This window comes from Amblyomma americanum, chromosome 1, assembly GCF_052857255.1.
Source record: "Amblyomma americanum isolate KBUSLIRL-KWMA chromosome 1, ASM5285725v1, whole genome shotgun sequence".
Taxonomy (NCBI): Eukaryota; Metazoa; Arthropoda; class Arachnida; order Ixodida; family Ixodidae; genus Amblyomma; species Amblyomma americanum.
Window position 1 is genome coordinate 25,154,642 of NC_135497.1, and position 72,089 is coordinate 25,226,730.

General features: G+C 48.0%; 1 protein-coding gene across 1 annotated transcript; it reads right to left on the reverse strand.

The window, feature by feature from the left end:
• Positions 1–929: 929 nt before the first annotated feature.
• Positions 930–48,012, reverse strand: LOC144111914 (atrial natriuretic peptide receptor 1-like). The gene is made up of 18 exons (XM_077644959.1): positions 47,712–48,012; positions 37,363–37,662; positions 36,658–36,885; positions 35,293–35,433; positions 34,425–34,559; positions 34,215–34,350; positions 33,398–33,489; positions 33,114–33,258; positions 31,487–31,707; positions 30,826–30,888; positions 28,760–28,837; positions 27,490–27,594; positions 20,829–20,900; positions 19,335–19,488; positions 17,626–17,790; positions 14,792–14,960; positions 5,075–5,783; positions 930–4,103 (listed from the first exon to the last, which is right to left on the reverse strand). The coding sequence occupies exons 1-18, from the start codon at positions 47,976–47,978 to the stop codon at positions 3,990–3,992; spliced, it is 3,294 nt and encodes a 1,097-aa protein (XP_077501085.1). The 5' UTR covers positions 47,979–48,012; the 3' UTR covers positions 930–3,989.
• Positions 48,013–72,089: the final 24,077 nt, after the last annotated feature.

Here is a 72,089-nt window from a genome sequence, read left to right on the forward strand (position 1 = left end):
GTGGTTCCAACAGTTGGGACTCCCGGCAATGCTGACTCCATAGGCAAACTGACTTGCCCGTATAGTTTTGACAAAGGCTGTATACACCGTGAAAAGCAAAATGAGTGCTTGCGCTTGGCGGGCAGTATACGAGCAGTGGTCAAGTTTAGTTTCAACAGCCAGTGGTAGTTCGTTCTTGATCCGTGCTGTTCATGTAACGTGGAGCCTCTTTGTAAAGCAGAGAAATATGCCGTGAAACCTTGCTTGTTTAAATGCACGCAGTGACTCTTCATTAACTTACGTGCAAAGTTCATCAATTCCCGCGTCGTGCGTGCGCTGGCCTTTCTGCCTCGTTTCTCGAGCTGACTCACACGGACGATAAGAATGCACCCGCGAGTCACTCGCCACCGGAGACGGTCGCGGGGCTTCGGGCAGAGATTAATTCCGCCCGTGAGGCGGGCCCCTCAGCGAAAGAAACGGACCACTCGGCGTCAGCACTAATGAGGCTGGGAGGAGGCGCGCGCACGTTTATTTTTTGTCCTTCCTGGAAGCGGGCTGCCGGTCCCGCGCACTTTCTTCGTGGGCGCGCCGCTGAAGGATTCATATATGTCGAGCCGCATCAGCTGCAAACGGGCCCTGCTGTTCGGCTTGACGACCCGCAGCGATGATCGAGCTCGCCCCGAGCAGGCACGTGGGCTCCCATTTACGACGGCGGGTCGCTGTCTGCCGTGACGCTATTGATTATTAACCGGAAAACGGCACCCATAATAAGACCGGCATAAGTCCGGGCCGCCTTCAGCGCCGTGACGACCAGGTCGCTTGCACTCGCCGAGCCGCCGGCATGCGGTAAACTTTGCGGCATGTCGCGCAGACCCTTCCCTTTCCCGCAGTCGACCCCTCCACTGTCCTCTCGTTCATTTTTCTCTTCCAAGTTCACAACACGACAAATTAACATGCTCGATGCATTTTATTCCTTGGAATTGTTGAGGAAATGTGCACGTACAACCATGAACTGCGCTAGGCTGCAATACAGTGTTGATCACCTCCGCATAACACAAAGCAGCTTGGCCACAAATCTTAGTGTCAAAGCAGACCGCGCATCGAGCAGCGATTTATTGCGGAGCATTGGGAGACGGTTTAATAAGTGCTTTTATTGGGAATAGCTCGGCTTGCAATGTGCTAATTGCGGTGATCGTGGTGTTAGTAACCGAATAGAAGCCACTTCAAAGTTTTAGATGCGTGTGATCGACCTTGTATGCAGACTAGCAAAACTGCACCGCTGGCACACAACATTGCAAACAACATTGCTTTCCCGGACAGAAGCTGCTCAACACAAGGGCCACAGCGCGAAAAAAGCAAACTAAGAGAAACGACATACGTTAGCACGTGACTGGCGCAGGTAGAAGGAAATGCGGGCATAAAAACGAATTGCTACAAAATCCACTACACCAAGCTTTCGCGGTTTTCGGACGAAAACATGCAACACGGTTTAGCACAACAGCACACCTGCGTACGAAGCCACGGATACACGGAACGTTAGTACACGAACTTACGGCATTGTGTAGATACACGTGCAGGCCAGACGAACGACAACTCTTTGTTTATGGCTATATGACAGCGTAAACTGCTGGATCTCAGAAACACAACTTATTCGCCAAGTGAGGGCTCTTGGTGCGGAGTAACTCTGGAGGGAAACCACAGTGTTTTGAACTTCCGGCGGAAACCTGGGCCATCGAAGTCGTCTGCGTGGCCATTGACGATAGGCAATCAGGAGGGTTTTTGACATGGTTCTTCGACCGTCTAGCCGCATTGATCCTTTCTTTTCTCCCTTCTTCTCTTCCTTTCTATGTTCAGGGATGGTGCTGCACATCCCAGCGACAAAAGCGTGCGGACTGTGCTAGTCGCGAGAAAGGAATGGAACTTCCCGAACCCTAGAAAAGGGACTCGCAAGAAAATGCAGACTCCCTGTGGTACGTGCAACTTGTGCACCTGGCTAAACTGTTCGTTTTTCCTCCCGTCTTGTGCTTGGCAGATGGGTCAGTCGTGGCATTGCCAGCAGCTAGACCCGTGAGTACAAAGCTCTGTTTGTAAGCTCTTTTAGCAACGCGGAGCCCCGCCTGGCATTAACTAGGCGAGTGGCAGCAAATGCGGGGAACAGCTAACAAAGGAAGGGGCAAATCTGGATTCCCTCAAGCTGCCCGAGTTGTACAGTGGCGATCACCGTTACCGAGAGCACGCAAGCAGATTTCTTCGATGCTATCGCGATATCAAACTGTATTGACTCGGGTAATGAACACACTCCCTACTTTGGCTGTCAAAAAGTTCACTTTTTACTTCCCTCGCATAATGATTAGTTTAGTTTGGTTTAGTTTATGGGCGGTTTAATGTCCCAAAGCGGCTCAGGCTATGAGAGACGTCGTAGCGAAGGTCTCCGGAAACTTCGACCACCTGGGGTTCTTAACGTGCACTGACATCGCACAGCACACGGGCCTCTAGAATTTCGCCTCCATCGAAATTCGACCGCCGCGGCCGGGATCGAACCCGCGTCTTTCGGGCCGGCAGCCGAGCGCCATAACCACTCAGCCACCGTGGCGGCTTCCTCGCGTAATGAACGCACCATATTCTTTTTGGCGAGCAGTCAGCTGCTGATGGTAGGGAACGCTATCTGGTGCCTTTTCATGAACGCCGAAGCAACTAGCACGCAATAATATTACGCGTGATCTGTCGAATGTAAAGACTACTCTATCTTTGCCTACCGGACGAGCAGCCAATAAACAAACATGTTGTGTCAGGAATCCGAGAACTAAAACAAACCATGCCTGTTTGCACAGGGCTTGGTTACTATGTTAGAGACTATGGTCTCCAGCGTGCTAAAGAGTTCGTTTTGTTTTATTTTCAAGAAGAGCCGTACCAGACGCAGTATTTATTCCACCAGCCTACTTTTTGTCACGTTTCTACGGCTTCAAATTATTTCTGAATATTTTACCTCGCGTACTGAACACCCCTTACCCCCCCCCCCCAAAAAAAAAAGAAAAACAGCTTTTTAAAGAAAAAAACATGTTCTATTATGAGAGCAAATAGGGTATAGCGCGAGATTGAAGACTCTTTCGCCACTGTTCAGAAAGAACACGTAACAGATGACGCGGTACTACAACACGACTTGGAATCGTCCCAGTGACATGGTACACGTGAAATACACGCGCTTTCGTTAGCGCTGATAGCCACTGTATACTCACGAGAAAGGTTTAATAAAATATCTCAACAAACGTGTGCACGAAGTTAAGATCTATCAATATATACGTTTGGTCACATACAAACACGCGGACAACACCTACACGTTTATCGCCTGATGACGTCTGAGGCGGCAAACGATTGTACAATATTTTCTTCATCTCAGGCCGGCATTCCACGAGCAGTTTTCTTGCAGAACCAATTGGATGACCGTGAAATTTTCTCAAATTTACAGGCACAGGGTGGAGAGCTGACAGAAGCTTATTAAGATTTACCGACTAGCATTGCAAACGTGACTTAATTCATTATGAGGTGTACTAGGTCTGATATACCGGTACTTGTTCTTACCCTTCGTTGGGGACTATTTTCATAACTGAAGCCAGGAGCTCGAGCGTTCGAGCTTTCGTCATTAGTTTTAAAACACCGGTGTGACTTTTCTAATCGTATATCCCTTTTCATTCCAAATGTGCTCAGTTTGGCAAGCCTTGGCTACAGCTCGTTCCAAGATGGCAAGCATGGCGCAATTTTGAAGCCTTCAGCCAAGCGCTTACATCAGCTGACGGTAGCTTTGCGATGCGCAATGCTGGTGACGGTCCTGGCAATGGCGACGGTTTTGTGTTGCCGCAGCCTGTCTGTGGACAGTGCCAACAGGCGTGCCTACTGAATCCTGGTCCTGGTTCCTTCGGGGTCCGAACGCGCATTGGCGTCACCCTGTGCTGCGCGTGAGAAAAGAAAAAGTGCTGGTGGTATGTCGCCCCCTGTGTGAAGGTTGGTCGTGTTCAAAGCTGACGCATCAGGTGCTCGTTTGTGAAGAAGGTGCCCTGCAGGCCGATGTCTGGCGAGAAGGGCGGGTCCTCCGCTTCCAAGAAGTAGGTGCGCATCATGCCTTTGCCCTGCAGAAAGCATCGAGCGCGCAACGATGCATCAGTGATCGCTGTGGGCTGGCGACTGACGGCTGCCCAAACATGCGCACGTGCAGTCTGCAACCTCTGCGACAAAAATTAGGAGGATGCTTGAGCTTCGCCTTAAGAGTTGACGCGAAAGCGTTTTATCCTGCTATTTTTCTCTTTCTATTCCTTTTCTTTCTCATTTCTCACGAGTTACCAATCCACAATAACATTACCGAACACGGTAATCGATTACAATCCCAATCACCAATCACATTACCGGTTACCAAACATTATCTAGGCTACACTGGACGACATACTGCGCCACTACATACACATACACACCATTTGTTTCAGTACAATGAAGCGCCACAACATCGCCTTTTCATGCCGCGCAATTTCTGACACCTAATTAGCATACTTATTTCTGTTCTTTTTAATTACAGTAACATCAGTACACATCCCAAACACACGTTACTTAGTCATACGCACTACAACAGGCTTAAATGGCGCCCTCTAACCCGTTGGAACCAAGGACCCTTCGTGGCCTATGCGTTGCGCGCCCGCCAGGCACACAGAGGGTCTGGGTGTCAACCCCAATGGCGACTGTTTTCTTCTAATGATTTACTTCTATATTCTAATTTTCCTATATTGTGGGATTTTTCCCGACTGACGCAGTGCGACGGCCGACGCCGGGTTTCCAGCAGAGCGAGCTCCTGGCGCAATCGCCTAATACTGATATCAACGGAGCCGAGCGCGTGCAATATGCACCTCTCAGTTGTCTGAGAGGGACAGAAAAGACACTCAGGTTGGCCGCCCTTCAATGGAAAGTAAGCGGGGAAAATGAAAGATGTTCTGCGCCCTGTCTGGCAATACTGCCGTTTTTTTTTTTCGCTGTTATTCAGAGTGAATTACGACGAAAAGCAATCGCTGCTGGCATCTTTGCTCTAATCGTGAGCGTCGGGTCACGGGCGCACCTTGACGTAGATGTCGCCGCGCAGCCGGTGGCGAAAGGTGCCGAACGTGTCGAGCAGGCGCTTGGTCTCGCGCGTGATGTGAATCTTCATGGCCTCCCCGCAGCTCTCCATGCGCGACGCGGTGTTGACCGAGTCACCGAAGAGGCAGTAGCGAGGCCGCTTGAGGCCCACCACGCCGGCGGCGCAGGGGCCCGAGTGGACGCCGATGCGGAGCCGCAGCTTGCTGTTGGGCTGGTGGCGGATGCGGAAGCCCGCGATGGCCGTCAGCAGCGACAGCGTCATGCGGCCGATTTCGCGAGCGTGCTCCTTGCCGTTGCGCACGGGCAGGCCGGAGACGACCATGTACGCGTCGCCGATGGTCTCCACCTTGAAGACGTCGTAGTTGATGATGATGGCGTCGAAGCACGAGTACAGGTCGTTCAGCAGGTCCACCACCTCGATGGGCGTGCTGTGCGCGCAGATGGCCGTGAAGCCGACGATGTCGCTGAAGCAGATGGTGGCGCACTCGAACGCCTCCGGCTGTACGTACTCGCCGCGCTTGAGCTGCTCGGCCACCGAGCGCGGCAGCACCTCGTAGAGCAGCTCGTCGCTCTTGCGCTTCTCCTCGACCAGCGCGGCCGTCTTCTCCCCGACCAGCTGCTCCAGGTTGTTGGCGTACTGCTCCATGCGCTGCAGAAGGTTGTCCAGCAGGTTGCTGCTGCCCATTTGCCTGCGCCGCACGAGAACCACACCGTTAACGGCGCCTCAGGGCTACCGGCGTACGCCAACTATGGCAAACAGATATGATTTGCTTCGGGCTTCCTACCTCACTAAACCGACTCTCACCGAACACCGGTAAAGATGTCACTCTTGTTTCGGTTTGGTTTGGTTTATGGGGGTTTAACGTCCCAAAGCGACTCAGGCTATGAGGGACGCCCGTAGTGAAGGTCTCCGGGAATTTCGACCACCTGGGGTTCTTTAACGTGCACTGACATCGCACAGTACACGGGCCTCTAGAATTTCGCCTCCATCGAAATTCGACCGCCGCGGCCGGGATCGAACCCGCGTCTTTCGGGCCAGCAGCCGAGCGCCATAACCACTGAGCCACCGCGGCGGCGGCAAATTAATCCGTGAAATTTTTCTATGAAAGCTGGCGCACGTTTCCTCCGGTGCTTTAGCGCCGTTCTTATAACTTCCCAGCATTACAAACATCTGAGACTTCTAAATACACAATTCCACAAGGAACACGCAACTTTCTCAAACTTATACCGACGATGTCTTTCAGCTAGCGCAATGGCAATGAATAGTTTTTGCATGGGCCCCTTTACGCGAACAGTGTTTTCTCTTTTGCCTGTTTCTTGCATTCTACCTGAAGTACTACGCCGTGCTTCTTGTGTTTCGACTACGATGCCATTCATTATTTAGTAGGGGTATTCGAATACTGAAGCTTTCGAATACGAATATAAAGAACAAATAGCTTCGAATATCGAATGCCTGTTTAGTGTAGAAAAAAAATTCAGAAAATGAAACACGCAAATGGTGTTGCACATGTACGGTCTTTGCCACTGAAATAAACGAAACTATACTGACTCAGCACAATATAAACTATTATGTGCACAGAAATGTATATATACTACTTTATTAGGCAGTATAACAGTATCCAACCTGCAATGCGCTCATGCAAAATTAAAACAATAAAATGACACATTACTCGGAACTAAAAACATGATGGCTTGTAAAACCTAATTATTTCGGAGTTCAAGGGAACAGAAAAAATGTCCCAATTGTCCGGAGGTCAATTTAAAAAATGCCTCGCACACCAGAAAAGAAAAAAAAAACTGCCGAAAAATGCGGTGTAGACTCATGAGGAGGCTCCATCACGCAAACACCGAAAAGCTCGTGATGGGAGCGCAGTGTCAGTGTGCTGGAAGATTAACGCGAAACGGCGAGACTGGCTTTAAAAAGAAGGACAAGAAATGACCAGCTCCGTGCCTACCAGTCAGCGTGCGAAAGTGGCGAACTGCTGGGTAAGGGACAACCAGCGAAAGCGCGGGCCGACAGCTGTATTTCCGAAACCGAAACTACGCGGCCAGGCCATTTTTTGGCCTAGCAACAGTCGCCCTCCGGTCGCCGTCATGCCTGCCGTTACGCGCATGTCAGAGAGGCACGGGTTACAGTGCACTTTGTAATAAGTGGGACTTTTTACAGGATCGCTTGCCTTCTTGTGACGCATCATACTAGCCCCTTCGAAAGCCTATCTCATGCAAAATTTTGCAAATGGGCTTTCCCGCATGTCATGGTCGACCAAAGCGAGGTGACGGAACTTACGCTACGAGAAATGACGTATTCCATGGGCATGGAATTTATGTATGTAACACATTATGGAAGGATCAAGCAAGCGAAAAAAAAAAACGCGCTTTCGTGTTTCGATTGTTCGCATTGGGTGGTCGGCCATCTAGTTCTCATCATGCGCCATGTGGGAAAGCTCACTTGAGGAATTTCGCATGAGGTCTAAGTCCTAGCAGCGTCTGACACGATCGGTCCGCTCGATGGACGCAGAAGAAAAGCGAAGAGGATGCCTGTGTACTGTTTTTACTGGCACTTTAAACTCGATCTCCGGATAATTTGCCCCGGTATTGTGGTTTCACTGCAATCGATTTTATGAAAGTCGGCGTGACATTCGATCGATAGCGAATATTCGGAAATTCTCGAATATTAATTTCTAGAATTGAATATAAACCGATATAACATATTCGTATTCGAAATTTCGAATATTCGCACACCCCTATTGTTCAACCATTTATGTAAACGTTTCGGTTGGGTGAGTTGTCTTGTGCCATCAAAATCAAATCCTGACAAATACGAGGGAGGGGGGAGCAGCAGCCCCGTCAAGCTGCTCCTCGAAGCATCTTTTTAGCGGCTGCTCCTTTCTTTGTACGTAAGAACAATAAACTATTATTATTAACATTACAGCATCTCTTAAGAACTTAAAGTTTCTTCCTATTTCCCCTGGTCAGTTGTAAGAGAATGATATGTTATGTTCATTAATTCGGCAAGGTTCTGAAAGTGTGCGATATACTACCGTGACATAGCAAGAAATTTCGCAGTAAGCGCTTGTGTAAATTTTGAACCGTACAGCCCACGTTCCAGCAGGTTTCTGGCGTTGCCGGACTTTGTCATGCAAGCCCTTGAAGGCTTTGACTGGCCAGCAATGTTTGTATTGCTATTCTCTGCTGGGAATAAACATTATTAATATTATTACAATTATTATTATTAGTCGCTTCGACAAAATCCACGAAGCGCCAATTTTTTTTCCCCAGAATTGCCGCCAGTCGTCGAGAAATGACGCAAAAACGCGGTCACTTATAAATTATCTTCGAGACAGAAACCCTGCAAATATTTCCCCGATTTCTTTTTTGCCAGGGTCGAGGTCGCAGATAACCATCTCTTTGCACTGTCTTCCGGGAACGCATCTTCGTGTCAGTCTGTCCCATACACGCTTAAGGAATTGCAATCAGCGTCCGCTTTTCTACCTGGGACTTCATTTTAAATTAGAATTGTTTTCAGCTTTAAGAGCAACAAGCCCCCTGGCATTGGCGGCTTATCAGCGAATCTGATAAAAAAGAACTTTGTAGCCTTTTTTCAATATTTCGCTCTTCATGTTGAACAATTGTCTTGATTCCGCACTTATTCCGAAAGAACATAAAAACGACGGCAGTTAAACCGGTTTTCAGTGGAAGGCAAAATATGACAGAACAAAATATCGACATATTTTCATACTACCTATACTTTCCGAAACCACAGTATTGAAAAGTTCCTTCTGAAATCCATGTCATCCTTTGGTGAGAAATTATCTATTTTGTCGGCTCGACAGCTTGGCTTTGTTACCGGTCGTGGTAACAAATATTGCACGCTCGTCCGCTGACTCTGCTGGGCCAAGTCTCTCAAGCCATTGGTGGCTTTGACAGGCCAGTTTCTGTTGCTTAGTGTTTAATTTGTGAGAAAAACATTATTATTATTATTATTATTATTATTATTATTATTATTATTATTATTATTATTATTATTATTATTAATGCGAAACCATTACAGGTCCCATTACGAGAAAAGCTGGCGTGTGTGTGTGTGTACTCGCATATGGTGCAGAAAATCCCAGCGATGGGAAGAAAAATAGGGGTGACGTCATTAAGTGGCCGTATGACACACACAGCAAGCCGAAACACCGCCACTTCATACAAGCCTACAGATGATGTTCGGCTATATATACTCGCCACTGGCCGACCTCCATGTGGCGTCAGTTTTCCCGGCAACATTCGGGCTAAAATTGCGACGCAACCATTTGTCGTACAGTGTTCCGGGTGGTGTCATACGATTTCTCGTTGCATAAAGCCTTACATGTGTTAGTCAAGTTTGAGGTTAGCTTGCGAGAGAGATTCGAACCGACGACATATGCACCTTCACTTGTATGTCTTCCCAGACTCTTTGACCCTTCCCTTGAGTCCTACGTGCCTGTGTGTGTGTGTGTGGGTGATGTGCGTGTGGGTGGGGTGCCAATGCACCCAGGGACAGTAATGCTTTCTCATTCCCGTGCAAAAACAGTCTTGTCTCTTCCGAATTTTATTATTATTATTATTATTGTTATTATTATTATTATTATTATTTATTATTATTATTATTATTATTATTATTATTATTATTATTATTATTATTATTATTATTATTATTATTATTATTATTATTATTATTATTATTATTATTATTATTTCAACTACTACTGTTATTCCTCTCATTCTTATTATAATTATTATATCGAAAAATGTCTGACGGGGAAAGGAACTATTTATTTGACGTTTCGGCCCACGGGGACTGGCCTTCGCCAGAAAATGCAGGCAGTGTCCTATTTATAGGCTAACGGCATCGGTATCAGATCTTAATGACGGTGAAATCTCGGTGGGTAGAAAACTGTCCTAAATAAGGCTTCACTTGAGCCTACCATTATCTTAATTGACTATAACGACTCCACAGCAAGATCGTTAAAAATACAGGACAAACAGCTAGTCGCCTTTTGTCTGCCGAATGAACAGGAATCAGCCTCGTAATACGAGTATCGAAAGATAAAAAAGGTTTCAAAGTTAAAGATTAAAACATTTGAACGTGACAAGGTTGCCCCCACCCTTAGCACTACAGCAAGCCAGCCGCGACGTCCCCTTCAAAAGAGCAACCGGATACTGTAGTCGGGAACAACTCAAGAACGCAGTGGCAGGTGCCCCTAAAAGCATTCTCCCCGGCAAAAATGGCCCTGACCGTTTGTCATAATTTCGCGGTTAGTCCCATAACGTGACATCGGAAGTGGCTGGCAGGTAATTCCGTTGGATTAACCTCCACGTCATGACAATCGGTCGACGGTATTAGCTAGAATGCCTTCTTTGAAAGATCTTTTCTGCTGATTTCTTGAGGCGTATCTGACCATAGGAAGGCATCTGTCCTCCGCCTGCCGGTAGCATTGTTAACGCATCTAGTATTGATCATGTGGATTCAATTTTGTCCCACTACTGATGGATCCAGGGAATTTACCGTGTATGGATGGGCGGTCTCCTGCATGCCTGGTGCATGCCTTCTGTAACGCGGATTTGCGTTTGTATATGTGTTTATTATCTTGAAATATTGACATTTCCTACCACCGTATGTCATTCTCTACTCCCGTGGATTTTTTTTAATGAGTTTGTATGTACTGGAATCATTCTGTCCTCCACATGATTTGAACCTGAGTTGGCGTGTCACCATTTCCTTGTCTTCGGCGTAGATTTTTCTTTTTGTTTTTTTTTATGAAATTTGTAATCATTGCGCGTTTCACCCCATTGTACTCACCGTTGTTGTTTCGCCACGGATCTTTATCGTTATATCATTTTTTATCCGTCGTACTGCTCACTTTTGAGCGCGTCACTATAAGATTATCTCTTAGGTTGGAATTTATTATGTTCGAAGATTTCACCGCCATGATCGATGCCGATAACATTGGCCTATAAATAGGACACTACCTGCACCTCCACTTTTTATGACGAAGGCAGGTTTTCAAGGCCTTTGTCTCGTTTGCATTTTACTTTTTGTAAAATAAAAAGTCAGTGCATCTTTCAGTGAAACCCTTGTTCGTCTCTGTCCGCCCTGATTATTTCACATATCATAGTCGGCTCCCCTCTATTCTTGCTTTTTATCTTCTGAGACCCTTCGGGTGACCATTTAAGGCTCAACCTCTCTTCCACTAGCACCCACTCTTTTCCTCCTCTTCCCCCCCCCCCCCCCCTCTATTTTTCGTCCCCAATCTTCTTTTTCGTAAGCGGATGGATCAACCCCGACACCAAGCAGTAATGTTCGACTTCTCGGTTTCTTTTGAGTTAATGTTCCGGTAAAGCTGTCTTTTTTGCAATATGAGTGTTTGAAAGGAGAAGCCGACTTAGCAAGGATTATCTTCGTTAATCTCGTCTAAGTCTCATTACTGAAACTCCCCTCGCGTCTCCTTTCTTTCTTTTGGTTCGGGACAAGCATCTTTTAAAGGCAGGGCACATTTTGTGAGGGGAAGAAACTGTTGGAAGCAACAGCGCGTGAGCTGGGTCTGTTGGGAGTGCGTTGGGCATCTCTATTTGGGTCATTTTGGGAACACACCAGTGAGAAATAAACGAATGAATGGGGAAAAGAATGAAACTGGGAAAGCGAAATTAAAAAAAGAACCGGCGCGTGCGTAAGTTAGCCATTGTCTTTAGAATTGTAGACTTCAGCACGTGGACCGAGCGCCTACCAGGGAATCCGGTTCCCAGAGGCCCACAAGCTTCCTCGACCGTGGAAGCTCGGTATTGCCCTTCGACCAGATTTCTTTTCCTCCTCTTTCCACCCTTATTTGCACCATTTCGAAAGAAACTGCAATCTCGCCTGGCGGCAATATTGTTTGACGGCCGAGGAATGGCACGGGACACCGTTTACCCGCCGCGTCTGACGACAAAACTAGTATTGCTCTTGATTTCGCCGAATTCAAGGCGCGACCCATTGCTCCGTACTAGACGGTACGCGCTCATTCTCTTCTTCACTTTTTTTTCTTTTCCGAGGGGATGCTTTGAAGCATTGAAAGCATAAAATCTAAACGGCCAGCTTTATTCCGTTTTCGTGTCGAAGGAATGAGCGCCCACTACCGCCCCCCCCCCCCCCCTTTTTTTTCTTCTTCTATTCATCGCTGCAGTTTTAAGCAAACTTATGGGCTAGCTTCTTCCTACTGGCTATACACGAAAGAGAGGAGGCCAGCGAGAGAGCGGGGGCAGCGGAAGTGAATGAAATAAAGAGTAATTGCGTCATTAAAACCTTGAGATATCAGAAAAAAACAGACGGAGGCCTAATGGTCAGTGAAGCCGTAGGAATGTGCTGCGGCTCGCTTCCATAGCTAACGGTCCCAGCGGATCAATTCAGACATCGCGCAGGGGCAAAACTGTTTACCGCTTCGCCAGCCCTAGACAAAGATTCTGACCCTACGCTGGAGGACGAGTCCGTGAAAGCGCTACCCTGCGCGCGGCCCTGTATATCTGACAGTAATGTGAGCTGTGCAAGGTATTTTCATTGAAATGTTCCCCGTACGCTGTCATAGACTGGTATTGTCCTCGCTTTGTTTGTCTCGTTTATTGAATAAATTTGTGCAATAGATGCACCGACCAGAGTAGGCTTATAGTAGGGTGTTTTATGGCAGAGGAAAGCGACTACAAATGACAAGAACAAAGAAAGTAGTGAGCAAAATCATGCAAAGCTACAGACTGCAGGAAACATCCTGTATACTGCACGATACTGCACGAGGAAATATATTAAACCTAAACGTGTCACTTCGGGGAGAGTAAGAACTCTGAAAATTAGGCTGATTTTGTCTCGTGTATCTTGTTATTAAAGGACCAAGAAAAGTGTGCGGGTAGATTGAAACCGTGTCCTTCGAAAGGAGAGACAATAAATCTCATCTCTAAATTACATTTCTTCGTTGCGTCTCGAGGGGAGGAACGCAGTTAGCTTTCAGCATCGCGTCAAGACAGCCAGACTTTGGAAACCTGTTAAAAGTGAGCTGAACTGCTTTCCTCTCATCTTTTCAAGGCTCTTTTACATCCGTACTTTATTGTATTATACTTTATTTCTTGATGAAATGAACATTCGCAAACAGGACAACGCGAACGAGTTTCGCTGACACAATTTTTGAGTAAAATTAGGCTACTATTATTGGAAGTATTAGGCTGTTTATTTCGAAGAGTTGCTCGGTCAGCCCAATTCAGGTCTTTTCATTGGTATCCCACAAATCGGAATGACGAAGGTTCACACGCGAGGGCACTGACGCAGCAGAGGCGCCATCTGCCAACAACCACCTTCTTCTCCTGAAACATCACTCACTCGCTCTTGGCACATCACTCACGCTTTAGATGACACAAAGTGGATCGCATTGGCTCAGGCTAGAGAGGTGACCGATCGTGAGGGGTCTGAAGTTTTCCTCGGCACTGCAGTTCCTCGTGCGAGCTGTTCAAGCTCCCTTAGCAGTGATCAGAGCCAGTAACTGTTCAACTTTATGCGGGCAAAAGCTAGAGATAATCAGCAGAAGGTTTTATGGCAGTCCTCAGACCACGTACGGAGCTTGACAATAACAGGCACTGCCGCAAAAGCTACGTTGGCCACCGCAGTGGCTCAGTGGTTGTGCTCGGCTGCTGACCCGAAAGAGGCGGATTCGATCCCGGCCGCGGCGGTTGCATTTCGATGGAGGCGAAATGCCAGTGGCCCGTGTACTGTGCGATGTCAGTGCGCGTTGAAGAACCCCAGGTGGTCTACAATCTTCGGAGCTGTCCACTATGGCGTCCCTCGTATCCTGAGTTGCTTTGGGATGTTAAAGCATGTAAAACTAAACCAAACCAAAAAGCTACGTTGGTGACTGCTTCGTTCTCGACAGTTAAAACGTCTTTCGGCTGCGGGAACTTTGATTTAAGCTGGTCGTGAAAAATTTACCAAAGAAATGTAAGATGCGAAACACTGTGGCAAGAAAGACATAGACATGGCAGGCGCAGTCGTGTCAGTTGTACTATAAGCCATGATCCTTATTCATTTCCTCTGAGTTGTTTCTTTGTCAAATTGACTTCAACGACGTCTAGCTTCCAAGCTTGCCAGAGAGCTTCCTCCCCACGATCCAGGCAATCTTTTATTTTTGCCCCTCAGCTCTGTGGGTATTTTTAATATCCACTGAATCAACCACTGTTGATGTCGTCGAGCTCCAGCGAGACATGTCGCTGTCGCATTGCTAGATGCTACAATCGTTAAGCGGCTGATGCGTAGCGTGCTAAAGTGTATACACAGGGGCAGCATGGGCCCGTGGCAACAGCCCTTGCACACGCGTGGCCCGACGCGCCAAGACAAATCAGTTACGGTTATTTTTCGTAATTAACTGGAAAGTTCCCTCGCTTAGAGCTGCTTGTGAAGCTTGACAGAGCCCAGAAGACTGGACCCAGCTTTCGAAAAGTACAGGAGCGTTTCAACAGCACTTCTTGGACCTCTTTCGTGCCAACGACACTTGAGCTCATTGTCATCGGATGTAATCGTGCAGCAGGGTTCAGTTATACGAAGCAGCTGAGTAGATGTTTGTCCAGTGCTTGCTGAGAGTACAAGTGTGCTAGCTTGCTTTCCTTGAGCGCAGCCCTTCTATAACGGTTGCCACCAAGGTTGCAGCTGCGGGACACTCACCTGGTGTACTTGCGCATCAGCTGCTTGAGGATGGCGAAGGAGGGGCGCAGCGCGGGGCTTTCGTTCCAGCAGAGCTTCATGAGCGACAGCAGCTCGCGCGGGCAATCGGCGGGCGTCACGTCGGGCCGGAACGGCGGCCGCGAGCCCAGCTTCACTCGGAACAGGATCTCTGCGCAGAGACCACCGCGAACACGTTGCCAGGGCCGGGATTCTAACTTTTTTTATTTGCTTTATATCACCATGCATAGATCAGGGAATAAACTGGAGTGCGTTACGGTACAGCTAGTATTGCAGGGAAAAATTCAGCTTGTGCTCGGCATATAAGGTCTATCACTGTAGCCAAGAGGATGCCATAGAGAACAATACGTCACTGATGACAGATGAAGATCACATAGAATCATGAGGCTGAGAAATCTGTATAATTACAGGCTGGCTGCATTTGGGGATGAACAGGGATATTAAAGGAGAAGTCTTTGTTCTGCAACAAACCTACTAGTTCAAGTGGTATTAGTGATGAACAGCTGCTGAGAGTGGTTGATTACCCGGTGTATTATCTGATATTAATGTCATTGCGACATTTAGTGCTTAACACATTTATAAATCTAGGCCTACGCGGACATACATGGCAATATATTCTTTGTTGGGGCTGATGCGCGCCGAATCGCATTTTCAAAAAAGTAGCACTGTGGCGTTTGTAGACGCAGCCTCGCATCAACTTATGTTCATATTCGTCGCTCGACTATTCCGAAAGCGTGTGGCCGCACCACGCATGTGAAATGTTTCAATCCAACGAGGCGCGCTCTTTTCAGTCCAACAGTGTGGATGTAAAGGCGCTGGGTGCTTGAGACGCAACTGGGAGCCTAGGGGAGTATACATTTTGCAATTTTTACGATTCCAACGGCTTGGTGGACGCCATCATGTTGAACTTTCGATTACTAGCAGCATCGATATCTCGCGGTATTTACAAACGTGTTATGCCTGAAGCCAATCTCTAACAGGCAAGAGGCAGCGCGTCTCTCTCGTGTCGCACGAGCGCATTGGGTTAGTGGCACCGAGAGTAGCACCCAGAAAATAGATGCACTTTTTTGAGCCAGCTAAACTAAATCTTTAGCTTTAATTTAATTCCTATGCCGCCTGCGAACCACACAGCACAAGGGGAAGAAGCAGTTTGAACACAGCTTATAGTGTTCAAGTTTAATTTTGATATCCAGGTGAATTAGGGTCACAGGAAGGACTCTCTGAGTTAATATACGACGTTTAAGGGAAGTTGTAGACGAAATGCGTCTCATTACAGCGAGATGTGAATGGTAAGCGACGGCCACTCGCCGACATCTCTTTTTCGAAATTTTAACTTCCGGTGTTTGTCTTCTGCTCCCTCTCTGGAAGATGTTATAATGCAGTTCAGCTCACATTATAACACCGGTTTCAAACAGAACATAGGGAGATAAAATCCCGAGTTTTCACCGTCTCGGCGTGCTCGTCTAGGAGATGTACCGGAAGTCAGAGTTTCCTTCCTCCAGCATTCAGCTTGAGAAGCGCAAACAGCTCGCCCCATCCGCAGTTTTCTTTTTATTTTATAAGCGATACTCGACAGTAAGAGTACATCCGGCCTATCGAATAGTGTCCCGTTCAAGGTACGGTTTTTAAGAAAGCCGTTCACAGGCATGCGTTTCGGTGCCCAAAGATACTGTCAAACGGCTGCGCGGCAAACTGAACCAAAGCCTTCTCTGTGAGCCCCTCCCTTGTTTTATAGCAGATGCGCGAGGTCCCTGGAATAAAATTTCGTGTATTTGTCGTTCACGGCTCGTGGTTCGCGGAAACAACAAAATATAAGGTGCGGATCAGCTTCCTTCCGAAATAAAGTTGTTAGTGAGCGCAGTTGTATGCCCTCGTTTTCGTCCGACGTCTGCCAGCGCTGCGCCTCTCAGAATGACCTTTTAGCTGTCGGCAGAGCCCTTCCCTGCAGCGTATTTTACGTCAGCAAAAAAAAAAAAATGAATGCTTTGTAGTTTCTTCTCTGGGCTAGACATTCACCCAACGTTTTCCCCAAATATTCGCAACGATAAAAGTGCCCTGACTTTTAAGCCAATACAGCGCGATGCGTAACCGTTTCAGGCCTCTTTGTGCCCTGGATTTGGTGCGTTTGCACGTGAGATAATTAGACTCTCGTTTTTTTTTTCATTTTTGCTGAAATCCTCATCCGATTATTACAGCGCTCTCGCAGCTCATACCTGGTGAACATGTTACGTAACTTACCTGTATCTTGAAGTTTTTATGCACGCCTTTTTTTCTGCAGGGGTCTTCGCAGGAAGTTCATTCCTCGGGGCTTCTTTTGACTTGTCGCTTTCCTTACCAGCACTTAGATTATATTTCATGAAGACAACTCTATAAGAAACTGAAATGTATGTCATTTGGTATCTACTCAGTTTCTTTTTTTTATTTTTCGGCCGTCCTGTATTTTGCATTTCTACTGGTTTTGGATAAAAGTATGTGGCACTCAACCCCTTCATGGCCATTTGAGAGAGTTCAGAGTAGCCCTTAGGTTAGCTCCAATAGGTCACAGTCTGGGAAATGAGAATCGGCCGTAATTTGCAGGTATGCCACCCGGACGCTATTATATAACTTCGTACTAGTCGTCATTGTGGGGGATTACGCGAGCAGAAGTGAGCAGCAGCGCAAGTTCCTCCAACCGTTTTGGCTCTACTGTGCAGACAAAACGAAATTTACAAGTCACAATTTATGCTACAGCAAGCAGTAGTAGCAGCCGCATCTGACATCTCCCGCGAAATGCACGAGGCGCACGCTTGTGTTTGGCCGCCGGAGGCGTCAGTCACCTTCTGGCGGGAGAAAGTGCTTGGAATATTTCTCCAGATTTTCGAAAGGCCCAGAGCGCGTGAGGATCTCCTGAAGGATGATTGCGAAGCTGTAGACGTCCCCCTTGACCGAGCCGCCAGGTACCTCCTCGCGCAGGTGTTCGGGAGCAGTCCACAGGAGGCTACCTGCGTTCCGAGCACGATGCGCTCAATCGACGGAGGCGGCAGAACTGACAGGGACGCACCATGAGGAGTGGGGATGATTACTGGGATGGAAGGTGGAATAAAATTTTGACCCATCATTCTTTTTTGTCGCTTTTATTGATTTGCTCCGGTTTTAATGTTTTAGACGCTGGTGATATCGCTGACACGCACGTTGCCAATAGGTAAAAAAAAAACGAGAAATCTCATCTGGCGCATTACGTTGAGGGATGTAGAATTCCTGCATGCAAGCCGCGCACATGTATGAGCAGTAGCTGTTTCAATCTGAAAAACAGGCATCGAAAACTTCAGCGCTTTAGTATACAGCGTTCCTTCCGATCGCCTTCCTACAGTCTTCGTTTCCGTTTGCCGAAGGCCACCTCTATCTTTCGTGCCATCGTGGACGCTATCGGCCACTGCCTATAGCACCTCTCATCCCGTTAGATCCACTTACTTTACTCTAGGCTGAAACCAGTTGTCGCACACTGAGAACGAGAGAAGCAAATTCGAGATGACTCAGCTTTTTTCTAGATTCGCTTCACGCCACGGTTAGCAAACAAGGTCCCAAAGCCGTGTGGGAAAACATTTTTTTTCATCATCATCATCATTTTATTTTATAAAACCAATACATCAAAACTTAATTAGACCAATAGCCTGCGCCCCGCCGCGGAGGCTCAGTGGTTAGGGCGCTCGACTACTGATCCGGAGTTCCCGGGTTCGAACCCGACCGCGGCGGCTGCGTTTTTATGGAGGAAAAACGCTAAGGCGCCCGTGTGCTGTGCGATGTCAGTGCACGTTAAAGATCCCCAGCTGGTCGAAATTACTCCGGAGCCCTCCACTATGGCACCTCTTTCTTCTTTCTTCTTTCACTCCCTCCTTTATCCCTTCCCTTACGGCGCGGTTCAGGTGTCCAACGATATATGAGACAGATACTGCGCCATTCCCTTTCTCCCCAAAACCAATTAAAAAAATAGCCAGTTTGGCTAGTGAAAGGTCCAAATACATAATATTCACTAAAGAATGGCAGACATTCAAAATACATGCACAAAAAGACGTGAGATGCTACAATAGCGGCATTGCACATATGTCAAGCACGTTACACAAGAAAAAATAGGTTTATGAATGTACAAAACTAAGCGCAAACTAAGCACAAGAAAGGAAGGCAATGTTGGCAAGCACAGGCGCCCATAAATGCGCCAGTGGGCGGAGAAAAATAAAGGGAAATGCCAGAAAGTAATTAAGCCGCGCGAAGCCCTAGCCTACATGGTTGAGGCTCGCACGCGAGTGCGCCACACGTAATACAGAATCCCGAAGCTGATGTGAGAAGTCGCTTTCGTTGCGACGCTGTTCGCCGTTCCAGCACTACGGTGGTCTGCAGGGCTACAACTGAAGTAGGCAACTCCACATAACTGCAGCGACGGGTTATAAGTGTCGCGGAAGTTATTTCAACGAGACTTATTTGATGTCGCAGGACTCCGGGAAGGTGGCGAGAAGGAGGAGGGCGGCAGCAGCCGAGCGTATATACGTACGGGGGTTTTCGATGTCGGGCGGCGTGACCTGCTTGCGCAGTTCGCGCAGGCCGAAGTTTGAGATCTTGACCACGAACCGGGCGTCAATGAGGCAGGCGGTGGACTTGAGGCGGCCGTGGTAGATGATGAAGCCACCGTGCAGGAAGCTCATGCCCTGCGTACCCGGCGGTTTTGCCGTTGTCTCCACGTTTTACGGTGGGGCGCAAGAAATTTGCACCCGTATCAGGCGGGCAAATTTAATGCCATTCAGTGCCTAATGCCTTACGTTATAGTGCGATTCGTACGCTGCTGCGCACACAGAATCTATGGCATTGGCCTTACTTACTATTAGTTCGACACAGCTCATTCGCCCATGAAATGCGTACTCTTGTTCTTATTCCTCCGAATTTCACGTGCGCGGCGCTGCCAATTGAGCTACGGCGGCGGTTGTGCATTCTTCTGCTTTTTGGCGGTATATTTGTGTTGTGTGTAACCTAACCTTGAGAGTGTTCACCGGTTTTTATGCTTTGCTCCGCTTAAAAATTTATTTCAGCTCGAATTATTTTTAACATTCACTTAGGAATTGAATGATGACAACAGGATGGCCACCGTCAGGACGAATATCTTCAGTTGCACCCATAAAAATTATTTCAGGTATGTGGATGTTCAGTTTGTGTCTGTAAAAGATACCGAGTTTTCACAGGTGACAAATGCGGTTTCAGGAGCGTTAGGTGCAAAAAACTCTGGTCCATATTTTCCATCCGATGTGGCAAAGAATAGTGAAATCCAGTCTTTTATTTGAGATCTAGTTTCGAAAGCGAACATTCACTTTCATCTTTGCTCCTTGAGGTCCCCCAAGGCTATTGTCACCTTCGGCCAAGTCATTCTAACCTTGTCAAGGCCAGAATCGCAGCGCCGTGTCTTTGATCTGCCTTGTTCAAAACATGCCACCATGCATGAGCTTACAGCTTACAGGGAACAATTCAGGCTGCCTTGTGAGACGTGCCCTCATTGTCCCAAGAAAGAGGCTACACGCGTCTGTTAAGAGTGGCCCTCTAGGCCAGTAACAAACTGAACCGAATTCGCTCAGCTGAGCACAGCTGAGCAAAACACAGAACACAACGTATCCCTGGCGCCCACGCTGCTACACAGAAAAATCTCTCTTCCGGCAGTCCACTGTCGCGAGCGCGACTCCTTTGTGCAAGATATAGCACGACTGTCCTGACGGAACGAAAATATCAGCTCGCGAAGGAAATATTCCTCGTCTTCCAGGCTGTGCATCGGCCGGCCCTCTATAACTAACCTTGCTGGGTGAGGGTTATCTCATTTTGAGCACGTGTAAACTTAATCTGTCGTGCTATAACTCCTCATTTTTTTGCACTGCGTTTTTTCTCTGATTCATTTACAAGTGCAGGGTTGGGCCGTCCGTTTTTCGTATTTCGTCCGCTTTCTAGTAATCATGAACAAAAATGGTAAACACAGAAGAAAAAGAGGAATTTCTTTTGTTTAACTTACCTCAACAATGTCGTTGATGATGGAGTACCGAAACGTCCAGTCTAATTTTAGAGACTCATTCTCCAGGAGGTCCTGAATGCGCATGCCAGGGAAAGGAAAGGTTTAAAAGCGACTCACCCAAGGGTCACACATGAAATCCGAAGCATCTTTGATCAATTGCACTGCGATGATCACTTAAAACTCAGCAATAGAAATGGGCACAAAACACAAAATACGATTGTTTTCTCACTGCAATTGAGGATACCACAAAGCTACCTTTGTAAACTTACAAGGGTTGTAGTTTTGTCCTACAGCGGCCAAAAATGTAACATTTTGGGCATAAATACACAGTTTACAGCCAGTGTTCTGTAACCTGTTCTGTACGACCGGACTGGACTGTAAACGAGTTCACAGCCCAATGCGGTCGCCGGAAAGGCAGCAGCAGCGGCTACGGCATAATTTGTTTTAGAGATACAACCGATAATCACTTGGTGTAACGACGGAGGTGGAACTAAACATTGCGGACGAATACCTTTTATTATTTTTTTTCAAGAATTCGCACTGAGAAGCGTCTTCTAGCAATAATTCTTAAAGCCACCCAAATGATAAGCGGCAGGTGTTTTAGCTTCAAAAGCCCTGTTTCACATAGGCATGCGGTATTAACATGGCGCTTCCCATAAAATTACGACTATGAAATCTAAACACCGATAACGATGCAATTCACAAATATACTTCTGTGTGGGGGGTATGGGTATGGCGCGCATGACTGCAGGTGATATAAACCATCCCGCTCAAATTCATCATTCGCTTCCCGTACTGAAGCTTTGCAAGTTGAACTTGGCCGCTTTCTGTCCGCGAAGCCTGACGAGAGCTCTTTCAGCGAAACCGAGATAAACTTTCAAGGCCGCTGCAAATGGCTTCTTGCGGTATTGAAGAGTCTATTTGCGGTTAAACTTGCTCGAAGCATGAGAAGAAGAAACTGGGCTGCATAGCGTATTTGTTTTTCTTTTTTGTGCTTCTGAGTAGAGGCGCGTGTCGTCCTAAACAAGGTGAAGGTCGCGCGCGGAAATTTCTCGTTACACAGCGCGCCCCATCCGCCTCCGATCAACAGACCTTTCACATATTTGGCCTCACTTTGCTTTGTGTGGAGGCTTTCCTGGGAGCCGCGCTGTGTGCTGAATTCACTTGAGCGGCTTCGCGGGGGCTCAATCAGCTTAATTGACCTCGAATAAGGCGCTCTTTTCCGCTTCCAGCGAGAGATGAAAGAAGAGCGCTTGCGGGGGCTGGAAAACAGCGGCTCGGTCGGTTTGCGATGGGCAAACTTCGCCAGCGCGCATGCAGCCCGGTACCTGCAAGCGGGATCGCAATGCGAAATTAGATTTGGGCCTCGAAATTGAAATGACGTCCACTTCGCGCGTTCGAATCTCCTCCCCCGCTCCGATGAATGAAGGTCGAAGTCTAACTACTGTCGCTCGAAGAGCGGCTGCTTGCTTTAGAGCGTGTCGCGATGCTACACGTGTCAGGTTAGTCACGGTGAACTCGTTCAAGTGCGCATACGCTGCTCCCCTGATCGGTTACCTTCGAGCAGCGCTCAGAGCAAGGCTGTTTGCGTCCATTGCACAACTCATTGAGACGCAGTTAAGGGTGCGTTCGAGTCGGTAAAACGCGGCAGAGACGGAAAAAAAACAACAACAAAACAGCGATGAATATATTGGTTAGGCGCGGGCTCGAAACTTTGCTGTCTGCTTCCTTCTATCACATAGTGCATTATGGTCGTTTTCTTCATATTATAATCTACATGCCGCCCTAATGACCTTCAGTAAGACGTATGTGTGTCAAGTTTCTTAGCTGTCATTAAATATTCACTTGATTGCAATGTTTTGTGAAAACAATGCCCACTGAATAAGCAAAACAGTATGTATACGCTGTTTTTCTGATGGAGCACTCGTCAGCGGTTCCAAAAACACGAGAAAACAAAAATAAACATGCAACTGCGGCGTCCAGCACAATAAGAATAAATAAAAAATACCTGAAATGTAAGAAGCGGTAGCAAAACTACCAATAAAGGATCATTACCTCGATTATATATTGTTGCTTGAAAAAAATCTAGTTAAATGTGTAGCAGTCAGAGGCTCTGTCGTGCCGAAATATAGTACTGTTGCGAACTTTTTTTTGGTTGCAACGTTAGAGTGAAGGTTCAAGTGTGAATAGGAAAAACAGCGTTAGCTGAGTGACACCATGGTCACAAATATTAATGGTCACGTCCAGCCGCTATGTTTGCTAGCCTTCCTCATGCTGGTGGTCGAAAATCCCCCCCCAACATGCGCTTCGATGAGGTGCTCTAGCCTCGGCAGATTTGCGGAGCCGTGTTGCTCGGATCTCAGGGAGGTCCGAACCTCTTAGTAGTAGGAATCGTTCCAATCAGAGTTCCCTTATTTAATGTTTATTTACCACGCATTTGAAATGTAGAGGAGGGGAGATGTGGGATAACTCTGCCTTCCCTGCAACGTACATACACTGGTTGCTCAGTTGACTAACCGGCCAACTTACTAGCTAATTGGTTCTACGGTAGACAGGAGGCAGGAAGGCGGGACTTTTCACTACACAAAACAAAACCGACGACGGCACTCTTATCGGAACATCAGCTACCGAACTGAACCCCCCCCCCCCTCTCTCTCTTCCATCGTAGTTTATTTTGCTTGGTGTAGCTAATTGGTTGATTTACGAAAACGCTGAGTAACATGACTAACCAGAATGAAGTGGAAAAATGTACCAACCTTCCTTTTGCTTAGCCTAAAATGCAGGTGCCAATAAAGAATGTCACGAGGCTTGGAACGTTCTGAGGGGCCCCGCAATTCACAGTTATCCTGCCAAACGCGCATAGCGCGTGGCGCCAGTTCCACGCTTGAAGAAAAATAAAGGCGCCGAAGCGTTCACTGATCGGAACAAAAGACTGCGAGCTCTCCGGTAGATCGGCAAGCCCCCCAGCATCCGCGCCACGCGTCATCGTGAGGCATGATCCGGAGCCAAGCACTGCGAAAAACGCGATGTTTGCCTCCCCTTTCCGCGCTTACTTCACTCGGAGGCGTTCTCGGCGGAGCATAAGGCGATTCTAAAGAGGAGCGCGCATGGCTTGTCCTTCGCCGATGTCAAGACGCTCCCGCGCGCTTTCCCTCCCAACCAGGACGGAGCTCGGATCAAAGCAAAGCTTTCGCCCGCGATGCTTTGCTGCGGGGCGTCTGCGCGGCTGAACGGAAAACGTCGCTTGCGCGCTCCTCCCGACCGGGGAACACGCAAAAACATGTTAAGACGGCCAAGGCTGGGCACGAGCCGCTTTCATCGAAAGCGGCACTGCCTGAGGAAAGGGACGCCACGTGGACGAACTTTGTATGGTCGCCGCGCGGGTTCGAGCCCTGTTTTCGTGCGGGGTTTGGGGAACGTGGACGAAAAGGAACTAGGCGGTTGTGTTTATACGTGCTCGCAGCTGTTCGAAGTGCCGAAAACTGTCGTATGCGTTGGAACGGCAGCAATTTCCTGCATGTGAACACGCATGGTATCTGCCCTGAGGAGCACACAAGACCAGCGCGTTCTTCTAAGTCTTCTAAGCCGGAAGTTCTTCTAAACCGGAAGAAAGCCGGCTGTGCGCAACATTCGCTCTAATCAAAAAAAATTATGCACGCTTAAGAGTGCATTTTCGTGTCTATAGCTCGCACCTTTGTACCCTCCCAAAAGGATGCAAACCATGGTTGTCACATCCGTATAGTGGGGGATGTGACAGTTAGAGTTGCACCCTTTTCCCGATTGCTTAATAGTTTTTTTTTCTATTTTTTTTTGCGTGCGCTTTTGGTGGGAAGTTGAGTATTCCCTACGAAATGACGCTGACGACCTGTCTAACTTTGCATTATAATTTCGGCTTTCTCAATTATAATTATGATACCCAGATGAGTCTCTCAAGGCATGTCTGAACCATTCAGCGATGGAGTCACATTTATAATGTCTGCATGATGTTCGCGGCGTGATTATGCTGAATGTATTCGTAAAAGAAAAATGAGCTTGCTAAAGGAGGCCAACCTTCAGCTAACTCGCTCGCACAGTAACACGGTGATATAGCATGTGAGACGTATTTATGCCAGAGGAACGCAAACATGTATAAGCGTTACTGGAATGAGGCATACAAAGCTACTGAGGTTACAGGGTTCAACAAGAAGTCACCACACCTGCGCACAGTGCGCACTTGCCCATGACAGCATACTTTATCCAAGTTTATATATGCCATTTGAGCGAGCCCCCCTTCGATGTCATTGATGCTTTGCAGTTCAGCTAAAACAATTAAATTAATTATTAAGCTGGCGCAAATCACAGTCATAGCTGCGCGCATCAAAGCTGCAGCTGGCTTTTAATGAAAAGCTCGAACAGCTCGCATCATTTTAAAAGCAAACTTGATTGAACAACTGCAAATTTCATAAAGTCTAAGAGTACCTGTACACCCTTACGCACCCTTGCACACAAAGGAGCTGCAACACCCTAGCACCCGTCCAACTTTAAAGGGTTCATGGGTGCATTAACGGTGCTAACGTGCTCAACGCATCCTTTAAAAAAAAAAGCACACACGAGAGAAAGGCTGTGGAAAGGATGCCGTCAGTAGTGCTACGCCTTTAAAGGGGCATTTTTTTTTGCTGTGTATAGAAATGTAGCTTCCGCTGGCGATAATTAAGTGATGGCGATAATCAAGCACCTCTCTACCCCTCTCCCTTATTTCGCCAAAAGCGATCCTTAAAGTGAGGAGGTTTTTTTTTTAATGAAATAAAATCCACCGAAACAGGAAGTAAGAAAAACGAGAAAAGTTGCTTACACAGGACCTTTCAAAACCCACGCTCGCTAACTATCCGCGCTCCACACTGCCGGATTCCATTCTGCCGAGCTGGCTTTTCTCTTTTCATAGTTTTGCAGGCCAACCGGTCAATCATCTTCAGCCGCCATCATGCCTGGAAAGATTCACCCTCCCCTTTCTAACACCATTCCCACTTCAGGCCCTCCTCCCTCTCACTGAGCCTTCCCCCTCGGAGTGAAGGCCCTACATAAACCTCGCCGATGATGAACGCTTTGCCCAGACGAAGAAAAGTCCCCTTGCCGAAACGTTGGCAAACACCCTGAGGCTTTCCCCTCCCTTTTTCACTTTGTGACTGTCCAGAAACCATCTGCCTAGCGTCTCTCTCTATCTCTACCATGCGTTGCATGTAAGTTAAAGTAATCTACAAAGTACTGAAAAATTGCACAAATAATTTGGTAATCAGCGCGCAAACTTTGGATTTGGATCTCTTCGATGGCAAACTGTCGATTTGACGCAGTTCTCTACCGAAAACTTAATTTCTACGTTAGTAAGTCAAGCTCTGTTTATAAAGTTTTTGCTTAAAATGATTACGTTGCGCATTTAACAGAAAAAAAAACATTTCAAACATTAATTGTGTGCAATCAGGGGCTGTGCATGCAAGCAAATATGTTGCAGTCAGGGGCACTGCAAGTAAATATGAATAGTAGGCTTCTGCCACAGGCGCTTGACAGCCTTCTTTACTTGTGTTCCAACTTAGACAGCGAAAAAATAAACTAGTTATAATGCGTGGGATCTATAATTTATCCAACTTCATTGTATCATCCTAAACTCATGATTAGCAGCAAAATGGTAGATACAGGCAGGCTACAAAGCGAGAGGACAACCGCTAGTGCTGTCGTTCTCTATCTGCGTTTGCCATCTGGTAAATAATGATGAATTTAGGAAGCCAGTACCAACTAGCGGAACAAAACACTTCAACGTTCAATGCAACAGAGTCGCATCCTTGTTCCTCGGTGACGGGGATAATGATGTCATCGTTATTGTCATGTTTTGGGTTCAGATCTTCCGCTGATCTCTTCATATCTTAGGCAGTCGATCGAAGCTGGCAAAAAAGACTTTCACAAGTGGATCTGGCTCATTCTGATCCGTGCTTGTGCAGGTTCCCGCTCATTTTTTTTTAAATTTGAAATAAGATTTACGCGCAGGTTTTCTAGGCGTTATATGGGGACAACTTTCGTTATCATAGTTTTTCCGAAGAAAAATATGTTTGTATTTGCTTCCCATTACAGTATAATTTGGTTGAGTTTCGGTTTGTGTGTTTGGCTCATTTTGAAGAAAAAAATCACCTTAAGTTGCAACTTGTGACGCCAGAGTGGAATCTTGGCAGCATTCAGGACTAACCGATTTCTCCTTCTTTTTATACGGGGCTTAAATATTTTAAGTATAAGGATGATGATGATTATGGAGTTTTATGGCGCAAGGGCATCTATGGCCAAAGAGCGCCATGACACAAGGTATTTTTGTTTTTCTTAATGTGGGGTCAAAGACCCATTTTCCAAAGCATTCCACCCTAAATAAGCCGAGCACCAGGCCAGGGGAAAGCTTGTGCCCATTGTATCCCGGCGACACTAGGGATCGAACTCCGAACCTCCCGCATGCGAGGCGGATGCTCAACCCCTTGGCCACCACTGCGGTTTAAGTAGAAGGGGTAGAGAGTTTAAATCACGGGGTGTTTTGCTTTGCGCCGGGCCAAGCCGCAGTTCGCGGCCCTTTTATTGCCCCGCGTCTTCCGGGCTTCGGCGAGCGGTGCGCAGAAGCCGTGCGTATGGGGAGCGTGCCAGCTTCTCTCACCCTGAGGCTCCCGCGGGGGCAGTACTCCATGACTAGTCCCACGTTGGGGTCCTCCGTCGTCAGCCCGACCAGGCGCACCAGGTTCTCGTGAGTCACGTCCCTCATCTGCGCACACGCATGCACGGCTGGAGCCCCTCGGGCCTGGCGGCGCCTCTTTGATCATCACGCGAGTGATGAGCGCGAGAGAAAAGAACCGCGTATCGACGGTGCTCTCCGAACGGAACTTCGAAGAGCAGCCGAGGCTGGAGAAAAGAAGCGATTCACCGTGCAGAAACAAACGCACGTTTGAATATTAAACTCGCCCGTCTCCACGGTGGCACAGGCGAATAAGCATGGGAGAATTGGTGCTGGTTTTTCAGCGCTGGCGAGGACGATAGGCTGGTTCGTTTACTTGCCCTGCTCCTTGCCTGAAAACAAAGGGCACTCACAAAATGCGCAGCGCGTGACGAGATAAAGAGGCCCACAGTGGGGGTCCAGTCGGTCTCCCTGCAAGCCTAAAGCATGCCACTCGAGCGGAAACCGGTAAAAGACAATATGTGACTCCCTGTAGAACACGGCATGCAAAGACGGGTTATAGCAAAATCTGACTTGATGCATAGCACAGGAAAGCGGACGAAGTTGTCTTTGGTCACGAATGACGCTGCGGCGGAACTTGTCACGGGGTGTGGCTGCAGGTATATAAAGACACAACTTGGGATTTAGAGTTAGAGCGCAGGTGCTGAGAAGTGGTGGCGTTTCCTCCTACGGCCTCTGACGGTGCGCTCGAAAATCAGTAATCTATGGCTACAGTGCTGCTCTTGGCGATGAGACGAATCCGGTGCACAGACGCACGTCTTAATCGCGTGAAAGTCGCGTGCAAGGGCTACGCGAGCAGTAGGCGGCAGAGCTGGTCCGTATTGATCCCGTGGCATCAAGGATTGTGATCTAAAATACCGCTTCTAAAGGAATGACGTGTTCGAAATGTGAACTACTATAACCATCACGGTGTTTGCGGAGCAGCCCAACTTGCTGGGCTCACTGCTTGCCTCTCTGCGATAGAGTGCAGTTTCCGGTCTACTTCCTGATCGCGTCTTAGAAATTTAATATATTTTCGATCCAAGAATGAAATAAAAATAAAAAAGAAGAAGTAATTTAGTAAAGGGAGAAAGAAGAAAGCCTGCATGGGCCGAAACATGCAAGTATTAGACAAGGCATTTTTTCCGAAAGAAGCCCCAAAGTTGCAGTAATTTGGTGAGGCCCAAAGTAACGTGAAAAAAAGAATAAGTATTACCTGTTTCAGCTCCAGCAGTATGGTTCGAGTGGCAGTGAACTTGGCCATACGGATCGTCTTCACCGCAACGGTCATACCCTGTGGGAAAGGCCAGTTGTGATGCACGTTGCAGGCCGCCTGGCGGCTTCCCTGTTTAACACAGGATGTCGAGGCGACGCGAACCACACGCTGTCTACTTTCACGCATTCATGGGATATAAGGCCGTTCAACAAAACTAACTGAGGTTCGATAAACAGGGCCATATGGAGGGTGTTTCACCTAAGACTTTAAACGATTTTTAAAAATAGGCTTTTTGAGTTAGAAGACCTCTCTTTTTTTATTTTTTTTTCTCTCGTTCTATTGTCAAAGTGCACTGTGCACGTGCACCAAGCTGGTTCACTTAAATACACTGGGGCAAGCTCGGGGCGCTTTGTGTCACTCATTCTTGGTGGCATTTTCTTCGGTTCACGTAAACCGCTTTCAACTGCTTGCCTGTTGAACAGGAGCGTTCGGCTGCCGAGCATGAGTTAGCGCGGGCCGGGGCAGCTGCATGTCGACAACGGTAGAATGAAAAAAAAGAAAGGAAAACGTCGTTACCCTAAGATTTTGGTGCACATTAAAGAACACCAGGCAGTCGAAGTGAATCGCGAGTGCTTTAGTAAACCACGCCTCACATCTGGCAGTTCCCGGTTGGCACGGGAAAACCACACAAAGTATATAAGGCGGTTTTAAGCCAACCACTTCCTGTAGCGCCGCAGCGGTGGCTGAGTGGTAGAGGCGCTCGGCTGCTGACCCGAAAGACGCGGGTTCAATCCCGACCGCGGCGGTCGAATTTCGACGGAGGAGAAATTCTAGAGGCCCGTGTACTGTGCGATGTCAGTGCATGTTAAAGAACCCCAGGTGGTCGAAATTTCGGGAGCCCTTCGCTACGGCGTCCCTCATAGCCTTTGGGACGTTAAACTCCCATAAACCATAAACCAAAGCTTCTTGTAGCGGTGTTAAGCCAGAATAGGAGCACTGCGATGTTTACAATTATACGTTGCAGCCTAGCAAGAAATACAGTGGCGACAAATGCGTAAGCCTGTTTTCTCCTTACCTTCTGGCTCGGCGTTGCAGTCTCGGGAACTACATCGATCCGCATCATCGGAAAATGAGCACGCGCCAAAAGGCTCTCGCACACGTCACTATAGATTGCCACACACCGGTCGTAACGAGGGCTGTCTGCGTCCGGGCAGGGAGCCGATGTACTGCGCAAAAGGATTATAATGCCGTGGCTTCGCTCGGAACGGAAGCGGCTCCCCCACCGCTCAGCCGCCTCGGCGTCTACGCACCGTTATGCTCGCATTTTGGGAACGCCAAAAAGGGCTCGAGAAACATTTAAAGCCCGTCTCGCCTTTGAATTCGGCCCGGCGCTTTCGTTTATGGCCGCATTTTATGCGCCGCCTTTGGCTTCGCAAGGATGTCACCGCGCAGCTCGATGTTTACTCGCTTCTTAAACATATTTTTTCATCCGCTCTGGAGGAAGTCACTTTGTGCTTTTTCTTGAAAGATATCTCCGCGAGCGGTATCGTTCAGTTCGTTTTTTTTATTTTCTTTGGCTCCCGCCACCGAGCGAGGGAGTGCGAAAAGCCGGATGGGGATTGAATTTGCTTTAGTTTAGTCCTTCCGCGGAAGCGTTGCGTTATCGCAGTGGTTGTGCGAAACAATGCGTCCAGCCAGCGGAAGTTGAACCGCATGACTTTTTTTTTTCTTTCGGAACAAAAGGGCGCTTCTACCGTGCGTCGCTGACTTGTTTGTTTTCTGTGTGCGTCGTCGGAGATGCGCAAATGCATTAATTGTGCGCACGCTAAACAGCTCAGCGAGCTCTGACGGAAGGCACAGTGTATGAAGATACATTCGATGCTATTCCAGCCGGAAGAAGAGACGAGAAATTTGTAACCAGCTGATCCACATTTTTTGCTTTACACAATTTCGCTGTTCACCTGTACGAACAGTGAGTTCATGATAAATTAAAATAAAAATAAAGAGACATGTTGTTGTCTCTAAGATAGAAGCCATGTTTAGCGACTCAGTGGTGTCACTCTTACCTTGTAAATTCCGACGTGGACATCACCGTAACAGCCTTGAGTGGAGCAGGCACCCCCGAATCTCTGCACGAAGGTCACGGGGATAAAACATAAGCGTTAAAAAATAGTTACCGAAAGATTGTGCAAGAGACTTCCGTACCGCACCGCCATTCCCTTAAAAACGTGGGCGCTGACACGTGTTCGGCATTGCTGGGTATAATAATATGCGATTATTAACTTGAGAACCAGCTCATGAGAAAAGGGGAACAAAGAAAATAAACACACCTTAGAGAAGTAATTCGCGGATAGGCGTGGACAGTGGTGTGCTCCTTATTAAGGCCTTCTCATGAAGACATGGCGAGAGATGTATTAAAATGAGCAAAACTTAACTGACTCGTCGGAAGGGTACAGCCGAGAAGACGGCAGGCAAGTTCCAATAAAAAAAAAACAACGCGTACCATAGCTCTCGCTATGCTAGGTACTACATCCTTCCTTCCGTCGAGAGACGGCCGGGCGACTGACTGGGCAAACGTCGCGAGCATTTACTGTTGACGGCATGGCGTGGCTGCTCGAACAGCTTTCGGGTGACAGCAAAGAACGGCCGCGAGCGCCGCCGTCGCGCGTCCGAATTCGTGCAGGTGAATCGCAGCGCGCACACAGCGCGGGAAACAGTGCAACTCACGGGCGAGCCCTTGGACAGGCCTTCGTCGTTGGTGGCGAGGCTACTAGCAGACTTCCGGCTTCTCTCCGGAAAAGAGATGTCCTCCCACTTGATGCTCCACCAGAAGTTTGCTAGTTGCGTCTCCAGCTGCACCCTCCGGTAGAACAGGAGGGCGACTATGGCCATACCGAAGAAACTCAGCAGCGTCACCAGCGTCACCACAATCAGCAGCGTGGGCGATTCTGCGCGAGCACGTCCAGCCGTCATGCCACCAGGCAGGCTGTGCGCATTTAACTGGTGGCTCTCTTTCCCTCAATGCTTCCACAGGCGCCGTCGTTATGTCGGCTACGTAAGTAAAAAAAAACTGAAAGTTTTGCTCGCAACCACATCGGCAGCGGTAGCGTTGATCCCCTCTGCATATCTGGGAGGAAGTCCCTCGTAGGCTGGCAGCGTTTTTGTGACTCCAGAGACAGTCGGTACTGCCTCATGGTACTCACTAGCAAGTTGATTTGCATTATGTCAAGGAATTGCGACAACAGTGGGGCCGACAGCACTTTTTAGTGGCTTTCGCCTCTCTGGTAAAGACCTAGTTAGAGCAGCTAGCTGCCCGGACACTCGCAAATGAGCACAGGGTGTTTAGATGCCATCGTGACTAACGCTGAAACTGACGCTGCCAGAGTGCGAAGTCTTCCTGCATGCAGCTCGACTTTAACTAGCTGGCGCGTGCCGTCTTGTCTCCCTCGCCCCCTTCATATATCCTTAGAATTGTAACTGCTACCTAGAGACCTTCTCTTTGGTGAGACTTTGCTATGTCGCCTGTGGTCATTACAAATGCCTGTTTGTATATTGCTGCAACTGCAGACACTCCGGTGTGCAACAAGATGCGGCTGTCATAAAGTGCGCGTCTTCTCTGCGCCTGCCCTCGCTACGACGTTCAAAACCTGACTGTTGCTGACTCATATTTTCTAGCGCTTAGTGAACACAATGGACAAGAACACAAATACACAGGACGTACAGAGGACTAGCGTACGTCCTGTGTATTTGTGTTCTTGTCCACTGTGTTCACTAAGCGCTAGAAAATATGAGTTCAAACAATATCCAACTAGCCCAAGTTTCTGCCTTACTGTTGCTGACATTGCGGGCCGGAGCCTCATCGCTCAATTGCGAAGGAAGTCAGTTTACCGACTTCGGAGACCATTCGTACAGTCGTGTTGTGCTCCCTGCTACGTGCGGGTCTGTTTTTCCATCTTTCTATATTCGCTTCTTAATTCTCTTCTCTAGTGTACGAAACCTTTATCTGTTCTCACTCCGGTGCCAGCATTTGTCTAAAACTAAAATCTCCGTAGCATATTGCACGCTAGTCGCACGTCACAACTGTATATCCGAACATGATAGCATGGGATCAGCTTGTAGTAGGTTCCTAGTCCAATCCCTTTATTTCACGAAAAACTGCAAAAAAATTAGTGCGTTCAAGTGGTAACTGAAGTGCCAACAAGCCTATCCAGTTCGTGAAAAATAACTACATGTTTCTCTCCATTGTGTTGTGTCACGAAATCATTGTATCGATCGCCGGCCTGGAGCAATCGCTGCAGAGGGCTCACTGAGTGAACCGAGCGAGGAGAAGAGGAAGGCGCACTTGGCCTCGCACCTTTTCGCTGGCAATGCGGGGCGTCCCCCAGGAAACCGCATTCGGGTACATCTCGCGGCGGCTCGGTCCGCTGACCCGGCCAGTAGATAGTCGCATTCTCCACCGGCACCAGCACCTGTCGCGCTCCGTGGTATACGGCCACGGGCTGCGATTCGTGCCGCAAATATAACGACATTTGATTACGTACTCGCCAGCCAGCGGCTCCGTACAGGCACTGTCTGAACTTTTGGTCCTACATCTATGCCACGTGGTCAGCCATACTGACTCTGACACACAACACTCACCTGCATTTCAAGTGTGGCAGGGTCGAGAGCCTTCAGTGCGTACTCCGCGATGCGATCCCCGTTCGCGTTGAAGTGAATTTTGCCCGTCAGTCCTGCGCCGAAAAGGAGCGTGAGCGGCGCTTTTCGTTGCTGACTGACTCAACTGACAATGATTTCCAGCGTCGTGCACAAATCTACAAGTCGTTATTACTGTACATGCAAGCGCAAGAATTTATTACCATGCATGCTGTGTTCTTATCGCTGGAATTGATGGCTGAACACAATGTAAGGTTATTCAAACGAATAAACGTTTTGAAATTAACCGCGTGTCACCCTGCGTCGTTACTATCATTGGTGTTTCCCGGAAGCACAAGCTGCCAATATATTAAAGAAAAGACCACCTTGGCCTGCTCTTGATTTATATCTAAACGACCATTTTAAGCGGTCGCTCGTAACCAAAGGAGATGCTTAGATGGCAATGAACTGAACTCATCCCATCTACATGCAGTAACTCCGAATGTTTTATAAGCTCAGTCACGGCATCTTAATTTGCTTATGTTTTGTTGGCAGTGCCATGACGCGTGGCTTTTAGCGTTGTGGACACAGTGCACACGGCTACTGTGGTACTTCTCGGGTCAAACAACGCGAAGAGCCCACAAGAAAAGCAGTCGACTTCAAGAAGGTTTTGAGCTGAGGCGTGGTGTCAAAGGACCGCTGGCTGCAGCAGCCCTCTGGCCACGTAATGACTTTCACCGCTCGGATTTTCACCGAATGCAGCCAAATTCTCCAATATGCTATTTCAATTAACTCCGAGATAGCGGCGTAGTCGCCTCATTACCGTATCTCGTGCTGTTCATGATGAGGTCTATGAGTGCTCGACCGTCCATGGGGTCCCCACCGTTGGCGAGCGTCTCGTTCAGCGCCCAGGCGTAGAGGTGGACGCAGTCGTAGAAACCCGCGATGAGCACGTTGACCTGTAAGACGCGCATCGTGTCGGCACCTGCGGCGTAATCTACTGCGAGGCTACTGCATCCGCGGTTCCACTCACGATGGAGTCTTCTATGGTGGTGTTGAACTCTTTCCGCGAGTTATCCACCACCTGGCGCACGAACTTCTTGTACTCGGGGCTAGTGGGGATCTTGAGCGACAGAATCATCAGGGCCTCGTACATTTTGCGGACCTCCTGCGCACACGATGAAAGGCACGGAACGAAGGCCGAAAGAGTTATGACCCTGCTTAGCGGTTTGTCACCTAGCATCACTAAGAGGAGCCCGCTATCAGTACGACCTGCTTTCGAGGCCTGCTCAAGGTAGATTTCTGCACAGATGTTGAACTTGCGCACACAACTGTGAAACAAATGAATGCATGAATATTGAATGAGGGCTCGTGCCTCGTGTAGACGACCCGTTATAATCGGCTGTCTGCATTCTTCGAGAAAGGGGGGGGGGGGGGGGCATGGAGGTCCTGAAGCGTTTCCACCAGGGCTTCAAGCCAGTCCCACGCGATTGGTGAGGGACCGACGGCCTGGAACACGTACCTGATGTATTGTGCATGTCTGGCGGAGTGACTGAGTCGTCTGATTAGTGGTGATCTGAAATGTCTATTTAGTCCTGATGAGCACGCTACTTGGCGAGCAGGTTATCAATTAAAGCCGCGTCAGCTCTTTCTCTATGCTCAATGATTACAGTACGAACAAACTGATGCGCTCTTAATAACTCTGAAGTATGGTGGTAAAAACTGAATAACAGAGCGCGCTATAGATCTTGGAAGAAGAAATAATAAAAAATGAAAAACTTTCGCCTCGCTTTTTAGCAGGAAAAGACGGGAAAAGTTTTGGTGAAACGATGAGGAAACGGGGAAGTGGCAAGGCCCATGCATGCGCGCTTGTGCAGTGTATGTGTGCTACTCATAGATACCGTGTTCCGTGGGTCCCCTTCTTTGTACCAAGAGAACTCTCCGAAGTAGCGCTCGTTCTTGTAGGGCTCGGCCGTGAGAAAGGCGAATTGCCCATCGTGCATGCCCAAGTCGTAGGCGTCCAGAAGCAGCTGTCGGATCACCTGTGGGTGCCACACTTAGGTGAGCAGTCGTGGTAGAAGGTACGTGAAAACTGCACTGAGAGGAAGTTAGCAAAATGCAAAGCCACTTTACATGTCTATGAATGTTCCCCTGGTTCTCTGTAGAGCTCATGCGGTGGGTAGGCCTAAGAGAATTGGCAGCGCAAAAAAGAAAGGGCTGGTGCATTTTGTGGTGGTGGTAGAAGGAATTTAAAACCTCGACCTGCACACGGGCTGTGATAGACGCTGTAGTAGAAGGTTCGAGATTAGTTTCGATGACCTGGGATTCTTTAACGTGCATTGTTTCTGCACATCGCCTCCACAGAATTGCGACCGTTAAGATATGATCCAGCGTCCTACGGCTCAGCAGCTGAACGCCAACGCCGTGAGTTGACGCCTTTTGCGTTCCTTTGCCAGTCCTGTCTGTTTTCTTGTTTTGCACTGCCAAGAGCCTTGCATCATGCTCGAACGACTGTTCAGCTCAGGGCAGCCTCTGCTTACCGGTTGGGTAAGTTTTCTTTTCGTGGAGCCGATTGACCACTGTCACCACAAACCAATTCTCTATTAACTCACTTCTCGCTGCAGAATTTCGCAAAGGCCACAGCTCGTGATACGAAGGTCCAGTACCTGCTCATGTTCCTGCCCTTTTCTCAGCATACGATCGCTATGAGCTTCGTACGCTGTCTTTACGTGTTTTTGGCACCCGAGCACAATGCACGATTACAGCAGTAAAACATGCTGTCAGACACCATGAAGATTTGCGCAAAAAACCACGACATATAGAAAAAGAAAAAAGACAGGATAAGCGTCATTTTATGTCTTGTCTTTTCATGTCGTGGTTTTTGCAGCAATCTTCATGGAGTTATAAGTATCTTACCAACTATCCTGACAACAATTCTTGCTAAAGTAATCCAAGTACATCTGGCACAGCCTGTACACTCACTCACATGCTCGTTACCAATTTCAAGTGTTTATTTTGAGGCGGGCACCTTCTGCGGTTTTTTACGCTTCGCTATGGCTGTCAATTAGTGTACCTTATACGACTGAACACGCAGCAAAATTACATGAGAGCAGAGAACCTGCATTGCTGAGCGCTTATATAGTTTCCTTCACGGGTCTTGCATAATGCGAGAAGACTGCGGGGTGGAAACGAAAGAGAAACACGAATGTCCACGGTGGCCGTGTGGACTAAAAGGCGGGCATGCGCCGAAGGACCAAGTTTCAGACCTCGCCGTCGCCTGCCAGCAGGAAGACGCGCGCGTACGAGCGGCCTTCAACCAGCAGCGAGGTGTAGTTGACGGAGGAGCGGGTGGAGTCGAAGTCGCGGAAGACGGCGCGCACTCCTGTGTCCGGATCAGCGAACAGGCCCTCCAGCGCTCGCCGCAGCTGTCTGAAGAAGGACTGCGAGCTGTCCGACAGCACCGCCAGGTGCCGCCAGCCGAAGTGGCGCAGCACCTGCACCAGCGGTGCACGAGAGGTGTTGACTCGTTGTTCGCTCTCCAGGGGGCAATCTGTGTGTGCACTCTTGTCATTCACTTGAGTGCGCCCGGGGGGCATGGTCAGAGAAACACGCTTTCGCTCAGCTGTCCTCGGCTTCCTGGTTGGGTACATGGAGCGCAGTTTTTTTATGATGACCAGGATGTCGAGGTTACTAGGAATAAGTACCGACGAACAGAACGTACAGTTGCCTTTCGCATAGCTAGGGGCAAGTCCCGTCACCATCTTCAGAGACAGAGGAAATAGTGAAATAATGTGAAGTAATGATAATGCGAATAGTGAAGTAATGTGGGTTATTTTTAACCAGTGATAACCAGTGAGGACTAGCACAATAAATGACTCGCGATCGGGAGCGCGAGAAATGGTCGCCGAACATCCTCGAGCGAGAGCTCCAACACTGCCCTCCCGCGCTGAAAACAAGACGGTGGCACTTACCTGCAGAAAGGCGTCCCGCAGCGCGTTGATGGTGAGCGCGAGGCGCACCAGAGTGCCGTAGATGGTGCGGTCCTCGAACTGGGCGCCGACGCCGGCCGCCGTGCACACGGGCACGTTCCAGTACGAGGCGAGGCGGCCCACCGAGTCCACGGCCATGGAGCAGCCGGGCCCCACGAAGGCCGCCACGCCGCCGCTCAGAAACTCCTCGGCCGCGTAGTTTCCCGCGTAGTTGTTGATGCACGACGTGTAGCCACGCCGGCCGATCAGCTCGAACGCGATGTGCGGGTACAACTTGCGCACCTGCGGTGAACGCCTCGCTTGGCACTCGCTCCCTTGGTGCGTTCATGGTGGCTATATTTTATTACGCAACTTTTTTGACTTTACGCCTCAAACTCATACGTCTCAAGGCGACTGTAATCGTCAGCAAACAGGCAAAAGTATTAGAGCATCCTTCGGAGTGGCTGTGTATGCCTTCCAAAATACCTACATAGGGTCATTTTTTAGTCGCTGTCCGACGTGCGACTAGCGAGGTTAAGAAACACCCTTTAATTTCGAATTCATAGCAGCCGTGCACTGTCGCCCCATTTCCAGTGAACATTCGCATGGAGACTGCGTCGGAGTTTGCTACTTTCCGTAGGGCTAATAGTGCCGTCTACCTTTACTTTCTGGTATATTAAGATTTCGCCTTTCGCGACGACGGCGGCCCGGGCATTGAAAAGTGTATATTGTGCCCCCTGGGTTACTTTTTCGCGGTAACCGGAACGTCGAGGTCAAGCTGCACTGTCCAATCGTGTAGCGTCTTGCGGCTCCGGGCGTTCGGCGAAGCCTCAGGGTCCCGGCAATTACCTCGACCGTAAATCAGCCGCGCGGCAGCGATGGGGCCCGCGAGGATTGCCGCAGCCGCGGATATTGGTTCATCCCGATGGCGGAGGGCACACGAGCGCTCAGCCCGGGGGCCCGGCTTAAGGCGGCCATATTTCTCCGGACCCTGATCCACTGCCGCTTGCCTCTGTTATTTTTAGGGGAGGCCTCCTGTTCCGCTCGCGTGAACCCGCGGCCACTCGCTCGAGGAGCGTACCTTGCCTGCTCGCTTCCAAACCCGCATCATGGGGGCAGACATGCTGGCTCTTGCGCAAGCTTTGGTATATTAAACATTCTTCTGCCGAAGCCGGGGGGAGGGGGGGGGGGGGTCGGACTCGCGTAGGCACGGCGCTTGGTGGCGTATTTTGTTTTATAGCGCGCTCGTCGGCGCCACTCGCTCGCTTTGTCCGAAAAAAATACAGGGGAAAAGGTCAGACCGCTTGATTTGAACGCGACGTCTCGACAACGTACTCCGGCTGGAGAGCGCTCTCAGAGCTGGGCAGGCAGCCTGCCCCCGCCCCCCCACCCCCACCCCACCCTCTCTCCGACCGGAGCGAGGATCTTACTCGGCTCCAGCGCATGCGGCCGCCACGACGAAAGTTGACGATGGATGTAACCGACGCGGTCACATCCGCGGCCGCCCTCCTATCCTGGTGAACCCGGGAAGGGGGCCCGAGAGACGGGGTTAAAATTCGGCTACGATGTTTGGTTTCTGCGGTGTATGTAGTTGCACCAGACGCAGGATCGCGAAGTGACTTTCGCACGATAATGCGTATCTGATTCGACTACAAAGAAGTAATTGTTGGTAGCCGAATCACAGGCGCATTATCATTGTAAACGCGATAGCAAACAAACACCGCTTCGTAAGCAACGCTCAAATGCGACAGGCCAAATCCCGTGAGGGAACAAGCCGAAATTCGCCAACAGTTGTGCGAGGATGTCCGGGAACTTGAAAAGCATTCCAAACTAATCGTTTTCCTGCACGCGCATGGACGCAGAAAGATGTCCGAAGCGAAATTTTCCCGCGTAGGCACTCGTCGGGGCGCGCGAGCGCCCAACTGCAGGCACAAATAAAGTTTGCTCTAATCCAATCCAATCCGCATAGGGCAGTTAGTCATCTATATCGCTATCTATTTTCGAGCTTCTCGCTTAAGAGAGGAAACGCCCAATTAAAATGCCGCAGAACGCACACAAACAAAAAGAACCCGCCGCTTATTGTTCATAAAGTCTCCAAAAATAAGTCACACCACGCAGCATGGCAGCACGAAACCGAGACGCTGGAAACCGAAGCCGGTCATAAATGCGGTAGGTAACCAAGGTGTATGCTCACGCCACGGTGGCTCAGTGGTTAGGGCGCTCGGCTACTGATCCGGAGTTCTCGGGTTCAAACCCGACCACGGCGGCAGCGTTTCGATGGAGGCGAAACGCAAAGGCGCCCGTATGCTGTGCGATCCCCAGGTGTTCGAAATTATTCTGGAGCCCTCCACTACGGCTCCTCTTCTTTCATTCCCTCCTTTACCTCTTCCCTTACGGTGCGGTTCAGGTGTCCAACGATATATGATACAGATACTGCGCCATTTCCTTTCCCCCAAAACTAGTTGTCATTTTTTTCCGGGTTCCTTTCTTCTTTCACTCTCTCCTTTATCCCTTCCCTTACGGCGCGGTTCAGGTGTCCAACGATATATGAGACAGATACTGCGCCATTTCCTTTCCCCAAAAACCAATTATTATTATTAGCACCAAATACGGATTGAACAAGTTCTACCTGTGCAATACCCGCCCCTCTTGAGTGTCACATGACTATACAGTCATGACTGTACATGGCGTGCAGTGTCACATGACGTTACCTCTTTTCTGTGGTGCTCCACCTTCCCAACTCAGCCCGTAGAAGAGTTCCGAGGACAGAAAGCACCTGAGGATGACAGTATTGCCACAGGACATTCCGGACGATGCATGCCATGCGGCCACGACGGCATTGCAAAAGGCTTCGCATGTCGCTCTTCATCAACGACCTCACTGGTACGTAGCGACATGTTCTTGGCCCTGTTGCCATTCACACTAGCGCTATTGGCTGGCAGCACTTTGCCGCTTCTTAGGCTTAGACTGGCCATTTTATGCACCATATTTAACACGCTCGACACTTGTCAGGATTCCGGAGGACGTAGAGCTTTGATACCAGCCGTAGTGTACGCAGTGCATAAGTACAATGCCTGCCGTACCCACTGAGGTAAGCTCCGAATTCCTGTTCGCCACGGCACGCGCCCTGTCTGCACCAGGGGGCGCAGGCGCCTTTTCAGCGCTTAGAATCTAATGCCAGGGTTTTCGCTTAGCGCGTGTGTCTACCATTTCACGGCGTCCGAATGAATAATTCCAGTTTATACGGAAGCCTTTGCGAAGTGCGTGAGTGAGTGTGGCAGTAAACTAGTGCGTGGCCGGAAAACATGCCTCAAAGAAGCTAAGGAACGAGACAGATAACACGAAGACAGTAGACGGCAGCAGCTTCCAGATTGATTTCTCAGTCCAGTTTGCTTTCAGTTCGCGGTCTTGAAAAATGAGTCCTTCGACCGACCTCATGCATATTTTTAAAAGGCGAATTAAGCTAGGTTAAAGAAGTGGTTTCATGCGTCTAGTATGTGCTCATATGCACCTATATTTCACCTCTTGCGTATCACGGCTGTGGGCAAGAATCGCATTCCACGCATTGTGCTCCCTTCGGGCCCGCGTGATCAACTTGATAAACAGTGCTCGTGTTGCCCATCTTCCTTGTCCCGTCTTTCGCGCTGTTTCTGAAGATGAACTCCCACCAACTAGCACTTGCCCATGTAATCAATGCGCAGGACAGTTGATCGCAAACAATAAAGTTTCAAGTAATTTTAAGTCGCCTGCACCAGCATGCAATTTCTCTTCTCGCAGACACTCGGAGCACTTGGCTGGTTACCTGGCTAAGTTCCCCGCAGATATAGGTATACCTCGTGACTGACGCCCTCTATAGATTACGCGGTGAGTCCGAGTTATAAAGTGATTTTGAATGTAATGTTAAATTCTTTTGTCTTTATGTTGATTGGTTTATAGAGCTTAACGTCCCAAAGCGACTCAGACTATCAGAGACGCCGTAGTGGAGGGCTCCTGATAATTTATACCACCTGGAATTGTTTAACGTGCACTGGTATTGCACAGTACGCGGGCCTCTAGCATTTCACCTCGATCGCAATGCGACCGCCGCGGACGTGATCGAACCCGCGTCTTTCGGGCCAGCAGCCGAGCGCCATAATCAATTTGAACTGGCACATGCCGCGGCGGGCAGTTTGCTCACTTCCGGTGGGCAGGTTGTGATGACGCCGCAAGGGCACGTGACCTATGTGGTCCACCTGCCTCCTAGGTTGCCAGAGTCATGCTCGGGCTTTTTCGTTGACACGCCGATGCCGACAACGCCTACGCCGGATTTTCTGGAGAAGGGGGACCTTTAACGCTGTCGCGCTAAAAGATTAACACAAGTGACTCGTGACCGGAGCGGAAGAATTGTGAGGCACGGCAAATTCTAGGCATATTTCATTTTTCGGACCGGGGGTCCGAAAAATGCTTTTTGTGCTTTTGAACTAATGGCTGTTGTCCCTTGACTATTTTTTACCTTAACTCTATTCCAAGGTTCGTTTCTGGCTGATCCTTCATATAAAGTTGTCATTATTTTTTTTGTCTATGGAGTTTAACGTCCCAGACCATTTTTTTTCAAACAATTGCTTCTGTTCAATAACTTAAGACAGTAATACACCGCGAGGCTTACGTGCACACAAAAGCGCCAGCTTTTGTTTATTGCGAACCCGTAATTTATGTGTGCTGTTCTCTTCTTCGAGCTGCGCGAAAATCTTTCCGAGCTTTATGATCTTAAAATTCTTTCATTTTTTTTTTTCTTTTGGAGGCTAGTGCGGAAGAAGCTTGAGGAGGTCTGCATTCAGGAACTTCCATGACTTCCAAAAGGAGCGGACTTTAACACCATTGAGAACGTGTGGGCCCTCATGAAACAACTGGCAAGAAGGAACCTGCATGGAGAGTCACCAAATCTGCTTTGGAAGGCTGTGCAAGACGAATGGACGTGACTCCTAGGCCTCCTTGACTTCGCAAGCAGCCTCTATGCCTCGCTGCTCCCACACATGCAATGTCGTGGAGGCTGTACGCAAAACAGGACCCCTGTACGGACAGGACCCCTGTTCCTGTATGTAAAAAACAGGACCCCTTATCCAAAATTATTCACGGGTACCTTGCTAGAAAGCAATTTTGACCTAACCAAGATGGCGGAGCTCACGAGATGAGCTGCGAAGGCTACAAAATATCCAGGATTGAGAGAAAATATCCAGTATCCAATATACACAAAGTGATTTTGTAGCATGAGCTACACTGGCCGAGGTTGAGCAGCTTCGCGTGGCTCCTGGAGAGCCGTGTTGCGCATGCGCGAGGAGAAGTGACGTCACACAGCGCACAGCTGGCGCGCCGTAGTCGCCGCCGCCGCGCGCGCCTCGCCAGTCTGCACATTCCAGGGGAGTGACTTTCTAGCCACGGCAGACGCACTGGCGCCGACGCGTGCCCAGCTGCGCGGCTCCGTTGCGCAGTAGCCAAGTCTGACGCTGCGCCGGAGGCGCTTCATAGCGCCTCTTATTTGGTGCGCATGCGCAGAGGCATCAGTGGGGGTATACATATAGCGGGGCGTTCGCCACTCTGGTATGGGGAACTTGCGCTAAGTTTGCGGTGCCGATTGCAGCGCCATATTACACTGCCTAGCGAGAAGAGCAAGCAGTTTTGGGTAGTAATATTAGTACTTTTCCACGTACGCCACCTTCAGGCGCTTATTGGCGTGAGCCTCCGCGCTCTGTCGAAGGCGTACGTGCCGTGCGTCAGCTATCTTGGCTACGCCGAGAGAAGCTAGGCAATGAATGCTGTCAGCCAAACGCGGGTATGGCTTCGCGCAGAATGTGTTCTCGCGTTTGCAGCGGCCCAAGCGGCTGACAAAAGCAGTTTTGAGTCACCGAATGGAACAATTGCAGTGGCACCTTGGCAGCGCAGGTTCCCCATAGCCATGGAGAAGGAGAGCGGAATTGCTGCTCAGCGGCTCAGCGTAGCTCACGCTATGTATAGGCATGGCCGAGCTAAGGCACTGCTAATTTTTTAACATTTACAGATTTTTACTTAAAAACTGCTCGTGATACGTCTTTGGGGTCTGTGGAGCTGGAGTGTAAAGCAAGGCGGACATTTTGTACCTCATACGCATCAATATTCTGCGGTCCTGTTTTACGTTTATATCAGCGAAACCTCCTCTGGTTTCATTTTCGCTTATCGAAACAAGGAACTGCGGGAAGGTTTTCATCTTGTTCGGCGCCAGCAGTGGACAAGAGAGGCAAGAAGTCTGGTCCAAATCGATCGCATTACTCATGCAGAAAATACGCCCTCGAGGTCGAATGAATACGCTGAATGGACCGGTAATTAATCCTCTGTAGGAAAACAGGAAGTCTGTGCCAGATATAGGTGCACTCACGTGCAAGCTAATCTGAAATAACGGAACTAGGACAAAAACTACCGATGGAGTTTTGCACCCACCAGTTTTGCGCCCACAACTGGGTAAATATCGGCCCAAGAGGGTAACATCGGCATATCACATTTAAAGTGTATTGACGCTGCGGTGATGACGCATTTGCAACTACGTTAGCGAAACTGGGCGACTGAAGCAAAATTTAGCTGAAAAAAAAAAGCTGTGGCGTTAGTAGAAAGCACTCAGGGAAGGATCACCGGAATGATGAAACGAGGCGCAACAAATGCATGCCTAACGCCGAATGACCTGATGCAGGCCGCGCTTGTCTGCGCTTGCATATCAGTTGATGTACACGGGGCCACCGGTAGCTTCTGGTCCCCGCTCGACCACTTGAGGTGAATTTGTACATGACTACAATAACAGCACAGGAAAACTGGCTCAGCGCACGTACTAACTTCGTGGACTCTTCGTCTGCCACATTCGGTAGATCACTAAGAGCCCCGGTAAACGTACCACCAGGAACGTAGCCAGGATTTTGTGTTCAGGGGAAGGGCCTCGCCTTGGACACGTGCCTGCGTACTTCTGGAGACCGTGACCGCTGCACGGATGTTCAGTGGACGCTGTCCTGAGGACGGAAGCCCTTCTCAGCCAGTAGAACATCACCGCCGCTCCGGCCGAAGCGGCGGCGATGAGCGTCATGACCTTTATTCTTTTGAGATAGAAGGCACACATCTGTTCGCTAGAAGAGCCAGTTTGAAAGTTTAGCTTCAAAAGCAAAGGCAATCAATCTTGGACTGAAGCGTGAAGCAGTCCTATCCAAATATTATGCTGTGTAATAGGTATACAGCTGCGGCGGAAAAAGCTTAGCACAGGCGACTCAATTGCGAGACGCGGCGCTATTGTTGCCATACGCGCCGATAGCGACAGTGCGAGGCACATTCCATTTTCCAAAGCGGGGGTGGCCGGCAGAAAAGAGCCCAACCGAAAGCATGCATTCTAAACGATCAACTTGAGCGTTGCTTATCGGTAGTATCGTGAGCCAACGTTACTGTGCACACGACTCCATTTTTTTTTGTTTTTCAGCTGGCGTTGGGAGTAGCGGTATTTTTTTTATCGCAGCTTTCCCCCAAAGCAACGATTTTATCGTAGAAACATTACCCTATGCACCTTGGTTTCGGTGACTGTTGGCTCCCTTCATAAGTTTGTCAAACCAGCCCCTCATTTCGATTCCCTTGTTTGTTAATGACTTAACGAGGGTCTCGGTTCTGGCAGTCTTGATACCCCAGGTAGCATAAGAGGGCTCTCGCACAGCCTTCCGCTCTCGCCGTTAGATGACGTTCCACGTCACACTCGCGGTATTACAGGACGTGCTACGTCCGCCGCTATGGTCGAGGGTGGCGCTGGTGAACACTCTCAAGGTTCGCTTACACGCTAAACATAAATACCCCGAAAGCGGAAGACTGGACAGCCGTCGCCGTAGCTAAACCGGTAGAGCACCGGAAGCGAAACTCGAACTTCATGGGTTCGGAATGTTGCTTTTCTACTTTCTAAGCAATTATCTTTAAATATTCTCCCATTGATCAAAACCACAAATTAATAAAATATCCCCCAATTATACTGCCCTCTCTCTCTCTCTCTCTCTCTCTCTCTCTATATATATATATATATATATATATATATATATATCAAAAGTGATTTCTGGCAGCTGATTTGGTCAATACGATATAAAATCACCAAAAATTGAAAAACATAACAGGATTTAATTCACGACGTTTCGGCTGGAGGACCAGCCTTTTTCGAGTGTATCACAGCGTTTGCGCACGCTCTATAAAAGCTGCGTGTTTCAAACGCTGTACTACACACGAAAAAGGCTGGTCCTGCAGCCGGAACGTCGGGAATTAAATCCTGTTATGTTTTTCAATTTTTGGTGATTATATATATATATATATATATATATATATATATATATATATATATATATATATATATATATATATATATATATATATATATATATATATATATATATATATATATATATATATATATATATATATATATATATATATATATATATATATATATATATATATATATATATATATATATATATATATATATATATATAAGATTCTAAAGCTATGTTGGCGATACGCTTGAAAGAACACAGACGTGGTGACGAAACACTTGTACTTTTCTTGAGGTTTCGACCGGTCCGTCTTCAGACGAAGGCCAGTCTCCGGCCGAAACGTCAAGAACAGTGGCAGTGTTTCTTCACGACGTCGGTTTTCTTTCAAGCCTGTACATTATATATATATATATATATATATATATATATATATATATATATATATATATATATATATATATATATATATATAAGTACAGCATTACGACAAACGCGCCTGTTCATTTTAAAGGTTTATTGCGCCAACAGTTTCGGGAATGGTATTCCCTTCGTCAGGGCCTAAAATAGCAGATATTTTTATTATAAATTTGTGGTTTTCATTAATACGGTAATTATTTCAAGATAATTGCTTAGAAAGAAGAGAAGCAACATGCCGAACCCATGAAGTCAGAATTTCGCTTCCGGTGTTCTACCAAATGAGCTACGGCGACGGCTGTCCAAGCTTCTGCTTTCGGGGCTATTTATGTGTAGTGTAACCTAACCTTGAGTGTGTTCACCAGCGCCACCCTCGTCCGCAGCGGCGGACGTAGTACGTCCTGTACTACCGCGAGTGCCACGTGATCGCGTAGTGAGGGTGGAAGCTGTGCACGAACCCACTTCTGCTACCAATGGCATCAATACTGCCAGAACCGAGGCCCTCGTTAGTTATTGAGCTGAGAACGGAAGGCAAAAAAGGGGCTCGTTATGATGTACATGAAGGAAGCTAACAGTCACCGAAACCAAGGAACATAGGGGGTGTTTTTTCATTATTATTTTGTCGTGCTGACCAACGGGAGATTAATGGGGTAATTATTTAAAGATTGAATTGATTAGAAAACAGAAGAAAAACAACATGCTGCCAGTGAAACGCGAAATTCTGAGGTCGTGTGTTCGGAACCCACCGACAGCATGTGGTTGTTTTTTTTATTCTGCTTTGTAATCAATTATCTTTAAATAATTACCCTATTAATCTCCCATTTATCAGCACCACGAATCAATAAACCTCCCTTATGCTTACTATGCTTCTTGGTTTCGGTGGCTGTTGGCTTCCAAAACGAGCCCCTCATTTCCTTTACACCTTGCCTGATATATATATATATATATATATATATATATATATATATATATATATATATATATATATATATATATATATATATATATATATATATATATATATATATATATATATATATATATATATATATATATATATATTGCGCGATCACCGTTAAAATGAGGGTGAAGATACACAGAATATGGCAGTGCAAAAGGAGGACAAAGAGAGAGGATGCACATGTCCTGTCCGCTACCTGTTCGAGATCCTGTGAACAAATATGAACCAATTAGGCCAGCTTGAAGTCTTGTGTAGGTACAAGCTCTACTGAGGTGCTTGCTTCACGCTTGCGCAGTGTGAAGAAAGGAGTCAAGCTCACGAGATTGTCTCTGAAGTGAGGGATGAACTGTAAACGCACCGCACCAAGCATGAATTACACGCAATTTGTAAAACCTTAGAAAAAATCTGAGACGGAAGGTCGAAGATATGATTGCGAAACTTTGAACTGAAAGTCTAAATACAAAGTTCAAAGGTGCCCCGAAGCAGTTAAAAAATGGTCGCCAAGCGAAGTACCAGCATAGCCTTCAAGACAAAGTCCCAAGATGGCGTCTCAAGACAAAATCTAGAGACACAGCATCAGGACAAGGTCTCAAGACAGCGCACTGGGACGAGGTCTCAAGGCAGGGAGGGGTGAGAGGGATTCTTCGGAAAGGGGGGGTCGAAGGGCCGGGCCTCCCGCCGTGTACCTTGGTGATGGCAATGTCAAGGGCGGGCTTCGCGATGCGGTAGTCGAAGCTGCGAGTCAGGTCCTTGCTCAGGATGAAGGTGGCCATGATCTTCGCCAGGAAGCGCCCCTCCGAGTCTACGAAGCGCGAGTCCCATCTCGTGCGGTTGCGGGCCGGCTCGGCGCCCGGCTCCAGCTCCACGTAGTCCGGCGTGGCCAGGCTGTCGTCCTCGGGCAACGCCACGGCCGCCGACAGCAGCACGGCGCCCACCAGAGCCCAGCCGCGCATCGTGCCGACTGCCGCCGTCGTCCGTGCAGCACGCGGCTGTGACACAGCGCCGCTTCCGGGCATCGCTGCGCGCACATCCCTCCTTTCCCGCCGCCGACATTTCATTCGCTCTTTTTGGCTTGTTCCCGCCGACGACGCCCTCTCCTGCTCTCCCCTCTCCCCTTCTTTTTTTTTTTCTTTCCACCGGGCTGTTTTAATGTTCCCTATCTGCGCGTGCGCTTCGAGAGCGCGCACCGGTGGACGACGCTCGGCGTTGCACTGACGCCCTCCCCTCCTTTTTGACTTTTGGGCATATCCGAGCGGAGCGCCGTTGCCCGGACGAAATTGGGGACCTGTTGCTTGCACGGACGGGAGCAGTTATTGCCCGTCGGCTATATCGCCGGCGTCTCCGAAGGCTCGCTGCGCGCCTCCGTGTGCCGGATGTTTTACCGGACCCCTGAGCACACAAGACGGCACTGAGACCGTTCCACTTGTGAAGCGTCACAACGGGGTGCAAAATATCAGTTGAGGAATAAATAAGAAAGGTCGAAACCAGAAAATACGCCAATATCTCGCATGTACGCTGTGTTCACCTTCGCGTTCTGATCAATGCAAAACTAAATGTCTTGCATTGGAGAGCTCTTTTTGTACCGCCCCCTTGGCCTTCGCGCCAAAAAACTAATGATGGCGCGGCATAGTACGGGGGACAAACAAAAACCTACTGTGTTAGCATCACGCATCAAGTTAAATGAAACTGGACGTTTGTCATTTAAACACGCCTCCTGTATTGATCGCTCTTCGGACGTCCGACAAGCAGCCCCGACGAAAGAGAAGTTTCCCCGAGATTCAAGAGAGGGCGCCACCGGTACTTATTTCTTTATTGTACAACCTTTTGTTGCTCCCACAAGGCGGCGGCTCAGTGCTTCCAAAACCGTTTTTATCCAGACATAATCAGTGCAGTGGAAAAGCTTCATCCGGCGATCTTTTTACCTGCTTTTGCTTTTGGGGATTTGCATTGTCAATCATAGAAGCCTTTAACCGAGACACGTTTTTGTCATTTCCTTATTTATTACCCCCCCCCCCCCCCCTCCTGCTCATTTACGCACTTCTGCACCCTAGTTCGCCACAGTAAGTGGGATACTTACCTTTTTCTTGTGATGAAACCGTTCTTGAAACACTTACAAAAATCGCTGTTCAGACGCATTATTCCTGTATACCGTCAATGGATGGCTCGCGAAAATAACAGTTAAGATTTAGTACACCCTTCTCCGCGCCTATCCAGAGTGCGGCGTTTCTTCTTCTCAGCCAGACAATAGATGCTGCTTCACCAGGGACGCACTCTGTCAGGTGATGAACTTAACAGGTCCTTGAGGCTAACTGGTACTTGCCTTCATGGAGGTTTGTTGTTGTGACAGTTACTCTAGGGCGTGCCAGATGACGCTTATGGGAAGAAATATTTTATGCGCAATTTATTCGCAGCTTCAGGGTAACGAGAGAACGGAAGGATAAGGATCTGGCTAAGCTGGAGGAGCCGCACTCTAGCTGAGCTAGGCCGAAGATGCAGGGTGCCAAACCCTAGACCAGAACGACAAACACAGACCAAGGATAGTTTTTTGTTTTTGTTCTTAACCTCAGTTTCCCATACTTTGCCACTTGTATCCGGCTCAATGTCAAGTGAATGGCTACGTTCTTTCGCGCACAACTGGGAGCTGCTACACTATGCACTAGGAGGAATTAGCCTCGAAGTAGTATGGATGTTCTTAAAAGTATGTGTACTTGTGCGAAGAAGACACAAACGAACGAGGAACAAAAATGGCATGTACAGTCAAGCCAGAATGAAACGCGAAGATACATATGGCGTACTTGTCTAATTTGCAGCGAGATATTCATTTAGAAAGCATTTATAAATGGGTAATTTGGTAGATCCTTTACCCTGAAATATGAATTACGCCAGCTGCATACTGTAGCTGAAAGCACACAGGTTAAAATATTCTGCTTTGTTCATAGGCGCTATTCGCACTTCATTCCGGCCTGACTGTACAGAACGCTCTGTAGAAGTCACTCTATCGCGTTTGATCGTCCGCGTTTTCTATGTGCAAGTATACGTACTTTCAATAATGAACCAAATCGTCCAGACGAAGGTACTGGCATGGATTTTTTTGCCAGCCTACTACGTCCACACTTAATGACAGCCAGTTCTGCCGGGCGAAAGGCTTGAACGTGCATGGTATTTCGTCATCTGACGACCCATTGACAACACCGCGCAAAGCATACGGATTTTTTCGCGCGTCGTTCACGGTAATACACGTAGTAAATTTTAATAATGGTTCTTCCTTTTCTTCGGAGGGGAGACCTCTCCAGTCGTGGTGATTCGGCGGTGATAAAGCGGGAGGCAGTGATCTAGATGATGAACTTGACGAAATATATTTACCAAAATATACAAAGGCAAGGAGTAAGTTACAGACGCGAAGTTACACTGACAAATGCAAACTGTAACTTATAGACAAAGCGATCGCACACAGACTTTTTCATCGACTGATTAACAGATAAAGTCTAGGCTCTGTCGAAGTACGTGCTAAGCAGGGAGCCTCTACCTAGACTGCTGCTTGTTGCTTTTGCATTCGTTTTTAAAGGTTTCGCTAATAAACAAGTTGGGGGCGGTCATTCCCTGTGACCTGCCTCAGGCTTCGAACAGCAAATAAATTCTTTATACAGCAGCTGAGAGTTATGCAGGACCTCAAACCAAGGGCTGTGCTAAAAAATGAAACAGATCAGCAGAACATTCGAAACCCTCTTTCTACAAGCGACATGACCAACTGGCAGCATTTCACTTGTTCCATCAGCAGGCCTTCACATGATCCCACTCCATTATCGTCGAACGCCTCCTCTCATATCACTTGCACGTGCCCTTTCAACCGCGCCTTCCCGTTACCCGCCATCACAGAGTTTTCACTCACACGCGACGACGCCGCCACTGTTCCCTGGAAAAGTACCTCGTACATCCGTCACAGTAAATATAAATTAACTTCCGGTGATTACACGCGTGGTAATGCACATTGTCAGCCCTTGCTGGTCTACCTCGTGCTCTTGCATTTGTCGCATTCGCTTCTAATGCTGCCGCAACGAAAGAGCGTGCGACGATTGTAGTTCTGTTTCGGGAGGATTACAACGAGTGCTTCATGGTGCGAGGAACGTGTTGGCACGGACTTGAGCACCTCGTCGTCCACCGCATTTGCAGTAAGCGTTCCGAGAGCGTGCGTCTTCTGTTTGACCCGCCACAAGTTTTTGACCCTGGCCTCCCGCATACACGCAGCGTTCAGAGCACGACGCTCCGCCTCGGCTGCATCCGTGGCCCTCCCGCAACACGACTGATATGTCACGTCGCCACTGGCGGCTTCATCATAACCGCAGCGGCTGCTACTGCGCAGGCGCGCAGGATTCCGCGCCGTCAAGTAATTGAAAGACATTTTGACGCGTTAAGGCGTTCGGCGGAGTCTTTTTTCGACCCCGCGCAACGCCTGGTGACGACGAAGTTAGCACAAGGCACCGGATATGTGCGGGGTGTGGTCAAGTGATCGCGGACGCTGAATGGTCACTACTTCTGCGACTACATGGAAGACGGGAATGTTAGCTTTAACAGCTAGAGCTGCAAAAGCGTTGCGACGGTACTACGTGAAATCTTCACATTCTTTTGCGTTTTTTTTTTACTGCGACAGCACACCACCTCCAGATCCAGAAGCCTCCAGCTACAACAAGTTCATGAGAAGAGCCCACCCACCCACCCACAGATCAGCACCCACTCTCCCCCGACCGTCCCCCAGCAGAAGGCCTCCACCCATCACCAGCCTACAGGAGCCTCCACCCGCCAGAAGCCATCACCCATCTGAAGCTCAAGCTAAAGCAGAAAGAAAAATATTACGGCGAAATCAGATTCAGAGGAGCAATGGGGAGGTGACCAATTTATGCGAAAGGCAAAATTCTTTTATCAGTTACCTATTCATCAGTTTGAATTATCGGCCATCAATTTTAATGCAACAGCATTTAGTTAGTCGTCTCACGAATAATTTCGCGCTTCTCCATCAAGAAATTGCGTGACTGGTCGAGAGGACCATGACGTCATCAACACTACGTGACCACCACTGGAACAATCATAGGGCACCACCAGATTTCAAAATCTGAGGACCCCCAAAATTAGGAAGTTGGCCCACTGCTAATGTTCCAGAAGACCCCTAAAATTTTGAAAGTACGCCCACCCCAGGAAATAGATTAAGGTAGATTAGTGGGTGTGTTAAGATGGATTAGTGAGTCAGACTAGTAGAATCCCGTAAGATAATCCAATGGAAGGTCCTCGAACACTTTTGAAGGTGATGACTCATCAATGTAACCGGCTACATATGGAGTTTTGGCGGGAAAATTGCAAGAAGAACATAAGACACTCATTGTAGACACCGTAGCAGGCAACCTGAATCCTAACGCATTTTTTTCTAAGTATGCGGTTAGAAGGCCTCCCAAGTCTTTTTTTTTTATCCGATATGCTTCGAAAGTTTTGCTCAGGGTAGTGCCTCTTTTATGCGTCTGTGCTGTGCAATGCACAGGTACTTATATGGCGGCTTAAGCGTTGGTGTGACAATCCAGAGGCTGGTGATGGTAATCGCATTCACAATGGGCTTCTTATTTAATAAATACCCACTTTTTTATACGAACTTTTCTTAAGACTACTAGCTCAAAAATGTGATGACGGATTAGACTGACACTAAGCGCCTTGAAATGCCGCCTGCTATCACTCTATATTTAAATCAGATGTGAAGTTACTGCCCTGTTAGCATGTCGTCCACGCATGTGGAAATAAGAAAGCATCTGTTTTCCAAGCTATGTAATAGGGAACCGCACCCACCTCTTCCCTTGTTGTTAAACCTCCTCAGACTACGAGCTCTCTTTTACTGCGAAAGCGTTTCTTCACTAGCAATCCTGAAGAAGCCGATGGGTCTCTGAAGCCTCGACCTTTGACCTTTGAGATGAAATGACCTTGGCCGAATTCGACTGCCGGTGAACCTGGGTGTGCTCGGGTGGAAGACAGGCTTGACCTAGTCTCAAAATGGAATTGGCTCACCCTCGAAATTTGGGTGGCCCACTCCCAAATATTCGAAAATTAAGTTGACTCATGTTCGAAAACAACTTAGGACACCACCAAAATAGGCTTGACTCAATCGCAAATTTGTGTGGCCCACCCCCGAAAATTGAACATTGAGTTGACCCACGTTCGGAACCATGTTTTCGCACAGTATTTCGTGCTTAACGATGCTAAACCACCGGCATTTTTTTATATCTGTGTACATGAGCACTGTTAAGGAAACAGTCTGCGTCAATTGCTGGAGTTTCCACTGCGCAAAAGATACATTGTGCATGTCCTGGTCGCAGCTGGTCTTCCGCGCGCGTCTGAATGCAACACATATGCTCTGCCTCACTACACTGTTGTGAACGGTGAAGCCAGCTTTGGCGGACAACTCGAAGGTGTGGTGGTCTCGCAGTTAATAATGGCGGATTAAAATCGGCGATCCGGAGCAAGTCACCTTGATTCGCGAAACCGAAGACCGTGTTCCAGTGGGTGAATCGGATTCAGATGTCTAGCTCTGATTGGACCGCTACGTTATTATTGTCCCTACGATTCCACACATTGCTCCTGCGCTGAGTCGGAGAGCTGCTCCGGATCGCCGTTTGAGTACGCCATAAAGAAAAAAGTTTTTAAACGTGAAATGCTTTTACTTACGATTATAGACAGATTAAGTTGAACGTCGTCCGGAAACCACGGTGAACCTCAGGTCGAACATGAAGCCGAACACATTAAAACGACCGTAACCGAAAACTTTCGAACTTTTCCGTCCAAATGGTAGCCACCAGAAACTTGACTCTATATAGCCCCGAGAGGAGTTTGAATCAGTGCCGGGATTCGAAAGGCGCAGCAATTCCTATCCAGGGCAGACACAACATCCGCGCAGTTAGGAAAGGGATGTAAGAGGTGGAAATAAAGGTTAGACGAAGAAGCGTGCAGTAGAAGGTTATAAGCGCTAGGCGAGAGATTTTCATCGATGTTTTGTTCGTACGGGATCACAAGTCGCCAACACAGCTGTGGAACATCTCTCGGGATCAGAGTTTCCATTCCGCTGCAAGAAATTATTAGGTGAAGCATAGCACGTGCGTGGGTGGGTCCAGGCAATCTGTGCTCGGTACTGGAAATTCGTTGCGATCTAAAAATTTCCAGCGGAGCCAACGAGAAAATAATCGAGAAAATTTCAGCTCACGAGCAGTCTGGACCATCTCTTTGAGTGTACAGCTGAACTTTCCAGGCCACACCAACATTACATCTAGACTGCTGCGACGTAGCGGCGATGGTAATTGCTGCCGATTTCATTAACTGACATGTACTACAAGCCAGGCACGTATCCAAGGCGCCCGCCCCCCTCCCGAAATCAAGTTCAACACCTCCCCCTGCCAACCAGAAGTTACCCTGGGCCCCTCCCGAAAACAATTGCTGGCTACATGCCTGCTACAAGCCCTGTGGCCAATGGTCGGCTCACTACAAGTGGAACATCTTCAACATTTCTTAACTGAGTATTCCTAAATTTTACACCCCTTGTAAAAGGGTACGTGTTGTTGCCGTTTTGGTGAAGCGCTTTCCCGAGGCAATCTCGATATTTCAACTAGCTACATGAGCTATAAAAAGAACTACTCGTTCCTCTGGTGACTGGCGGTAAGCGAAGTGCTCATTTCCAGGCGCTGGCACGCACGCACATATCACCTCGTTCTGTATTCAGCTTTGTATTGTTACAGATTCCATTTAAAGAGGGATTGCCATGATAATTAAAATATGTTTCATTGCCCACTTTGCATCGATTTAAACCTTGTGCGAGTGAAGCGGGGGCATAGGATAGCTATGAAAATCGGGAACAGTGACAGGCGCCCTCTCCGTCTGTAAGGTCGGGTGGTGGACATGTGGCCGCTTCTTCTGGAAAATTTAAAATGTATTCGATGACTCAAAATAAGCATAATTTTTTTCTTCCGCTTTCCAATCAATTATTTTTAAGCCATAAAATAATTACGCTAATATTTTCAAGCAATCAACACCACAATTTTTTTTTAGGTAAAAACCTCCTTGTTCTTTAGTTTCGATGGCACGTGTTGGCTTCCGTCAGGTATGTCATAGCGAGCACCACCTTTCCCTTCTCTTGTCTGCTGAATATATGCTGCCTCAGTCATGCAGTAGTTATTCGCCGTGAGTGATCTTTTAACAGTTTTGTTTCCGATAAAGCATGTGTGTAAGATATGAATGACAGAAATTATTACCGTACCAGCTAATCAAATTTTTCACGGATATATATACATGTTCTGTTGCAAAAAAAAGCGACGTATTTTTTTTTTTAAGCACATGCGTTAGAGCTAGAGCTCCGTTGCTTTGAACGGCGCTGTTCACGATGCGGCGAGAAACATGAAACCGGCGCCGCTTCCAAAACTCCCATCAAATTATTTACGGCTGAGTTAATTTCCAACTATTTGCTTCGGTCCAGTTTTCCGCGTGGTGGTTCAACAGACATAGTACAGGGCGTTAGCGGGGAAGCTAATTTTCAAAAATAGGCTTCTTGAAATAAAATGGTTATTCGTTCGCGATCATAGGGATGGCAATGCCGGATGTCATAAAATGTATGAGCGCTTCATTACTACGGTAATTAGCGAATGCCTATTTTAAGGAGCTAGGCGCTTTGTTGTAATTAGAGAACTGTAGCGGGCCAACAGGGCAGCCAGCGTCAATTAGATGTGTAGAAACGTAATTGCCCTTGGCAGTACGACGCTAGGAATTTCGGACGTCCAGGCGTATCGAAGCTGTGAGCGGCGGCTGCATAGCCCGCTGTTATGACTGCGGACCGACCTCAATCCCGAGAGCAATTTTGACGCGGGACCTCCTGTGAGCTGTCAAAAGACTCGCCTTCAAAGAGGCGTCACCATAGAATCAACGTCGTGGGTGCCACCGCGACGGCAATTATGGGCAGCGGAAGGGTCTTCCTTTGGTTTGCGGGAGAAAGGGTTCTCAGACCAGCAGCTTTGGAGAGGAGTGCACTGCGTTGCGTGGCCACTCGGGGCTAATGGCGTCGTTGGGGGAAGAAACCTTCTCCCCGTGACGAGTGGCGGCGGCGGTAGGAAGGTGTCATAACTTTCCCACCGGCACTGTGGTCCGACCTGTCTAGAAAAGGACCCTCCCGCTTCCCTGAAGTGATTAATGACAGCGGCAATCCCTTTCCGTCAGTACGAAGCGTCGGCGTTCGAAGTTGGTGACCGTGCTGGACGCGGAATTTCTAGTTAACCCTGGTCAACGACCGATGCAATCAGGGCCTGCTATCTATGATACCGAGTCTCCAGGACCACCGGAGAAGCTGGGAGGATGCGACAGTATCGACAATGCCAACGGAAGTGCGGCCCTCGCCTCTAGAACATTTGCGAGGAGGCACCGCGGTACTGCTTCCTAAGGTGGGCGGCTCCCCATGTTATCTTGAGTGACCCGTTGATCAGATACTGATCAGGCACAGAGATTCCCTGGCTAGGGAACTTGGACTGTATTTAAGTAGTCGGACACCTGTGAAGTGCGAGCTTCTACTTGACCACCGTAAATGTGCAAAATAAATTGTACAGCCTTCTCCAGCACCCTCCGCCCTCGCTACTCAATCTCCGGCCGCACCGTTCCTGATCCGATCTCGTCAACGTAAGCTCGGCTACAGCACCGCGTAGTCACTCCCAAGGGGTGACGTAGCTCTGAGCGGACGCCTCTCGTTCCTTTCGGTCTTTCCCTCTGGTTCGAGCGACGCGCCGCTCGAGCAGGCGGGAGGGAGGGGGGAGGGAGAGAGGAAGGTGAACGTGCCTATGCGCTCTGATGCGTCTGAACAACCAAAATTCCAAGGGCGATTTTATTTCTGCACACCCAATAAATTGACATTTGATGCCCTGATGGCCCCCTACAGTTCTCTAACCGCAAAAAAGCGCCGAACATTTAAAAGTTAATCATTTCATTTTATTTCATTTATTCCACGCACTGAAGTACATGAGGGGGCGAGAGAAAAAAGCTGCCTTGTGGGCAGCCTGACAAGCTCGCACCCCCTAATACATAAAGGCAATGGAGACACTGTACAAGCGGTACGTGAAACAGAAAGAAACAACACAATTTGTGAACATAACTACCAGAGAAAAAATCATTTGATATTGAAAGACATGACTCGATTTTATAAATACAACAATAATACACAAATTTTCAGAGTGAAAAAGTCGCTACATCCTTCACTGAAATGTTAGAAAATATTTTCTAAAAGTACAAAAACACCATATGTAAGTTCTTTCACTCAAATAAGCAGCTTTTAGTGAATTCCCCTAGTGATGAACTTATCTGAAACGTTTTATGACGTCCGCTAATTCCTTAATTGCGATCGCGAAACAATCATAATCTTATCTCAAACAGCCAATTTTTGAAAAAAATGCTTAGTCTTCCTGAGAACTTCCTGTATGTCAATGCTATATAGTCTCATCGTCTCACATCGTAATGGAAGCATCAAAACTCGGTGATTTTTTTTGCCTTTCACATAGTGCCCGGCACATCCCACGACGAATGGCGACGGATAAAACGTCAATGCGAAGCTAACGCATGCTTAATGCAACAGAGCATGTCCTGCTGCTGACCGCAGCAGGTTGGCTGGGTACCGAGGCGCCGTACGAGCGGAGACTAAATGTGCCCCGCCTGTCGTCGAAACACGCTACTTGTGTTTCGATGACTCCAAGGAAGGTGGCGCGACGTGCAAGCGTTTTGAAATAACAATCCTGCAATAAACTATCGGCATTTCTCAGTTTACAATTCTCAATCCGTTCTTAATTGAACTGGAAATCTTAACTGAATGAAACGCGAGGAAGAGATTTTTCGCTTTTTTTCATTGGGGCTAAGCAAATCACCTGTAGCCAGATGGGCCTTTTTTAGAGGAATAATAGCGCAAAACGAGTCAGAAAGGGTGGCGGGCGCCACGATTATGTAAGTTCCAATGTGGCCAGACTTGTCACCTCAGTCAGAGGTGTCGCAAATGAGAGCATAGCGGGTGTGAATTCTTCTTCGAGAAGGTGACGCCACGTAGCTGCGGCTTATTCGCAAAAAATATATTCTTCGAATTTAATAGCGGCGAACTCAGATAGGCCCTTCCGATTGCCGGAAATGCACAAACTGCCACTCGGGGCGCCGAAGTCCAAAAGGGACGTCTGTTCAATGTGGCATATGACTTTTTTATCCAGTAGTCCTGCCTCCAAAGTCTTGATCTTTTTCAACCATCGAGCAGCCAACAAGGAGGCGCAGTTTCTGCGACGCGCGGAAATGCGGTTCGGAAGAATGGCGCTGCCACTTTAGGCTGGCCTTGCTTCCCGACTTCTGGATTCCTAAACCATGAACAATGTTTCGTCATCCTTTAGTTAGGTGGGGTAAAGGTTGGTTCTTCTCCCCCGAGATCTTCGTGATCTCTTCGGACTCCCGGGATTCTGGAGACTAAGGAAAGAATGCGTAGAAAATATGCACAGCAGAATAGAGGTGCTACAACGGCGTTGCCTTGCCGCCTCAGTCAGCAGTCAAAGACTCAGACTTTGAGAGATGGTTGTTTTCGTTATTTGGACGCCTAAATCATAACAGCTAGCTTCTTTCATGCCACTTATTGACCAAATACCTCAACTTCCAAATGAACAGATATGCGTAGTCAAGCAGACGACGCGCCGCGCTCGCCGCCTTGGAGCGCGCAGCAAAGGTGCTTCCAAAAATTGAAGAGCTGGTATTGAAGAGCTGTTTCATGAAATCATGCCGTACAGAGCAAGCCCTGATAGGACAGCGGGCAGCTCAGCTGATCGGCTGTTTGGCCATGTGCGGGACCGCCTCATGCGTGTGCGCTCACTGCGATTCCAGAGACTCCAGAGGCGTGTTTTGACCTGCACTTTTTAATATCTTGCTCAGTTAGCTGTAACAAAAAGTGCATCCTCATGCGCTGACATGGGACAGAGGATTAAAAAAAAAACTCAGCACCACGACATGTAGAGCTAGATGTCGTCTTTGGCTCTGTCTCCTTTTCCTGAAAGATCAGTTTCATCATCTCCAGGCAGGAAACTTGGGCACGCTTACTGTGCTTAATGAAAGACTAATGACAGTGTTCATTCACCTATGAGTGTGCACACGAGTGTTTGCATGAATGAATGAATGAAGCCTCACTCAAATAGACTGGAATTATACCGGCCATTGTACTGCTTGGCTATTGCTTGACCAGCGATGCATGATCTTGTGAATTATCGATTATTGCGTTTCGCTTCGTAGCCACGTGTATGGTTTGATGCCTGTGGCATTTAATTCGCCTGTCAGATCTGGTCGCATATGATGCGGGCCGCAGCATAGCGGGCATAAACTGTCGTATTTTTCTGGCCAAACTGCATGATGCCTTGCTAATCTGGGGTAGATGCCGCTCTGCAAGCCCCTCCAGGCTGCTGCCTGTGCCCTGTTGAGTGTTTTGTCGGGCGGAGCTAGTTCTTTCCAGTATAGTTTAAAATATGTAATCATTTTCCCGTATATATAAGGCATGGATAACTACAATGGCCTATGCAGGACCTCTCGTTGTGTGTAGCCTGGAGTGGCCTGTTCTGCGGCCTCGTTTCCTGCGAGGCCCATGTGTGCTGGTGTCCATAAAATTTTGTGCCTTCCAGGGATGTCCTTGTCTTTCATTTGCATAATCTGGCAGGCTTGTCTGCTGATCTGCCCCTCCCTGAAAGCTCTGCACGCAGTTGGGAGTCACAGATCATAGTTGCTTCTTTGACTGCTACTGCAGTTTTCACTTATTCTGCCACTTGAATTAGGTCAGTCCCAATGGTTGCGCTTGTAATTTCCTTGCCTTTTTTGTCCATAACCGTTTCTATTGTGGAAACGATGCTTCTGTATTTTTCAGCGTCTGTGAATAGTATGGACATACTCCACTTCGATTACGTTTTTCTCTATCGCGGACGATATCACCATGTGGATTACCCGTGGCCACGACGCGCACATCGAAAGTACGCTACAGAAGGCCATAAATGAGGTCGAAAACTATGTCAGCCGTAGGGGCTTGCAATGCTCGCCGCAGAAGTCTGAACTTCTTTTTTATAGACCTCTGCATCAAAGACAAACTAGAACCATCCCTAACATCAAATTACAAACTCAAGGGGCGGAGATTCCTCATGTTGAAAAAATCAGAATTTTAGGAATGATTATACAAAGCAACGGGTATAACGGTGATGCAATAACTAAGATGGAAAACTGCGCGCAACAAACTATGCGGCTCATACAGCGGATTGCCAACAGAAGACACGGCATGAAAGAGCAGAATCTCCTACGGCTGGTACAGGCGTTCGTAGTAAGCCGTGTCTCGTATGCTGCCCCCTTCCTTGATCTTAAAGTTTCAGAAAAGGAAAAGATAAATGGAATTATCAGGCGATGCACGAAACAAGCTCTAGGATTGCCCATCCGTACACCCACTCACCGCCTCCTAGAGCTGGGAATGCATAATACCCTGGAAGAAATTACGGAAGCAGTGAGAACGTCCCAAATCGAACGCTTAGCCGGGACCACAACCGGCAGGGCCATTCTAGAAAAACTCAATCTTAGCCGAGATAACAGAACAACCGCCAAAGTTGACATGCTCGGAAAAATTCGAGACAATATAGTTGTACCCCCATTACCCAGGAATATGCATCCTATTCATCACTCAGTGCGCCGGGCCAAGCGGGCAGAGGCGCTAGAGAAACGCTTCCGCTCCTACAAAGACGAGGACGTGGTCTACGTGGATGCCGCTGAGTATGGTAAGAACACGATGACCGTCGCGGTCGTCAATAATAAACAACTCCTCAAAATCAATGCCTCCATACTCTCGGGTAACCCAGAGACTGCAGAGGAAGCTGCCATAGCACTGGCTTGTGTAGGCACAAAAGCGAGATACATCACCAGTGACTCCAAAGTTGCCATACTAAGTTTCAGCAGGGGCCGGGTCTCCCCTCTAACGAATACAATTCTAAGCCGTCATGTAATAGACCGGAAAATTACGCTAGTCTGGACACCAGCACATGCATCCCTGCCTGGTAATGAGACGGCCCACGAGTTCGCCCGAGGCTTTTCTTTCCGGGCGGACCCGAGCGAGGTGGTCTTTACAGACAGGGATCGCATGGTGACCTACAGAGAAATTACACAACACTATCGTTTGCAACGAGCTAGACTTCTTCCAGCGGATAGATCCTTGTCCAGATACCAAGCCATCAACTGGCGCCGGTTACAAACTTACCCATTTCCAAACCCGGCCCTATGGAGTCTTATGTACCCAGGGCAATTTTCAGAAAAATGCGCGAACTGCGAACTTAGGGCCACCTTGGACCACATACTATGGGAATGTCCTCATGCTCCCCGGGAGGGACGAGGTATTAACACAAAAGATCAATGGGAGACCTTACTACTGAGCTCCGACCCGGCGACTCAGTTACAACTCGTCCGACTGGCCGAAGCCGCCGCCGAGAGTCAAGACCTTTCGGCCGTCGTCTAGGCGGGTAGCCCTCTGGCTACCCTCTTTCTGTTGGATATTAAAAGTTTTCCTATCCTATCCCATCTTCTTCCCTGATGGTGTTTCGGATGCATGTTTTTGGGGGTAGGTGGTATCCTAAACTCTGTTCTTTGGACGTTGCTGAGCTTGCAGCGGTCCTCTGATTTTCCTGGTGGCAGGGCCACGTGTCTTAAGTTTTGCTGCCTCTGCCTTCCGGTCCTTGATTATTGTAGCCTGTTTGTCTGGAAAAACGGGAGAGCCGCTCTGTGTTCTGTGTACTTCGTGAAAGCACTCATAGCCACGACTCTTACTGAATACTACCTGAAAAATTAACTTTTGAAGCCACTCATTGAGACTGAAACTCTCTGCCTATAATTAACTAAATTTGGAGACATGCTTTGCCAAATTTTACAACTGTTCGTTCATTCTGGCAGAAGTTATACACCTTCAGAGAGTGGCGTTACTTAAAGGGAAGCTGAAATGGTGTTTTTAGAACTCGAGGTGATTCAAGGAATAATATTAAAAATATAAACACCTTTATTTTCAGAAAACTTATTTCCAATCTTTAAGACAGGTCTGCCCAAGCCATGGAGCCTTGTAGGGCAGTGCCCGGCAGTCGGTGAATGAGAAATATATTGAAAAACAGGCGTGGCAAAGGAAGCAAACAAAGATAAACCTCAATACCAAAAGCAAACAAGAACAAACAAACAGCTTAAGCTACCGACATATGGGTTTTTAAGATGTGCTTTAATTGTGACAGCGAAGAAACTGAAAAGATCGAATCAGGCAGAGAATTAAAAATTTTTGGTATATAATAATTACGAGTGAAGTGGCCATAATGAGTGTAGCAGCGAGATACCGTAAAACGGGGGTGCTGTAAAAACGAAAAGAAATTGCAGTCAGGTGAAACATCCGTGTTGTATGCCATGGATCGAAGGATGTTCCTTAGTATAGCATTTAATTTCATTCGTCATGTCTTTGAGCAGTGATAATAGACAGTGACTCCATATCTGAGGATAGCATAAATAAGAGCATGTGCAATAAGCTTGCGAGTCTGAAAAAGTAACAAATATCGGGCATTGTATAGTACACATGATAAACCACGAAGCTTGTTACATAGTACGGTAAGATGACTATTCCAAGACATAGCTCTGTCAAAAAGTATACTAAGGTACTTAACACTATTTGAAAAATTAATAGGGATGCAACAACAATTAAGACAATGCGAAGAACGTAAAAACAATATTTCAACAAAGGAAAGCTTTTTATGGGGATTATGAAACAAATGAGTTTAGTTTTTTGTTGATTAATTGAAATAGAATTATTTAAGAACCAATCCATAACATGCACCACATCTGTTCTAAGAGCATCCATGACCATAGGCAGCGAAGCATTTGTTGACAACAATAGCGTGTCATCGGCGTATTGATAAATGTAACATTTTTCTACAGCATTTGATAAATCATTTACAAATAATTTGAAAAGCAAATGCGATAAAACAGAGCCATGTGGGACACCGGCCGACAAAAATGATTCAGAACTTCGGTGCCCGCTTATTTCAACAACTTGAGCCCGATTAGAAAAATAGACTTTCAGCAAATCATTGAAAGGACCCCTAAACCCTATGACATCAAGTTTTTCTAGCATAAGGTCATGCCGAACACAATCGAAAGCTTTGCTAGCGTCCAAAAAGAAACCACTTGCGAATTTGTTATTATCAAAACTTGAGTAAATAATATCAGTAAAACTTTCTAATAACAAAACAGTTTCTTTACTTTCAATGAAACCAAACTGCGCCTCTGATAGGATATTATTCGTGAAAACAAAACTATACATAGCTCGGAATAGGTGCTTTTCAAGAATCTGCCCAATCGCAGGTAGAATTGAAATAGGCCTGTAATTTTCAATAGCCTTTAAAGAGCCACTTTTATGTAATGGCTTAGCTATGGCAACTTTTAAATTGTGTAGAATAAAGCTAGTATGAAACTTCTAGGTGCAGCATGCCAAGTAGTTTTGGACTACCATTTATATTGGTCACGTAATCGTCGATTAAAATAGCGATGATGTTCAGGCTTCTCCTCATTGCGTCGAAGAAGTGTGAAAAAAAAAAAACTCGTTATGACGTCAGTGTTGCCGAAATTTCAAATTCTCGCTGCCTTCGCCCACATGCTACCGTGCGTCGTGCGGCAAACAACGCTTCGTGGAGTTTACCTTCGGCGACGTTGGTTTTCTTCCCCCAGGCAACCGTTTCTTCGCTGTAAACGTAGCACCGCCGTACACAAGGTCATCACTGCGGCCCCTTCATTAGTCGTCTCATTCAGCGATGTGTCACCATTTCAAATGCTAGCTCAAAAACACTTCGCATTCTTTACCTGCAAGTTTCACACATTCGACCCCTTTAAGCTCGGCAACTTCTAAAACCCCTTCAATTGCCCTTCAAGAAGTCTATCGTTTTATAACAACACGTGATTATCCGCGTATTCTGAGTGATGTGCGACAGCGGTGTTGCGCCGTCACGTTCTCACGTTTCAGAGTTTCTTAAAAAAGAACACTGTTTGACCAGGGGTGGTGCCTTGTTCCCAATCGTACATATGACAAAAAAAAAAGCCGAATAAGGAAATAGCAGCTGCCTAACCGCATCGGTTACTGCGCTTGTCTCGCGCCTTGGTGGACCGATGTCGTGTTCGAAAAGGGTCGAAGAGTGATCGAAGAGGGCCGTTAGGAGAAGCGTCACTTGCAGGGAAGCGGCGCACAGTTCGATATATTGAACTACCGGCGAAATTTCAGTTCGATATACAGCGCGACTTTCCTATACTTTTGCACATGCTTTTCAACGAGGTGATGTGTTTTACATAGCCAACAATTCGAAATATCTGGGTTCGATATATCCGGGCTGGTCTGTGCTACCAAATGGAAAGCTGGGCGACTGAGTCGCCTTCCGAACCACACGCGGAAGTTTTAATGACGGAAGCCATTAAAACCACTTTAGCTCGATAACAGCAACGTCGCTAGACCGCAATAATTATGATACGCACGTCTACAAAAAATTGATTTAATTTATACCTATTTGCTGCAGTTAAAGTACATACTATCGTAGGGTGCAGACCTGGAGTAATTTTTGTAGCAGACTTTTAAAACCGAATATAATTTGAATGCGTCATTACAAAGATTTCAAAGAATGCCAGATAAGATAAAGCTAAATATAACAACACATCTAGATCCTTCAAAGACAGTTATTAATGCGCTTTACAAAAAAAAGAAATGTTTGCTGAATGTAAGACAAACAATACCCTAAATTAGTTTAAATGCCTGAATAGTTTTAGCTTAACCTGTTTATACTTTACCCGGAATGCTTTCTTTGCTAGAACAGATTCATCATTATTTCAGTAAAACAGGAGTGCAAAACTCTGCGCGTTACCCGCAAAAGCACAGGCTCTCCTTTATTCGCATGTTTATTCGTGTAATAAGCGGCACATATCTTTGCGCGATACTTTCAAGGTCTGTGCATGTTGTGGTCAGTTTGATGGCAGTAGTCTACATAAAATGTATCTTTCACAGTGCCTCCGAATAAAATGGCACCCGTTGCCGCGTTTATCGCTAAACAGTTGGATTTTTTGTGCCAATCTCGGAGGCTATCTTTTGCCTAAGGACGGTGCGCTGTGCTCTCCCTTGATGGCGCCACTGCCGCTTTGGCTTTGGAAGAGGAAATTATAAGGTACTTAGCTGTGGCCTCTGAGAGCTGCTTCATAGATGCAGAGGTCTCTGGGTCTCGCCCTAATCGAAAAGGCCGCGGCTGCACGCCTTTTGGAGCCTTCTACTTGGCGGCGCCACTTTCTTGCCGCTAGCTGCCATTGGAAAAGTTTGAGAAGGCTTGCTGTTGCTCCGTGTAAGACATGCTAACTTTGGAACACATGCTAGTTATTACGTATGGTTCTCAAGCTCCCTGCATAGGCGGAAGCTGAAATCGGATGCGGTTCGCCACCCGCCTGAATCACATGATCACATGTGGCGCACTTCAACAGCGCCCTCTTTATCGGTCACATTAATGACATGTACGTCATTCTCACTGACCAGGAAGCCAATGCCACAGATTCCGCTTGTAACTTAGTCGAAGTTGAATTGCGCTCCGTTGGGCTCGCGCTAACCTCGACCCAGCAGCAGTATAAACTTCATGTGTGCGAACTTTCTTGAGAAGACAAAGCTTGAGAAGACAAAACTTCTCTTTGCAGTTTCTCGAAAGTCGCGAATGTAGGGTGTAACTTGCGTACACGTTGCTGAGGAGAGCAGCAAGCACGGTGAAGGGCATACGTTAGACGTGACTTTAGCCATGGGCCTACAGCGACGTCCACCTTACCTTGAATGAGAATCGGCTTGAATCGGCTGGGCACGTTGGACGTATCTTTAGACACTTCATATAACATATCCTGTGAGGGCTATTCCATATATACCCCTGAAAAATTCTTGCGAGCAGCTCTTACGAGAGGCCCGTAAGTTGTCAGCTGAGAAGAAGAAAATCATGGCTCAACCTAGAAGGAAAGAGCAATCTGTAAGTCTCATTGTCTTTATGTGTCGGGAAGAATAACCTGTGCTTCACTGATTGCAAAGGGAAGGTAATAGACACCATTGCCAAATGCAAAAGTAAGACTTTGAAATATATTTCTCTAAAGGCCTGCCAGACCAAGAACAGCTATGTTGAGTTATTGTACTACTTAAGCTCGCCACCAAGAATACGCGGACAGCGTTCACTGCAACCTTCGCCGCAATATAAACTTTCAGCGCGGGGAGTAAGAATGAGAGCACCCACAGGAAACGTATTATGATGCAAGAAATGCGCCATTAGTTAATATGTTTGCAAGGGAAATGTATGTGTTCACTCGGACCCTGTTCAAAATATACTGTAGCCCCATTACCAACATTCTAGAGCAAAAATTTCGAATAATGAAAAATTGTAAGATATTGCTATGAAAATATTGAAGGCAATGGTCTTTTCTTCTGATGTGTAATAAAATCTTTCTTTTAACATGTTTCCATCGATCGCATCTACCAGTTAAGACTGCCATAGAAAACTAATGGGTAACACTTTTGAAGTTAGCAAAAACGCTAATAGAAAAAAAATCAAGACTGCCGTTGGGTGGTCGGCTGATATATTGATTGTTGTATTGAAATTTTACATTATATGAAAAAAAACTATTTTCCGCTCAAAAAAATTGGCGGTGGTTTAGCTTTGGTTAATCCTGGAGTGACGCGATAGCTACGGCTGGCCGGATGGAACTTGATCACGTAACCGACCACGTGACGAACCACGTGATCAGCCACGGCGCCACGCCGCCGGCAGCTGCTCCGCACCAAGTGACCAACCATATGACAGGGTGTCACCGCAGCCACAGGGTGGCTGCGCCGCCACCGCCACGGCGCCGCCACGCTGAAGGCTCGAAGTGCTACCGTATTGTAGCTCTCACTACAAAATGTTTTCGTCCAGAACGATTGGTTATGAACAGAGAGGTGTCAGAGAACAATGTTGCGCCTTTCATCCTTCAGCACCTCCTTCCTCGCCACGGCACACTGACCACCGACAACAGAGGTTCTTAGCGACAATGGACGTATTTATTTATTTATTTATTTATTTATTTATTTATTTATTTATTTATTTATTTATTTATTTATTTATTTATTTATTTCAATACTCGCAGTGCATTTAGAACGCTGAAGAAAGGAGCAAACATTAAACAAAATTAAGGCTAGTTAGTTATCACCATTTTGAAGGATGTAGGGTTAGGAATGCTGGCGATGGAGGCGGGGAGCTGGTTGCTATTGGACGCCGTCTTCAGTAAAAAGGCGTTCATATACACGTTGATACGGCACCTGGGCACATGAACCTTGTAAGAGCGATCCGGGAAGAGATGTAAGAAGGTGCTCAGAGAGTTTCGCGCTTGATCTTAGGGTCAGTGTAACAAATTTTATTAAAAATGCAGAGACACGATGTTTTCCTTCGCAGTGAGGAGTCTCCAAGTTAGATTTTATGGAGTTGAGACTGGCCATGCATGAATACTTAACTAGGATTAAACGAGCGGAGTGGTTTTGAATGAATCCAATGGAAGAAGTGAGAAAGAACTAAGGAGGATCTCACGGCGAGAATTCCAAGTGAGGATCCGAAACTTTCATTCATAAGCAACGCCACATCGTTCATCGCTGTACCACTGCGTGCCACCCTCAGGCAAAGGGCATGACCGGGCGCTTCCACCGCACCCTCAGCCACGTGCTCGCCATGTACACTTACTCTGCCCACTCCAGTTGGGGCCAGGTGCTTGCATTTAACACGCACGCAGACAACGCCTGAATTATCTCCTTTCTTCTTTGTGGCCGAGAGCCTGCGTCTACCATGGAGCTGTCCTTACCTATCGGCCTGACATCTCACAGACACTCCCCCTTACAAAGGTCACATGTGCTCCGAAGAGTGTCGTCCACTTGCCAGTTCGTTCACCACTCCCCACGTGAGTGCACATTCGCGACCAGAAATTGGGTGAGGAGCCTAATGATTGCAAATGAATAGGACTCATGGGGAGCCTAATCTTTCCCGTTTAGTTTGCAATCACAAATTTAACATCGTTAACAGTAGTAACACAGATTTCATGCACATATCGCAAAGTTACGTCGGAAGAAAGGCCTCCCGAGAGAATGTACTTGGGTTTAAGGGTATCCGTCGTCTGGCGCATCCGATATGCGCGCTTTCCTCACACCTAGACGGTGATGTTCAAACTGCCGCATCAAATATTTGAAATTTCCGCTCAATGAAGAGTGGTCATAAGAGAGGGTGTGGAGAGCTTCGCAGTGGCAGGTTGGTCGTAAGTAGGTTACGCGTGGGACATCGACACTGGCGCATTCACCAAGTGATGTCGGTGACCTAACACCGTTGTGCGCTTTACAAAGATTAGCGGTAGAGGTCGCTTAATTTTTTTCGCTCCTAGTGAGGCGACGGTAACCCCAATACGCCGAGAGACGCTTCGTTCTGTAACACTATTTAGGCGTTTCTGTCCGCTAAACGCCATATTTTTCCGCGCTTCTCTGAGTCCTCTACACTTCTGAGTGAATGAGTGCGTTCTTCTACATATGCTGTTGTTCTCTACACTTGATTTCTCTTAGTGCATCTGCCTAGATAAAAAAAATGGCTGTAGTTTAGCTCTGGTTAAACCTGGAGTGACGCGAGAGCTAACTATGGCCGAGTGGAGCTCGCTCAGTCGAATTGCAAAGTCAGTCTTTCGCCGCTCCGTTTCGCTGGGCGTTCCTTCATCTTCGTCCCTGGACGTGCATTCACTCTCTCCCCTTCCCCACTCGGTTTCAGCGGCGCGGCGCGCCGCCGGCAGCAGCAGCTGCTCCGCACCACGTGACCACGGCGCCGCCACGGAGCTCAAGGGGTGCCGCAATGAAGGCTCGAAGAGCTGACGTAGTGTACCTCTCGCTACAAAGAAGTCCCATCCCCTCTCTTATATCCCTCTTAGTAGTGTGTTCCATTTCCGTTCCCTTTTTAATTGAATTTTCGCTGAGCTCCAGGTTATTCCAAGCTACAGATGTGGTTTCATGGCAGCCTTCCAGCTTAGTAACTAGGTAAACATCTCCAGTAATCATAAATCGTGCATCTTCCTTCTCCATTCTCCTTCCCTATTCCGCTCCAACTCCTGTCCCCCGCCCTACTCTACTTCCTACACAAGGTGAATTAACTGGCCTGCTTTACCCGCAGCTGCCTTTCAAAACATTGTCTTCTGGTCGCCTTCAAGCACTTCTCCTATGAATTTACCTAGCGGCCGCTTCCTAGAGTCGTCCCCTGCATGTTAGGCTTCGTAGCTAACAGCGTTGCCTCTCAGAAAAGCCAGCTTGTAAGGGCGCCTCAGGAGTCTACGGCTTCTAAGGGGCGCCACTGCGACCCAGAAAATCGCATCGATAGGAACCAGGCATAGACAGTATCGAAGATACGTGTATCTTCGACACCATCTTTCGATACTTTTTGTGTATTGGTGTTAGGTATCGCTTGCCAAAAATGAAAGCATCGGTGTCAACAATGCATTTTTAGTGCATCGTTTATTTAGCGATACTCGTTAAAAAAAAATCTCCCGCAGATTTTGAGGCGGCAGCAGTGAGTGAGACTTTGGGCCGGCGGCGCTCGCTCAGATGGCAGCACAGTGGTAAGAGGAATGGAGTAGAATTACGAAGAGACGATCCCAAAGACGTTGGCCTGGTCAGTCTTTCTTCCTGCTTTCGCTGTTTGGCATAGAGTTATAGACGATGGATACTTTGCGTTTCCGCACTCTGTGACAGGAAGGACGAGGAGAGAGGCTTACCTGTGTGGTGGAAACAAGTGAATCGACAAGAAATTGGCACAGAACGAACAAGCTTTATTAAAGGTTGGCATCTTTTGTAGCCTTTCGGCTCATGATGTGACCGCAAACTGTGCCGATAACATGTGGCGTGGCCGGTGAATCTAGCGTAGATAAGTACGTGTCAGTGGCGCATGCTGATTCACAACAGAAACAACACCCATTAGTTATTGAAGTGAACCCTGATGCGTTTCGCCGCCTGATGGTAGCCATATTTGTCATTGCGAGCTGGACCTCAATCGCAGTCCTTGAGGGCTTGCACGTTCCTTTGTATGAACACGGGCTAAGCCACTGCTCACACGCGGACTACCCCTGAAAACCCGTCTGCACGCGCTGTGCTGGGCCCCACCGCGTCACAACCTGTAGCTTGCACACGCGGGACTCCGCACTTGTTGCTCCGCATGCCGTCAAGCCGGGTGAATTTCGAATCACCCTGCCGACCACGGAACATGCCTTGTTTTAAATGAGAAAGTAGCCCGTGTTCGAGCCTGCACTGATTGTAGCGGGACACTCGAGCCACAAAAGACATTCAAAATGCGCACCACCGGCTACTACCATGCTTACGTGAGAGCGGAATTGTAGAGGCTTCCGCCAGAAAAGCAATTCTTAGAAATTTGTTAACCCAAACCCGACTTGATCGCCCTCCAAGAAACAGACTGCACTCCAACGCTCACGGGATACTCAACGTTCGTGCGGAAAAACATCGGATGGCTACGAAACACTACGCGTAGCCAAGGGTCTGACCGCGATCGAGCACTCAATGACACAACACTCGCACATCTGGCGCGTCTTTCTCGAGCTCCTGCCGTGGGAAAGAGGCCAGGCAAGGATCTTCGTGTTGAACATCTACACTACCCTCAAAAAGGGCAAGATGGACGCGTTTGAAGAGCTTTTTCACGACGCCCTCAAGCTTGCCCAGCCACGTCAGAACTCCTTCCTCATTATGTGCAACTTTAAAGGGTCTCATCCCTCGTGAGGTTACATGACCGAAAATCATAAGGGCCGTAAACTGGCCCTGGCAATCACCCGCACCTAACTGACTCTTCTGACTGAAACCGACCATACCACTCGTGTAGGCAACAGCGTGAACCGGGACACCAGCCCGGACCTGACGCTAGTTTGCACGCAACACTCGTGCACGTGGCCCAACCTCGGAGAGAACCTGGGCAGCGACCATTTCATCCTTGACACGGCAATGCAAGTGAGAGTGGGCGCCGCGCCTGACCGTATGCTGCGCCTCACGGACTGAGACGCTTTAAGACAACAAAGACTAGCTCCGGCTGAATGAGTGACCTCCTGGCTTAATTAGTGGGACAGCTGCAGGCGGACATGAAGAAGGTAACCTCCGTAGTGCAGGCCACAGAAAAGGCCCCTGAGATCGATCCCCGCCTGCTTCACCTGCGGGAGGCTCGAAGATGGCTTGTCTGAAGGTGGCCGAAGCAGCGACACAATCGCAAGCTACGGCAACGCGTAGCTAAAGTTACTATTGCGGCAGAGCGCTACGCGGAGAAGCTGACGAGATCCAACTGGCACAGGCTCTACGCCAGGCTGGAGGGAACACTCGGTACGGCCAAAACGTGGTTGCTGCTCTGCGGCCTCCTCGACCCGTCCAAAATCAAAGAGGAAACCTCCAAAGCGGTCGCCAAGCTCCTACATAATGAAGAGAAATACACCACCGCACTGGTGCATGCCCTGGAGGCGCGCTATAAACTGACGGGTTCTAGACTGTAGTATAAAGACTGCCCCGTAACAGCGAACGCACCGCCCTGGACGACAACGTCAGGGAATCAGAGGTCCGAGCAGTGCTCGCGAGCCTGACACGGAGCACAGTGCCACAGAACCAGGGGCAGATGGAATTACACGCAAGATGCTCCAGAACTTTCACGATGGCTCTATAAATGCTCTGACAGATTGTTAGAATGAAGCGTGGACGACCGACAGACTCCAGCAAGAATGGTGCCACGCTGACAGAAGCCTAACTTCTAAACCAGGCAAGCCGCTGCCCCTCCAGAACCTTCGGCCCATCTCCCTGACGTCGTGCGTTGGAAAACTGATAGAACACGTCGTGCTCAACCACCTCCACCCACATTTAGACACCAACGTCTTCTTCCCTGACGCTATTTCGGGTTCCGGCCGCATCCCTCGACCCAAGACGT

What these genes read in the sequence shown, in the direction of transcription:
- LOC144111914 (XM_077644959.1), bottom strand. Translation starts at nt 47,978, where the DNA reads ATGCGCGGCTGGGCTCTGGTGGGCGCCGTGCTGCTGTCGGCGGCCGTG. An exon ending in GCCTGTCCAAGGGCTCGCCC is followed by an intron (nt 30,889 to 31,486) that starts GTGAGTTGCACT and finishes ACCTTCGTGCAG; the next exon opens with AGATTCGGGGGTGCCTGCTC. An exon ending in GCACTTTCTCCCGCCAGAAG is followed by an intron (nt 14,961 to 17,625) that starts GTGACTGACGCC and finishes GTCTCTGCGCAG; the next exon opens with AGATCCTGTTCCGAGTGAAG.